Raw genomic sequence first — 72,089 nt, forward strand, 5'->3', positions numbered from 1 at the left:
ATTGCCGACGTCTAAATAGAGGTCCATGCGAACTAGCGCATTGCCGCACCTCCCACTACGCGTGTAGTACGCTGACGTTGGGGGTTTGTCGATATTTGCCGCGAGAAAAACAGAGGTGGCGCCCCTATCGGTCTGATAGTGGGGATCGGCAGCCGGCGGCGCTCGCTGAAACTCACTCGGCCTATGTCTGCTTCCTAGTTTACGGCGGGTTTGTTGGCGATGAAAACGTGCCTTATGCAAAGCGTTAGCGATTTACTGTTTAGTGTGTTCCAATATTGCGGACAAAAGTCCGCGGAGTTCGCCAATGTAGCAGAAAAAAAAAAAAAAAAAAATATATATATATATATATATATATATATATATATATATATATATATACATATACGCGGATTTTAGCAAACCAAAGCACTCAACCTCCCGTCTTTTAGACTTACTGGCATCTCTTTGGACGCTTTTTGTGTGGTATGCTCACAGGCCTGATACTTGGGCCTGAAGATGACATATTGCCTTTTAAACTGCTCGCGCTTGTCTTATACGAGTGAAACAGGCAAATTTAATGTCAAGCCCACGGAGATTCAAGGATCGTACCCTGACCTGCAGTATGCATTAGAATGAATCGAGGCAGCCTGGTTCATTATATCGTACTTGACTCAAGGGTTAAGCAGGTTAAATGTAGCCCTTTAAGCATACTGCCCGATGGTTTGCCGTAAACTGAGTGTATAGCAACTTTTACTAGACACTCAGGCACAATTGTGTCCCCCCAAAAAATGAGATTACGCCGGCACTGTACAGGAAACCTCGCCGCACAGGAAAGGTGACTGCTCACGTGTAGAGCGATGAGTGGATTGAGTTTGCCGGGCTCCCAACAAGGCAGATGCTTCTTGAGGCAGATAATCTGGTGTTGCACCTTTAAATGACTAATTGATTTCCTAAAACGAAGTATAAGGAATGTCTGATGTGTGTGCTGTGTATAAATGGTACCTAATAGGGCATTTTTTTCAATGACAATAAATTTCACCATGTGAAAGAACTTTTACGCACTCCACAAAATTTAGGGCAATTAGTAAATAATTTTTGTAATGTTAAAGTACAAGCTACGACTCAGTAGCTGGGAACATATCATAAAAACTGTGCTTGGTCGCTGTCATGTTTTGGCAAGGAATTTTGAAGGCGATTTCTTTATCATGGTAATTATTTGAGTACTGACTTGGGGCGGTTCTGTCGTTTACTTTCAGAACAGGCGGCGGATGTAAAACTATCCTGAAATAAATGGAGTTCATTTTATCATGTGGCTTTAAATATATGTTTATTCCTAAACATGTGTTTATTCCTAAACTAAACATCGATTGTTAAGCCCGTTTGACGCTATTTTACTCCCCTTGCCACGAACAACCAGTTTGCTAGATATACAGCACTGACGAAATAGGGTTATAGCGATTTTAATGGGCTACCAGTGCATATTTAGTTATGTGTGTTATGTAATATTTAGTATAACAGGCACTCAGAAGATTTGTTTCTCAAACATTGGAGCATTTCTCTAAAGCGAAATGTGCTCATTACCACTGTTACAGATGCGCAGAGTCCTTCAACAGAAAAAAAGAAAGAAGAAACGAAATGCATATATAGGTTTAACATGCCAAGCGACATCGGCTATATGACGGAAGATGTAGGGGCTGGCCTCGGTATCGTTAACCACGTGGGATTGTTTAACGTGCAGTCAACTATCCCACAGCTGAGGAGAGCCTTTCGAAATTGCTGGGATCGCACCTACCGTTCTCGAAATCAGCATTCGAGCGCCCTACCACTGAGACATCGCAAAAAAGGTGTAATAGAAAACTCTATCGTGAATGTAGAAGGCACAAAGTTTCTTGTTCAAGCTGGAAATTAATCGCATGTTTCAGTAGTTGCGGTATTTGAAACGGAAACGAGATAAGATTTTTGAACGCTTGCATTAAGTTGCTTTGACGGCACCAACCTGTTTTGCTTTGACGCGCGCCTAACGACAGCAGAGCTGCGTTTGAGACATCGTTGTCAAAGAATCTCAAGCGCCATAGACCGCGACTCGTGATGTCCTTTCACGCGTAATATACTCGACATGGACAAGTATATATTATTTTAACAGAGCGTGGAATCTTAGCCTGCTCATATTTCTTTTGTAATAGGCAGACAGGGAAGCAAAAGCGCACAGGAACCGCGAAACAAACAAAAAGCACTCTTGTATACGTCACACGCGCGCACGTTAATCACTGCGGGCTTGCCCGCGATGCGAACACGCATCCACACTGGGTAGGTGTCGCTGCTATGCCAATAGGTGACGCCTTTGCTCGATCTCGAGGCCCATAGGCCGGCTTCAGGCGGTCAGCAAACACAACCTCGAGTCTACCTAGCATGTCAAGCGTCAATTGTTTCCCCGTGCGCTGCAGCACCTTGAACGGACCGGTTGAAGAGGTCGCAACACGCCGTCGTGATGCACAAAAACGTGGGACCAAGACCCCAGCTCCCAGTACTCATAGACGGGCCACGGTGCTGGCTGACGAGGCAGCGTGGAACGAAGCTCACCCATGATTTCGCGCAGCCGGCTTGCGTAGTGAGCAGTAGGAACGGCTCTTTCGCCTGTGGGTCGTGCGAAAAATTCACAGTGCAGTCCCAGTGTTGTTCCATAGACCAGCACAGCGGCACTGCAATCAATGTCGGATTTCAACGTTTTTCGCATACAAGGAAGGACGAGCGGAGCGTCGTACCACCGGTTCTCTCCGTTCACCAAATGGGCTGCATTCAGCTGGCAGAAAAAAGTGTTGGTCATACCATCGCTCTGTGTGTAATAGGCAGTTGTTCTCATGCGAGAGATGCCAATCAGCCGCATTATGCTGGGGAAAAAAGAAGATTCAAATTGCCTGCCTCGGTCAGGCATGATAGTCGATGGCGCGCCGAAACTGGCCGCACAGTGGTAAAGAAAAGCGCTGGTGACTGGGGCAGCTGTGATATTTGCAATGGGCACAGCTTCGGCCCAACGCGTAAATCGATCCGTACCCGTGAAAAAATACGACTGATCATTGAAAGGTGTGAGAGGGCCGACAGAGTCCAAGTGCACGTGATCGAATAGCGAGTCCGGTGCAGGAAACATTGCCAATGGCATCACGGCGTGGCTCTGGACTTCGGAGCGCTGACGGGCGAAGCATTCTCGTGTACACTGCCGGACGCCTCGCATGATACCTGGCAAGACGTACCTTGCCGTCACTAGCGTCCGAGTAGCCCGGATTCCTAGATGTGCCTGCTTGTGCAGCGACTAGAAGACCATATTGTAACAAGTACAAGGCAGCGAACACTGAACCGATCAGTTCCACTAACTCCACTGTTTCGTTCTTTTCTTTCTCGGTTCCGCGAGGCACGCGGCATTACCCCGCCTCTTCGAAAGCGGCGACTCGACGCTGGGAGTGTCCTCGAGCTATATGCACACAGGAGAAGCAGGGAACACTGCACACGCGCAGACGATCACTGCCTCTCATAATACGGTTTCATTCGCACTACATGAACAGTTTCAGCACTGGAGCACCGCCGTATTGAGGGTTGTTGACCCCGAGGAACTTCATAGGTCACGTTACTAAGACGTCGAATGGCCTCATATGGCCCAAAGTAACGGCGAAGTAGCTTCTCCGAGAGTCCTCGATGGCGCACTGGTGTCCACATCCATACAAGATCGCCAGGCTGGTAGTGAACGTCTCGGGTTCGGAGGTTGTACCGACTGGCATCGCGGTGTTGTTGACGTTGAATACGGTACCGTGCGAGCTGGCGCGCTTCTTCGGCCCGCTGCAGAAATATGTCGACGTCCGCATAGGCGTTGGTGGCATTGTCGTCGTGACTTATGGGTAGCATAGCATCCAACATTGTTGTCACGGGACGACCGTAGACTAGCTGGAATGGCGCAAGACGGGTTGTCTCCTGTTCAGCCGTATTGTATGCAAAAGTTGCATACTGAAGGACTTCATCCCACGTGCGATGCTTAACGTCGACGTACATGGAAATCATGTCTGCAAGTGTTCTATTGAGGCGTTCAGTCAGTCCGTTTGTTTGTGGATGGTAAGCAGTAGTCCTACGATGACTTGTGCGGGTAAGACTGAAAAGAGCCTGCATTAGTTCAGCCGTAAGGGCTTTACCGCGGTCAGTGATAATAACCGATGGGGCACCGTGGCGCAGTACCTTGGTCTTAAGAAAAAACTGGGCTACTTCTGCAACAGTTGCACGGGAAAGTGCCTGTGTCTCGGCATATCGCGTTAAGTAGTCCGTCGCCACTACTACCCATCTGTGCCCTGATGCGGAAGTTGGGAAAGGGGCCAGAAGATCCATACCCACTTGCTGGAAAGGGGCTGTTGGAGGAGGTATCGGCTGAAGAAGCCCTGCAGGCTTCAGCGGAGGTGTCTTTCGCCGCTGGCAATCTCGGCATGTTCTCACGTAATGCTGGACTGAAGGCAGCAACTTAGGCCAATAGTAGGAGGCTGTAGAAGGATAAACCCTGTGCGAAAGCACGTGGTACAGCTACATCAAGGCCTTCTAGGTGCTCAATAAGCGGGCGTAAACCGGGGTCAGCCCGTTGACACTGGGCCATGTCGGTGGTCGTGACTACAGCAAGAAACGGGAAGTCGTCGTCTTCGCTGTCGGGAGGGGCAGTATCAACTGGTGCACGCGACAAGCAATCGGCACCGTTGTGCTTACGGCCGCACTTGCATACCACCGCAATGTCGTACTCTTGGAGACGGAGGCTCCACCTTGCAAGTCGTCCAAAGGGGTATTTGAGGTTGGCTAGCCAACATAACGAATGGTGTTCGCTCACAGCCCTAAAAGGTCGGCCGTAAATATAGGGTCGGAACTTAGTTATGGCCCAAACTACCGCGACACATTCCTTTTTTGTGGTTGAGTAGTTTGCCTCTGCTTTTGAAAGAGAGCGACTTGCGCAAGCGATAACTTTCTCAGTGCCATTTTGCCACTGAATCAGAACGGCACCGAGTCCAAAATTACTGGCATCAGTATGGATATCCGTAGCGGCGTTTTCGTCAAAATGGGAAAGTATGGGGGTGGCCTGCAGTCGCCGGCGCAACTCGTCGAAAGCATCCTCTTGATCATCTTGCCACGCAAAAGGAACATTGTCTCATTTAAGACGCGCAAGAGGCTCGGCAATGACTGAAAAATTCTCTAAGAAACGCCTGTAATAGGCACAAAGCCCCAAAAACCTTCTAACGGACTTTTTGTCGGTTGGGCGCGGAAAAATTTTCACAGCAGCAGTCTTATCGGGATCTGGTTTCACGCCCTCAGAACTAATAACATGGCCAAGAAAGCGGAGTTCCTGGAATCCGAAATGACATTTCTGTGGTTTTATCGTCAGTTGGGCTGAACGCAGTGCCTGTAGTACCATTTGCAGTCGGTCAAGGTGCTCCTCAAAACTAGCCGCGAAAATGACGACATCGTCGAGATACACTAGGCACGCTTGCCACTTCAGTCTGGAGAGAACGGTGTGCATCATTCGCTGGAAGGTTGCTGGTGCAGAACAGAGACCGAAAAAAAGCACTTTAAATTCATAAAGGCTGTCGGGAGTGACGGACGCTGTTTTCTCTGTCCCTTTTGTCCACTTCTATCTGTCAGTAGCCATTCTTGAGGTCAAGCGACGAGAAATATTTGGCATTGCGTAACCAGTCCAATGCGTCATCGATACGTGGGAGCGGGTATACGTCCCATTTTGTTACCTGATTTAACTTACGATAATCGACGCAGAAACGCAAGGTGTTATTTCTTCAGCAGCACTACAGGCGAAGCCCAGGGGCTGGTAGACGGCTGCACCACGTTGTCAGTAAGCATTTCCTGCACCTGGCTTCGAATAGCCTCTCGTTCCGTTCACGACACTCGGTATGGGTGTTCGGAAATCGGCTTGGTCTCCGCGTCAACAATAATGCGGTGTTTGGCTACTGGGGTACGCCCAACTTTCGAAAACGTTGCAAAGCATCCAGCAAATTCCTGAAGGAGGTCTAGGAGTCACTGCCGCTCAACCACCGACAGATTGGGATTAATGTCCACAGTTGATAGAATGTCGGGTGCATTGCATCTCCCTGGCTCAATCAAGTCGGCAACATACGCGATGGCCGTTCCTTTCGCAATGTGCTGAAACTCGGTCCCGAAATTCGTAATCCAGAGCTTCGCACAACCATCCCGCAAGCGAACAAGTCCTCTTGCAGCGCAGATCCCTTTCTCAAGAAGCAGTCCCACGTGCGTCTCTGTCAGTACGTCTCGGTCGCATGGTGAGTCGCTTTCTACCAAGACCATAATGCTGCACCATGGCGGGACCGTAACGTCAGCAGCTGTAATACGCAAGACGGGCGTTGATGAACCGTCGACGCTAGATCTCGCAATGGCTTGGCTCGGCGAAAATGTCACTCGTGATTCTTGCAAATTAATTATTGCATCATTAGCCTGTAAGAAGTCCAAGCCGAGTATGACGTCTCGCGAACAGTGGGTTAGAACAATGAAGTCGCAAACATAAATAAATCCGCCAATTGCAACTCTCGCAACGCATCTTCCAGCCGGGGTAATAAGGTGTCCCCCTGCAATGTGGATCTGAGGCTCAGTCCACTCGGTTAAAACTTTCTTCAATTTCCTGGCTAACCCACTGCTCATAACCGAATAGGCCGCCCCCGTATCAACTAAAGCTGTAATGAGAAAAGCGTCAATAGGAACCTGTATGTCCGAAACTGCGCACTCAGGTTCATCGTTACATGACACCGTCTGATAGCCGTTATCTTGTACTAAACATGATGGAGGATATTCAGCACTTCGCTCGTCAGCGGCCTCACCTCCGCAGGTCACTGTTCCTAGTTTTCCCAAAGCCTCGGGGAGCGGGGGCTCGTCGAGCGGCTAGTGCGGTATGTAGAGGGCCATGGACTTGGAGAACGATAACGGGAAGAGGTAATGACGCGGGACCCGTAATATGGGACGTCTGGAGGTTTAGTATGCATCGACAGGTACTCCTCAATTTCGGGTGGTCGTTCACTACTCCGAGGACATCGTGCACGCGGATGGAAGCCACGAAGTCCGGCGCGGCGGTACGGCCAGAACCTTAGCATGTGACAGGCCTCACTACAGTGGTAACAAAGGGGCCTATTGTCAAGGGCACGCTAGACGTCAGTCCTTCGAAATCGTGCCTCGGCTAGAAGAGGAGGATGGCGTGGGCTTGGATCAAGAGTAGGGGGTTCACTCTGGTTTTGGGAGAGTCGTACCCACTATGATGCTGGTTTGGATGAGGCACAGTGGGGTTCCCTCTTGGAGGATCACAGAGGTTATGCTGCTGAAGCACGGCCGCATACGTTGGCACAGTCGGTGGCGGTGGCTGCACACCAGGTACAGACGGTTCCGGGACGGCTTGCCTCACTTTTTCGCGAACGACCTCCGCGTGTGATGAAGCCTCGACGACGACGTTAGACCATGTAGCTGAATGTGTCTCAGCTCTTCTCTGACCACAGATAGAATAAGCTCCCTTAAGGCATCATCAGAACCGTCCAAGTCGGAACCATAGACGACCGGTGACATGGCGGACATGTTACGGATATAGTTCTGAGCCCTGTGTCGAAGTGTTTGTTCTATCGTGGTGGCCTCTGTTAGAAAATCTGATGCCGTGTCAGGTGGATTGCGCACAAGCCTAGCAAATAGTTCTTGCTCCACCCCGCGCATTAGGCGGCGCACTTTCTTCTCCTCTGACATATTTGGATCAGAACGCCTAATAAGGCGGATCATGTCCTCGTAGTACATTTCAATACTCTCGTTTGGGGCTTGGATACGAGATTTCAGTGCCGACTCCGCACGCTGTCTTCGGTAGATGGCGGTGTAGGTCGCCAACAGCTGGCGACGAAAGAGGTCCCATGTTGATAGTGTCGTTTCGTGGACCACGTCCGCGCTGAATCTTCGAGAGCAAAGTAGACATTATAGAGCTTCCTTTGCTCATCACAGCCGTTGTAATAGGCGACCCGTTCGAATTGGTCCAGCCAGTCTTCAGCGTCCTCATAAATCTCGCCATGAAAGGACGGTGGCGTTCGAGACTGGAGGACGACGAACTGGGGTGGAGGCTTTCCGTTAGCCGCAATATTCGTGTTGGATCTATGCATGTTAGCCACAGGGGTGCAGGAAAGAGGCCCGAACTCTGGCGACTGACCTCGAAGGCGGCGGCTGCAACTGCGATGGACCGGTGTCAAATCCGTGGTGGCTCTCGGTTGCCCTTGAGGGGTTGAACTCAACAAAAAAGGAAAATCGTACCTGGCTGCTTCACCAGAAAATGTAACGAGTACAGGGAAGCGAACACTGAACCGATCAGTTTCACACACTACACTGTTTCGTTCTCGGTTCCGCGAGGCACGCGGCAATGTAACTGAGCTCGGAGGTAACAAAAGGACGAGGAATGTTCGTTGACCTCCCCCATTGCAGCTTACACAATCCTCTGAACAGGATGCAGGCAGCCATTGCAAAATTGAAGGCGCTTGCCATTAATCCGCTTGCTGAGCTGTCATCAGCTGAGGTAAACCTGTTCCCTCTTAAAGGCGTTACAGGCGTTACTAAGGGCGTCACAGGGCTGCGCGGGAGGGCATCTGCGATCACTTTGTTAACTCCGCTCACGTGCCGGATGTCTGTCGTAAACAGGATGTATAAGCCATTTGGCGTAACTCATGGACAGTATGCGTTCCTCTGCTTGATGATAGGGAACACAGGGCGTACGTCAGAGGTTTGTTGTCCGCAAAAAGAAAGAATTTTAAGTATTCCAGATAGTGGCGAAAGTAGCTGACGGCTGCTGATATTTCAAGTAGTTTTGCGGCCGAAAAGCTGTAGCGCTCTTCTAAAGGAGCCAGCTCTCGTGAGAAAAAGGACAGCGGGAGCTATATTTTGTTGCTAATTTGCTGTAACATAGACCACGATACGCATGATACTAGTTCTGGAAACTCGTTCAGTGCAGCCTCAAAACGTGTTGTTCCTACAGATCCGACTGAAGTGCAGCTCAATGGAGGTTGTCTCAAGGGTTTTCCTTGAACTGCTGCTTGTGTTACAGGATCTTGGAGCCGTTGGTTTCGCCCGTCTATCAAAAGACCAATGTTGCAGAGGAAGGCAGCCCGGAGAATTGCAAACTTCACATCTACAATACTGAAAATCTAATGAAATAGTCTTGTGATGTCCAGGTTGAGCGAAAGGGAGTGCTGTACTTAAGTAGCAATTGCATTGTCGACTGCTTGCAATGGGGAGCAGCCCGAACGTTTGCAGTCAGTTGACGCTGGGATAATGCTCACCTCTGTAGCTGTGCCGACAATCAAGCGGACGCCACAACTATGACCGTTTGGGAAGAAAACTGATGGGCGACTTTACATCCATGTTGCACCATTGGTCCGCCCCAACGCTGGTCTCTGGCGTTTCCCGAATAATTACGAGCCTCGAGAGATTTGCGTGCCGTCGCCATGTTTCCGGTTATAGCAGCAAAAGCGCTACCGGGGTTGCTCCGACGGTGTGGGATGTTGCTCCGGAGTACGTGATGTGCTTGTTTGCAAGGCGGTCACTCTGCCGGCGAGACGCGCGATCTCTGCGCGGAGTTCAAACAAGTGGTTTGGAGGGGGGTCGAGGTGGTGTCCATTTGCATGGCTGCGACGGAAGGGTGTGCAGCCGCCATGATCGCGTCGGCGATGGCGGCCATCTTAGCGAGGTGTTTTTCGGCCCAAGTAGCGAGTACCACATGGTCTCTGCTGGGGAGACGCTGCAGAAATAGTTCACGAACAAGCGTGCTGTCTAGACTTGTGGCGCTTCCTACCAGTCGTTGCATGTGGAGTAGCTGCTGTATCTATGTGCGGCAACCAAAGTGCGTATCGGTAAGACGTTGCCGTAGCCGTCCCTAGGCGTTTTCCGCAGGTGAGACGAGAAACAGATCACGGATCTCGCTCGCCGTCGTTGCTCGTAAACTACTCACGACGGGGTGGTGGCACGTGAAGATAGGCTGTGATCCGGCGGGCGGCCAACTGCGCGTCCACTTGGACAATCCAAAGCTTACGTTCTGCGCGCCAAAAGGTGCGGGCTTTAGGTCGATTGGCGACACAGTAGGACGCTGTTTGTGTCAAAATCCGGGTCATCAATGTTGGGACGCTAGCGCAGGTCAGGAATGAGTGACCGAGAGCCATGAATCCCAAACCGAGACTATCTTTATTTTACCATAGCGATATTGCAGCGCAAAACAGACAAGACACGCGAGAAGACCGAACAACACGAGTGCTAACTTCCAACAGTTTTTCACACATGCAGCACATTTATACGCCAAATACAAGGTATCACATGCGCTACAGTATCATCGCCGGAGAAAACACAGTTCCTTATCACATAAACAAATGAACGGAATGCTAACACATATCTCTCCGGAAGTATTTATCCTCTCCGCTTCAATTATTACACGTGTGGTCATATTAAAACTTCTTGCTAGCACAGCAGTTTGTTCAAAGTATGGCTTGCAAGTTCTCGATTTACAAGAAAGAATGTGATCCACAAGTGAGCTTCCCTTCCCGTTCTTGATGTTACGTGCGTGCTCCATTAATCGCTCATTTAGGCATCGTCCTGTTTGTCCGATGTAGTGGCCACCACATGATAAAGGTATCTGATACTCGACTCCTTCAATGCAACGCACAAAAGGCTTCTGATGACGAGTCATGTAAGCACGTGCTCCGTTACTGTTTGTTTTGCCAATCTTGCACAAAGAAGCGAGTTTTTTCGAAGCCGAAAATATGATGGTTGTGTTTGTCCTTCGTCTAATTCTCTTTAGATTATGGGAAATTCAGTGCATATATGGTACTACAACAAAACGTTTTCGTCCATCGAGCAAGGGAGGCTGGTGAGTATCGTTGAATTTTCTCAGAATCTTCTCGGCAACAGATACCTGGACCTCGGCAGGGTACCCAGCATTAGTCAATATTGTGGACCGTTGATTAAAACTTTCGTTCAGCTTGTGCGTACACGATTTTTGAGAGAGTTCTGAAAACACATGATGACGATGGCTCTTTTTACAAGTTTCGAATGTGCGGAATGATAGGGTAATACAGGTTTGTTACTACGAGGCTGGTAGGCCCAGCTCGTGTTGTTCGGTCTTCTCGTGTGTCTCGTCTGTTTTGCGCTTCAATATCGCTATGCCCATGCACCAACAAGCCCAAAAATCTACGCTTTTGAACTATATTATTTTACCGGTTGCCCGCTAGGCGCGTCGGAACTGCGCCCTGTTTCCTATCACGCTGCTCCCTTTCTATCACGAGGAAAGGCCGAACATTGGCGCTGATTCAATCGGGCTGATCCAGCTTGCACAATTGAACAAAGAGACTTCGTCTAATCAATGTCATATATTAATTAAACCACTACAGTAGTTCATTCATGTTGAATGTTTCTTCCAGCTTGGCCACAGAAGCAGCCGAGGTACCTGTTAACAAGCCTCTATGAGCGGTTTGTTACCACTCCCCTAAGCACTCACGTGACAGATGTGACTGGGTGTGAAATATTACCGAGAATTAACCCTGTAATTGCTTTCCCCGCCACATTTTGTTTTCTTATTATTTCTTTGAATATTCAAGCTATGTCGGAATGAAGCAAACACCGAGGATATATACTTGGTGCATGTATATATATATATATATATATATATATATATATATATATATATATATATATATATTGTGACGAAGAACAAGCAGAAACACGGCCGCTCTTTCGAACGCCCTGCTTTATTATGTCTCCATTATCGTCTTTCCCTTCGCTCCTGCACTCTTCACTTCGTCGTCAGCTAAGTACATCACACTCGGCTACGACTGCTACGACTGCATTCCTTAAATGGAGCACCACCACATCGCAGACATCTCATCTGCTGCACATGGCGTTTTCCTCTGTAGCCGTGATGATATTCGCACCAATAATCTTTGATTATTGTCTGTTTCACCGATTGGCGCGTTGCTCTCTATGCGGGACTCTTTGGGCAGTTGCCGCTTGGGCGTTCTGCCGAGGCCTTGATGATAGTCATTCTCCTGAACGTTTCTCCAATGCCATTATTTGCTCTTTACTTGCTCTTCTTGCACGGCATTCGATGCTTTTCCCTGATCTGGAACTGCCATCGTGAGGCATCTGCAGTGGTGACAACAATTGAAGAAGCTTTACCACAACGCTTCTTGCTGCTGCCATCGTTTCAACCGGAAGCACCGTGCCGTGCACAGCTTCCCTGAGTACGCCGGTAGGTGTGGGCTCCTACCTTCCCGACGAACTCGCGACGTTTCTGCGCGGACGTCCCATCTGGCATACTGACATTGGCCGCAGTGAGGCCTTTTTCTCCTGGAATTCCTGCCCTTTCCGGATGCGGCGAAGTTTACGGGAGTGTTGTAACGCAGTGCGGTGGACAAAAATGTCCTCGCCAGTGTCAGTTCAGTTGATGAAGCCATAGCCGCCTACCACGTTAAACCATTTCACAGTTCCACTCATCCGCTCTCGGGAAACAGAGGCTTTCTTTGGGTGTTGCACCGCTTCTTGGTTGTGTTGCATGCTGTTAACCTCACTTTTAGGATGCTCGTCCACGGGCGGGCTAGAGGCGGTACGGAACGAGCGGAGCTGCACATTAGCGTTTTCGATGGACAGAGCCACGTCCCCGGACATGCGGTAGTCTGCGCCGGAGGATACAAGACAGTAACCTAGGTTTTAACCTGTCATATAGATTAGGTGGAAAGGCAGCGCCTCCCCGGTTTGATGTATGCAGACGATATTGTGCTGCTAACTGAGATTCTGGAAGAATTGCAAACTCTAGTTAAGTATTGTGGAGACGAAGGGGACGCTCTAGGCTTCAGTTTCAGCGCAGTTAGGTCGGGTATGATGATTTTCAACGGCTCAACTGATTAGGGTCCTAAAATACAAGGCCACGAAATACCTAGAGTAGCTGAATATAAATATCTGGGGGTATGGGTAAACAAAGGATTGGAATACATTGGAAAGCATGAGCAATCACTTAAGGCCGAAGGGCGAAGGAATGCCGGGATAACGAAGCATAAGGCATTGTGGGGATACAATAGGTATGAGGTTTTGAGGGGTATTTGGAAAGGAATTATGGTGCCCGGACTTACTTTGGGAAATGCGGTTTCGTGCCTAAAATCAGAGGTACAGTCGACATTAGAAATAAATCAGAGATCCGTTGGACGATTAGCACTAGGTGCCCACGGTAAAACTACAAATGAGGCGGTACAGGGAGATATGGGCTGGGCATCTTTCGAAGTACGGGAAGCTCAGAGTAAAATATTATATGAGGAACGCCTGAGGAAATTGGACAGTAACAGATGGGCAGCTAAAGTATTTAAATACCTGTGCTGAAAAAGCGTGGACTCACAATGGAGGAAATGAACTAGGAAACTAACTAGTAAGTAGGCTAGTCACAAAGACGGAGAAATAAAGAGCATTGAGTAACAGGTGAAAAACCCAGAAGGTAAAAATTGGATAAATTCGATGGAAAAGAAACAGAGTGTGGAATTATATCATAAGTGGAAAATGCAGATCAGGAAGGAAGATTTCTGATAATTCAAGAGGCAGCGTCCTACTTTTCGAAGCTAGATCAGGGTGCCTTAAAACACGCAGCTACAAAAAGAAATTTAACAATGGAGATGACGCATGTGCTGTATGTGGAACCTCCAGTGAAACAATTGACCATATTATACTTGAATGTAATGGTATCCATCCGGAAGTTGATGCAGGCCCAGTCGCTGTTTCTTAAGCTCTGGGGTTTAGAGATACCAGTGGCCGGGTGAATAAACCGGCGGTGGAAACTAGCAAAAAACGACTGGAAGATTGGTGGCTTAAAAGCAGAGAAGTGACATAATGTTAGCAATGTAGTAACAAAAATTTAATAAATAGAATGATGGTTTAGTTAACCACTCTGATTCAATAATTAAGATATATATGGAGAAAAATTAGCATGATAGCTACTGCTACCACCCTGTTTCAAAGGGGACGCTCCTATATTCCATCTATCCATCCATCCATCCATCCTTCCATCTAGCGGCAGCAAGGGTCCCGCGACGACAGGAGATGCCATGCGAGGAGGCCGCTCGGTAGACAAAGATTGAGAGGCTGTTAGTGTCCAGTGTGGACATAATCGATGCGTGGGTGGCATCGTGAAGCCCGTCGACAATGTAGTTTGGCTGCAGATGCGGGCCACCCGGTGTTGCAGGCCTGAAGAAGGCGGACCTTATCATAAATGTAAAGTGCTACATCTTCACCCGGAGCCTGGCGCCGCGCTCTCATCGTCGTGAGTTCAGGGTCGTGCGCACTGGTCAGGGGTGTAAACGCGGTAAGAAGGGCGGAGGTCCAGGACGTCCAAGTGGTGTAGCGGCGGCCTTCGTACTGGTGCCAGGCGCGGGCGGCACCACGGAGATGGTCCTCCGCGACGGCGAGAGTGGTGGCTGGAGACCACGCAAAACGCAGGGCAGCAGCATCGACAAGTTCAACCCATGCTTCGGCGTCATCAGAGAAGCCACGGGACTCCGGAAGTGGTACCGGTGGTACTGGGCACCCAGAGGACATCGAGACGCGGCCACGCGCTGCAGCGAAAGCGGCGGTTACCTCCCGAACGGTGGAGAGCACTTCGGGAAGGAGGGCCGCCTGAGCCGAATCCGCCGAGGAGGAATGGACGCCGTTCTCGGTCGGAATAGAAGTTTCGGGCGCCGAGTGAGCGGTCGTGTGATTGTCCGGCGCTTCGGAGGAGGAGCGGGTCGGGGAGGTCCGGGTCGGGCCCGAAGTTAGTCGGCTGCGCCATTGTGATGAAGAACAAGCAGAAACAGGGCCGTTCTTTCGAACGCCCTGCTTTATTATGTCTCCATCGTCGTCTTCCCCTTCACTCCTGCACTCTTCACTTCGTTGTCAGCTAAGTACATCACAATATATATATATATATATATATATATATATATATATATATATATATATATATATGTATATATGTGTGTGTGTGCCCCGCCGGGATGGCACAGTGGTTACGGCGCTCGACAACTGTTCTCAAGGCTGCGGGATCGAATACCGGCCTCGGCGGCCGCCTTTCTATGCCGTCGAAAATCATGGCGCCCGCGTGCTCTAGTTATCAGTGCACGTTAAAGAACTCCAGGTGGTCGAAATTACCGGAGTTCTCCACTACGGCGTCTCTCTTAGCTTGAGTCGCTTGGGACGTTAAACCCCACAAAACAAAACAAACAATATATATTGCAGCATTCCTAATCAGTCTTGGGGCGCCGTCATGCGGCCGGACTAGATTACCGACGTTTTAGCTGTCCATAGTCATGCTAATGACTCCAGTATTCTTCGTTTTCCCCACTCGAGCTCTCGCCAGCTTTGCCTCCCCACTGATATTAAACCTACTTTTCTAACCTATGTTGGCAGCTCTGGCTGTTTGATGGTGATATTTGGTGGAGCCGTGCGGAGTATCATTCCATGTACACTGACTTCGAAGGCACCTTTGAAGCCAATTCCGGGTGCATGGATACACCTGTCCACGAGGCCAGTCGTCACCTGCGATACCTAAAGCCTGAGATAGGCGGCAAACACCCCCAAGAACCATGACGTCTACGTCGGGCAGCCATCCTCCTCAGCAGACTGGAGCGGTGCCGCCGTTTGTCCTGCACACACCTGCGTCACCACCTTCGTTCCATGGTGATAGGTTGGAGGACGTTGAAGATTGGTTGGCCACTTTCGACCATGTGGCGGGCTTCAAACAATGGGACGGTGAGCGCAAGCTACAAAACGTCTACTTCGCATTGCTAGATTTGGTCAAAACGTGGTACGAGGATCACGAAGCTTCTTTTACCACTTAGGAAGCTTTTCGCCGAGAGTTGTTGGCGACATTTCATACCGACCAGAGGAAAGAGAAAGCCGAGCTCGCCCTGCACACAAGATTGCAGCTGCCAAATGAAAGTGTTGCCATGTTCATTCAAGAAATGGCTTGACTCTTCAGTCGGGTTGATCAGGCTATGGCCTAGCCAAGAAGGTGCGCCACCTAATGCGGCGCGTAAAGGAGCAGTTGTTTGCCGGTCTTGTCCTCACCCCTCCGACAATTGTGGCGGAATTTGCAAAAGAAGCAACAGGTATTTAGCGCTCCTTGGAAGAGCGAAGCGCGGGCGACTTGCTTCTGTAGCAACCGCCCATAATTGCCCACCTACGTCGCTGCCCGCTGAGGAACTTCAATGGTTTGTGCGGAACTGCCCGCTGAAGAACTTCAAAGGGTTTGTGCGGAACGTTGTGCACGAAGAGTGTGCACGAACGTCCACAGGCAAGAGTCGATGCAGTATCGGACGTTGTCTGGGATAAAATCCGAATGTGGTGCAGCAAACTCTGGTAAAGCCGCAATCAGAGCCCTGCATAATGACTTACAGCGACGTGCTGTGAAAACCTGCGCCAGTGCCACAAGCCTTTTCTCCTGTTGCTCCTGTGCAGTACCAAGTCCCAGCTGTGCCCGTCCCACAGCAGGAATTGAGGCCCGCCGCTCGTAAAGGGTACGTGTGGCGAATGCGAAACAACCGACCATTGTGCTGCCACTGCGGGGAGCACGGCCACGTGCGGAGCGATTGCCCTTACCACCAGATGGGCCTCAGGGATTTTTCTCCCGACGCACCTTGACCGCGCTAGGTGAGCGACCGCAAGACATCGAGGGCTACTTGGCCGCTAACGTGCAGCCCCCGACTGCACAACGACGCCAGCCCAGTACTCCGTCCCCAAGCATGTTCTCGTCTCCCAACCACCCTTCGACCTCTGGCCGGTTCAGAGGCACGTCCCCACTCGACAAACCAAATACGGCATCTTCCTGGGGTAGGGCCGCCGCAGCTGCACAGAGTCACGAGCCTCCACTCGATAATTCACTGCGACGTGCCGACCGATGGCGACTCGACCCGAAGAGCTGCGAAAAATTGGTTTCCGTCGAAATTACCGTAACCGCCGACAACCGTGACCTGAATGCACTCGTGGACACTGGGGCTGATATTTCAGTAATGAGGAGTCGGCTAGCCTTGACTCTGAGAAAGGTTTTGACGCCTTGGACTGGGCCGTAGATACGGTCAGCTGGTGGCCATGTGTTAACACCAATTGGTGCTTGTATCTCGCGAATACAGATCCGGGCCGTACCTTTCCCCGGCTGCTTCGCTGTGCTTCCCGAGTGCTCAGAAGACCTGATTCTCGGTTTGGATTTCCCCTGGGAGTATAGCGCTGTGGCAACTTTAAGGACCTAATTGTGTCGCTTGCCGCCCACCGCACTCTTGACGCCGAACCCCATAACACATGCCGAAGCTGCTAGTCTGTGCAGACCACGTTGTGATACCGCAAAAATCCAGCATGTTTGTGACTGTAGAATGTGATAGCAACCCGGGAACTAGTGGCATCTCCGAAGTCAACATCTCGCTGCTTCTGAGTCGACAAGTCTGTGTAGCCCGAGGATTTATTGAACTGAAGGACAGGCGAACCGAACTTTTGGTGAGGAACTTCGGTTGTGAACCGCAAAGTTTGGCGAGAAAAATAACAATTGCGCATTTGTAATAACTCCCGAAATGCGCAGGACAGTATGCGTTGTCTGAATTCGCGAAGTCATTAGAAAAGTTGACTACTCCTCTTAAAAACGACATCAACCAGGACCTCCTGCCTAATCAAAAACGCTGCTTAGAGATCATTACAGACAATCTCCGGGACTGTATCGCAACAGCCTCCAGGGTTAGACAGACACCGCTCACAAAGCACCGAATTATAGTAGACGAAAACCAGAGACCATTGCACCAGTTGCCCTATCGGGTCTCTCTGAAGGAGTTGGATGCAATGCGCCGGCATGTTCAGGAATTGCTCCAGGACGACGTCATCCAGCCGTCGACGAGCCCATGGGTGTCGCGAGTTGTCCTATAGTGACGAAGAAAGATGGCACCCTATGGGTCTGCGTCGATTACCGGCGTTTAAACAATGCTACCAAAAAGCCGTTTATCCTCTACCACGCATTGATGACTCCGTAGATCGTCTGCGCCACGCTAAATACTTCTCATCGCTCGATTCACGCAGTGGTTATCGGCAGATAGAGGTGGATGAACGCCACAATGAGAAGGCCGCCTTTATTCCAGCGGATGGTGGACACTGTGCTTTCTGACCTGAAATGGCAATCTTGCCTGGCGTATCTCGATGACGTTGTTCTTTTTTCTTATATTTTTGAGGAACACTTGAGGCGCCTGCGTGCCGCTTTCGAAGCCATTCATTCAGCCAGTCTGTCCCTTAAGCCAGAAAAGTGCCATTTCGCTTTTCAAGAACTGAAGTTTCTGGGCCACATTGTGAGTGCCAAGGGCGTTAGCCCAGACCTCGACAAGACAGCCGCAGTACCGGCTTTCCCCATTCCAATCGACAAGCGAAGCCTACGTTGTTTTCTGGGTCTTTGTGCCGACTATCGGCGTTTTGTGAAGAACTTCTCGCGGATAGCTATGCTTCTAACTCGCCTCAGAAAAGAGAACGAACCGTTCTGCATGGGCCAAGAGCAACAATAGTCCTTTGAGAAACTACAAACTCATCTACAAAGTGCGCCTATACTTGGGTATTTCGACGAGCAAGCAGGCACAGAACTGCACACTGACGCAAGTAACGCCGGCCATGGAGCGGTCCTTGTACAATGGCAAGATAGTGTTGAACGCTTAACCGCATATGCAAGCCGCACCTTACGCTGGTTCGAAGTGAACTATTCCACTCCCGAAAAGATATGTCTAGTTATTGTGTGAGCAGTGACCAAGTTTCGCCCCTGCTTGTATGGCCGGCCTTTCCGAGTAGTGAGCGATCACTACTAACTCTGTTGGTTGGCGAGCCTCAAAAATCCCTCAGGGCGGCTAGCATGCTGGAATCTTCGACTTTAAGAATTTGGTGTGACCATCGTCTATTAATCAGGCAAGAAGCACAGTGATGTAGACTGTTCGTCCCGCGCGCCTCTTGAGCATAACAGCACTGAGTTCGAAGACGATTCTCTTTTTCTCGGCGCAACCTCCACAGATAAATTGGCTCAACAACAAAGAGACGACCTTGAACTACGGCCCCTCACTGAGTATTAAAAGGAAATATTCTGACTCCGCCCGAATCTTCTCGCGCGGATTGTCATCGTTCTATTTATGAGACGGCATCCAGTACAAGAACTACGGACCGACGGAAGCTGTTTATCTTCTTGTCGTACCTAAGGCTTTTCGCGACGAAGTCCTGCAGGCATCCCACAATGACCCTTCTTCTGGTCACCTGGGTTTTTCCCGAACTCTGGCACGCATACGCTAAAAGTATTATTGGCCTAGGCTCACTTCAGAAGCACTACGTCAAAACTTTCCAGGAGTGCCAATGTCGAAAGACGCCGCCGACAAAGCCGGTCGGACTATTACAACCTATTGATCGGCAAAACGTCCCGTTCCAACAAGTCGGCATGGATGTATTCGGCCCGTTTCCGGAGTCCTAGCTCGGTAATCGGTACATTGTATTCGCCATCGACTATCTCAGCCGATACCGTGGGACGAAGCTCTTCCCCCTGGAACCGCTGGTGAAATTGCGACATTTTTATGCAGATCATTGTACTTCGTCATGGTACACCCGCAGTCGTTGTAACTTACAAGAGAACGGCTTTCACCTCGACGCTTACAGAGGAGGTTATGCGACTCAGTGGCACAAGTCACCGGAGAGCAACCGCTTATCACCCGCCAACAAATGAACTCACCGAACGACTTAAAAAGACAATCGTCGACATGATTTCAATGTATGTCGACGAGGCCCATCGCAACTGGGACGCAATACTTCACTATGTCACCTTCACATATAATGCTGCGCCACAAGAAACGACGCACTTACCTCTGTTTCGTTTACTGTAAGGCCGCAAAGCCATGACTATGCTGGACACAATGCGACTTCCTGATCGCGTTAATCCCGAAGTCATGGGTGCTGATTAATTCGTTCTGCATGTCAAGGCCGCCCGCCCACTTGCTCGACAGCGTATCCGGCGCCAGCAAGAAAAATACGCACCGGTATATTCTACGCCACAGAAATGCGAGTTACGAGCCGGGAGAACCAGGATTCGTCAATACTTTTGCCCTTATGAATACTTTGGCCCATATATATATATATATATATATATATATATATATATATATATATATATATATATATATATATATATATATATATATTATCACGGACAACAGGGCTAGACATGACTAAAACGACGGGACGAAGCTGTATCAGCAGGCAAAGTTCCGCGCACAGCACGTGAGCCAACTTCGGCATCCTTTTCTTCCAGGCGCCAACTAAGAACATCAGGGACACCTGGTGGCATTACTCCCCCTCCTAAAAAAACGAAAGCACAGTCTGGGCGCGATGGGCGATGCAAGTCTGTACAGAACCTGAATATAAAACGGAGGCGGTGCCCTAAACAACTAAACGAGTGCTTAGTACCCTGCACATTACCGCGTGAAATACAATTTCATGCGGACAACGTGCATAACCTCGGAGTGTGGTTGCCAACGCGAGGTCTGCACGGTACCCGCTGAAAGGACTTCGTATGTCACTTCTGTGACACGGCGCAGAACCTCGTAAGGTCCAAAGTAACGCGACATGGGTTTTTCAGACAAGCCGGGCCGGCGCACCGGTGTCCACACCCAAACTTGCTCTCCTGGTTGGTATGTGACGTGTCGATGACGGAGGTTGTAGCGATGCGTATCCTTGCCCTGCTGTTGCTGAATGTGGATGCGGGCAAGTTGGCGTGCTTCCTCGGCGCGCTGAGCAAACTGTTCAGCGTCTGGGATGAGATGTGGTGGTGGTGGTGACAAACGTTTATTCATTTAAAAGGGGTGGATGTATGCAAGGGCCGGATCTTTGACTATCAGCCCTTACAGATACTGGGTGGGGTCCCTAGTACGGGACCCCAGTGGCGTCGGCCGCTGCCCGGGCGCGCTCGACCAAGGCCTTTTGGGCCTGAAGGTCATAGCAGCCGAGAAGGGTCGCCTTCCAGTCCTCCCGAGTAGGGTTGGGGTGAGGAGGAATAGCTGGGTTGGATGGGCAAGCCCACACCATGTGGTAGATGTCCAAAGACTTCTCCGCACAGGGCGGACAACTGCCCGTGAAGGAGGGATTAAAATGTTTTAGTGCTGCCGGGCACAGCAGAGTGTTGGTGTACAGACGGAGTAGAAGCCGCTCCTCCGTCTTAGACCTTTACTCGGGCGAGGGTAAAGGCTATGACAAGATTAATAGTGAAGAACAATGTCTTTAAAGGAATACGCAGGTTCGAATTCGAAATCCTGATCTAGGGGGTCGAGATGGGAAGCCCGGAAAGAGAGCGCGCGGGCGGCGGCGTCGGCTGCCTCATTCCCTTCGAAACCCATATGAGCAGGAGCCCATACTATTTTCCGGTAAGCGGAATCCCCGGTATAGGGGCAATTTTGAAGTAGTCGGTAGGCTAAGTATGAAGCCCAGCCTTGCTCGGCGTTCCGACAGGCCCCTCGCAAGTCGGAGACAATTGTTTTAGAATCCGTGTGAGTAGCTGCCAGCGCAATGGCGACCTCCTCCGCGTGGGTCATGTCACGGGCTTGAAATATAAGCCTGTTAACAGTTTTGGACTGGTGGACCACTGCGGCCGTGTACCATCCCCCATGGTGGGGGCCGGAGGCGTCCACGTAGTAAATGCCGGGTTTCGACTCATAATGGCGGCCCAGGGCTCCCGCCCGCGCCAGGCGCCTGCCATTGTGGTCTTCACGTGTCATGTTTTTAGGAAGAGGGCGTACGTGGAGGGCGCATCTCCACTCGAAAGGGAGGCGTACACGATCTTCCATAAGGGTGGTATGTTGGATGTGTCGCCGGGCAAGGAGACGGCGACCCGACAGTGTTTTAGAAAGACGTGTGTATTGGTTGGTGAAATGAGCCTCTCGGATCTCCCGGAACGTATTCACCATGCCCAGGCCCAGTAGACGCTGGTTGGAGGTGTTCACGGGGAGATCGAGGGCTCTCAAAAATTTTGCGCAGGACGACTTCGAGTGCATCCTCGTCTTGTTTCCGAAGGTGGAGGTAAGGAGTCGAATACAAGATTCGACTGGTCACAAATGCATGCGCCAGCCGCAAGGCGTCTTTGCACCACAACCCCCCCCCCCCGTTTGTTAGAAACCCGGCGGACCATGCGGCCCACCTGGTCCCCCACCTTGCGGAGTTTCGCCAAGGTAGTGTCCGACCGTCTATGTTGATGAATGAAGAGCCCCAGTACCCGGACCACTGCAGGAATTGATCCTGTCTCTTAAAAAAGCTCAATTTTGGCCATATACTTTGGTGAGGGGCGTATGTGTACAAATTCAGATTTTTGAGGGGAGCATTTAAGGCCGCACCGGCGAGCATAACGGTCCACTATGGTTGCCGCTTGCTGCAGGTTGGCCTCAATATCCCCAAGAGAACCTTGCGTGGCCCACAGGGTGATGTCATCGGGATACAGCGCATGCTGTACACCAGGGACAGCACCCAACTGGGCCGGCATGTGCATCATAGCCAGATTGAATAAGAGAGGAGACAGCACTGCACCCTGTGATGTTCCTCTGGTTCCAAGTTTTTTTTATCGCCCCAACGCAGACACACACAGAAACTCAGAAACATCTACAACGTGCCATACACAGCTTTCAGGGCAACACAACTCAGCTAGCGCACAAGTTGCGGGACCAATACTTGTGCACTACCCAGGATCCCCGCGGACCGGCGCACTCTTATGCAGGTTCTAGAAACGCTGAGCTGGATCAGCCATTTCAGCTCCACGATCTGCGGGCGGCCCTGGCGAAAATGAAACGTGGCACAGCCCCGGGTCGGGACAAAACTACAGTCAAATTACTAGCTAACTTACCCGACCGGGCCTACCAGTCCTTATTGGATTACATCAATTAAATTTGGCTTGGGGACGCGCCACTCCCCATCGATTGGAAGACTGCTCTAGTCACTTTCATTCCAAAAGCTGGCAAGGCTATCAACACGGACAACCTTCGCCCCATCTCTCTAACCTCGTGTGCGGGCAAACTAATGGAGACGATGGTGCGTGACAGGTTGTCCGAGTTCATGGAAAATCAACACATCTTCGCAGACTCCATGTTTGGATTTCGCCCGTACAGGTCCGCACAGGATGTTTTGCTGCAAAATCGGGACGTTCTTGACCCTGTCGAATGCCCTCACAATGAAAAGGTCATACTCGCCTTAGACTTGAAAAGAGCATTTGACAACGTTACTCATGAGGTGATACTCACTCATCTTTCACAAACCGGTTGCGGACGCAGCGCGTTCAGATACATTCGGCAATTTTTGACAGATCGCCAATCCTACATGAAAATCCAGGACACCGAATCTGGGATGAGAGGATTATCCGTGCAGCACGCAAGCGTGGCATCCAACATCGTCTGAACGTCGCGTCCATAGTGTAGGCGAAATGGCGTAAAACGCGTCGTCTCTTGGATGGCAGAGTTGTAGGCATATGGGACGTACGGGAGAATCTCGTCCCAGGTCTTGTGCTGGGAGTCTATGTACATTGCAATCATGTCGAGGATCGTTTTATTGAGTCTCTCCGTGATGCCATTCGTCTGTGGGTGATAGGCAGTGGTTTTGCGATGGCTTGGGTGACTAAGCTCAAATACGTCGTGCATAAGTTATGCTGTAAACGCAGTGCCTCGATTGGTGATAACTTTGGACGGCGCGCCATGGCGCAACATGAATTGCTGCATAAAGAGCTGGGCGATCTCAGATGACGTGCCACGCTTCACCGCCTTCGTTTCTGCATACCGTGTGAGATAGTCGGTCGCAACTATAATCCATTTGTTACCGACCGATGTCAGCGGAAATGTGCCCAGAAGGTCGATGCCGATTTGGTGAAACGGTGGTCGGGGAGGCGCAATAGTTCGGAGCAAACCCGTTGGCTTCAGAGGCAGCGCCTTTCGACGTTGGCACTAACGACAGCCTCTGACGTAGCGATGAACGGCGTCAGCACGTTTAGGCCAATAACAGTGTTACGGGGCGCAATATCTAGGTGACGACGACGCACTGGTGTGGTGTTGCGAAGAAGACGACGCTCAAGCTAAGCTGGGTTTGTGCTGGTGCTGTGTGCTTCTGAGAGTTATCTGGCGTTTACCGCTGTGTAAGTTTCTCGTAACATTTGGTGGAGGATTGCTGGAAGTGCACCCGTAGGAAACCTGGATCTCCGTAGTATGCCATCCGATGCGACATCAGCTTCAGCTGCACCACCGTCTTCCACAGTCGTCATGACGCAGCCTCGTGTTCCGGGCACCTTTTGCGGCACCGACCATGTCGACGTAGAAGACTGGATCGGTATGTACGAGCGAGTAAGCAAACACAATCATTGGGACGCGACCCTCATGCTCGCAAACGTCATCTTCTATCTGGCGGGTACGGCGTGCGTCTGGTTTGAGACGCATGAAGATGATATCACATCGTGGGATATGTGCAAAGAGAAGCTTCGCGATCTATTCGGCAAGCCGATCGGACGCAAGCTCGGCGCACAAAAAGACCTCGCATCCCGTGCCCAGTCTTCCACGGAATCATATTTGTCTTATATTCAAGATATTCTAGCATTATGCCGAAAAGTGGACAGTGCCATGTCCGAGTCAGACAAAGTGGGCCACATATTAAAGGGCATTGCAAACGATGTTTACAATCTGCTGCTTTGCAAAGACTGTCCGACGGTTGACTCAGTCATCCAAGTTTGCCGGCAGTTTGAGCAAGCAAAACACCGTCGCATTACTCCCCGCTTCGATCGCTTGCCAAACCCAGCTGCTACGTCTTCGTGCGAAGACAGTCCAACACTGCAGCAGCCATCTCATCCTTCCAACTTGACCAGGATCGTTCGCCGAGAGAGAAGCTATGGCGCCCGTTGCGTTCGCTCCTCAGCCAGCAGATGCTACTATAGCTTTAATACAATCTGTCGTTCGCCAGGAGTTCGCAAACGTGGGCCTCAACGCGAACGTGGGCTTCAACTCTGGCCAGTCTTCCGCACAGCCCTCGTTCCAACCTAATACACAGCCATCTGTCCAACCCACCGTTCCGGTGGTAGCAGCTGCGGCTCCAACTGCGCCTTTGCCGACGCGATACCGCTACCGCTACCGCAATCCGGACGAATGGCGAACCTCGGATGACCGACCGATCTGCTTCAACTGTTCACGTGTCGGCCATATTTCTCGTCATTGCCGCAGCCGTTGGATTCCGCCACCTCGACCCCGATACTTTCCAGATCGCAGCGCCGAATATCCACACCCAAACCATTTCCGGGATACGCGCTCTCGTGACTTTAACTCGCCAGCCCCGCGCATGTCCAGTCGCTCACCGTCGCCTCAGACCCGGAGGTCCCGCTCGCCCCTACCTCACCGTCCACCATCTCCTCACTTCTCTGGCTCTCTTCCGGAAAACTAACCAATGCAGCTCCCGGAGGTGATGCTGCATTGACGACCCGGCCCGAAAATCCTCTGCTGACCCTCGCTCATCGCCGCAACCTTCTAGACATCTGTGTGGATGGTGCCCCTGTTACTGCCCTCATTGACATTGGTGCCCAAATTTCAGTCCTCAGCTCATCCTTTCGCCGCCGTCTCAAAAAGGTTGTCACACCCGCCGCTTCATCCGCCGTTCGTGTCGCCGACGGAAGCGTCGCTGCCGCCGTGGGACTGTGCACTGCGCGCGTCAGTATTTCCGGTCGCACTACCCCTGTCCTCTTCACTGTTATCGACCGCTGCCCTCATGACGTGATCCTCGGCATCGACTTTTTAACGGCCCATTCTGCCCTGATTGATTGCTCAACTGGCCTTCTTCGCTTAGACCTGCCCTACTGCCCCGAAACCAGCGATGTCAAGCCCCGCCTCCGATCCGACGAATTTGTTCGTCTACCACCCGAAGCTGCTATTTATGTTCCACTGGCCCCGCTCCCCGCAGTTCCTGACGGCACATACGTCACTTGCCCAATTACCGATGTTGTTCTGCGTCGCAACATCATACTCCCTCATACCGTTGTGACTGTCACTGCTAACCGCACCTCTCTTCCCGTCCTTAACTTCAGCCGCTCGACCCAAGTTTTACCCATGGCATCGCACTTGCTGATCTGGTTCCTTTGGCGGACTGCGAAGTTGCTGCTCTAATGCCTCAGCATCTGTTGGAGCAGCATATATCAGCTTCTTCACATTCCAACCTCTTTTCAAGCATGATATCTGCTAATCTGCCAGATGACCAAGCTAGAGCTCTCTCCGACCTTTTGCTGTCGTACGCTGATATATTTGATTTCGGGGACCGACCACTGGGCCAAACATCCGTTGTGACCCATCGAATCAATACGGGTGATGCCAGCCCCATCCACAGACGGCCTTATCGTGTTTCCCTTACTGAGCGGCATGCTATACAGAAAGAAGTTGACAAAATGCTGACGCAAAACATTATTGAGCCTTCCTGCAGTCCCTGGGCGCCCCTGTCGTATTGGTCAAAAAGAAAGACCAAAGTTGGAGATTTTGTGTGGACTATCGCCACCTTAATCAAATAACAAAGAAAGATGTTTACCCTCTTCCACGAATTGACGACGCGCTTGACTGCTTGCATGGTGCCAGCTATTTTTCTTCCATCGACATGCGTTCAGGCTACTGGGAAATTGCTGTCGACGAACGGGATCGCGAGAAAACCGCATTTGTGACCCCTGACGGACTCTATCAGTTCAAGGTGATGCCATTTGGACTCTGTAACGCTCCTGCGACATTCGAGCGCATGATAGACTCGCTCCTCCGTGGCTTCAAGTGGACAACTGGTTTATGCTACTTAGATGACGTCGTAGTTTTCTCTTCCATGTTCGCAGCCCACCTTGATCGACTTTCTACAGTCCTGGCCGTTTTTCGCCGCGCCGGTCTTCAACTGAACGCCAAAAAATGCAGCTTCGGTAGGCGCCAAATCAAAGTCCTGGGTCATTTGGTTGATGCAAATGGTGTGCAGCCCGACCCTGACAAGGTTCGAGCCGTGCGCGAGTTCCCTACCCCACGTAGCTCAAGTGACGTGCGAAGCTTCCTTGGCCTTTGCTCCTACTTCCGCAGCTTCATTCGGAACTTCGCAGACATCGCTCGTCCGCTTACCTCTCTTCTGAAGAAAAACGTACCTTTCACATGGGGTTCTGACCAAGCCTATGCCTTCACGACGCTTATTTCCGCTCTCACTACACCACCTGTTTTGGCACACTTCGATCCTTCTGCACCTACCGAACTGCGCACCGACGCTAGCGCTGTGTAAGTTTCCCGTAACAATAGGCTTGACGAAATCGGGCGAGTTGCATGCAAAGTCCAAGTGGCCAGAGGTGGGCTCTTCATGGCAAGCAAAAAGAATATCGGCACGGAGATCGGCTGACACTACGGGGAGGTACACTCGGTCAGCAGTGCTGGAGTTCTGTTTGAATAGAACATCATTCCGGAGACAGAAAGCAGACAGGTTCCGAGCAAATTGCCGAGGGATATCCGCAGCGCGACCCTCCAGGTGGTCAATGACAGGTCGAAGGTTTGGGTCAGCTCGCTGTTGGGTCATTATGTCTGAAGCACTCACCAGTACAATAAAAGCGCTCTCGCAGTCCGTGCTCTCATCGACTAAACCGACGGGTACGCGCGACAGCGCGTCAGCATCTTCAGGCTTCTGGCCAGATTTACACACAATTGTCTACTCAAATTCTTGGAGGCAAAGACTCCATCATGCTAGGAGCCCCGATGGGTCGCGGAGGTTATCCAGCCAGCACAAGGAATGATGGTCGGTGACCACTTTAAACTGGCGGCCATAGAGGTAAGGAATAAACTTCATGGTTGCCCACAAAACCGCAAGGCACTCTTTTCCGTAGTGGAGTAGTTTGTCTCGGTGCGGGAGAGTGTGCGGCTGGCATATGCTATTACCTTTTCGACGCCAGATTGGTGCTGAACGAGTGCAGCGCCGAGGCCGATATTGCTGGCGTCGGTGTGGACTTCGGTGTCAACGTCTTCATGAAAGTGCGCAAGAACAGGGCTGTTTGCAGTCGTCTGCACAGCTGCGCAAAAGGTTCTTGTTGTTCGGCGCCCCACACGAACTGTGTATCATCGCGCGTGAGGCGAGTCAGGGGGGCGCAACTTTAGAAAAATCGGCAATGAAGCGGCGGTAGTACGCGCAGACCCAGGAAGCGTTTCAAACTTCTCTTGTTTGCAGGAACGGGAAATTTGGCGACAACAGAAGTCTTGTCGGGGTCTGGCCTAACCCCTGCGGCACTCACAAGATGACCAAGAAACCAACTTTTTGTAGCCAAAGTGGCTCTTCTCGGACTTGAGCGTCAAGTCAGCTGACCGGAGGGCATCTAATACAGCGCGCAGGCGTTCGAGGTATCCTTCAAAGGTTTCATAAAACATGACAACGTCGTTGAGATAGACTAAGCAGATTTGCCATTTGATGCCGGCATGAACTGTGTCCATCATGCGCTGAAAAGTAGCCGGCACTGAACATAGTCCAAAAGGCGGCACTTTGAACTTGTACAGTCCATCTGGGGTGACAAAAACTGTTTGTTTTTTGCGGTCCCGCTCATCGACCTCAGTCTACTAGTACCCGCTCTCCAAGACAATGGAGCAGAAGTACTGGGCGCGACGAAGCTTGTCGACCGAATCGTCGATACGGGAGAGCGGGGAGACGTCTTTTTTAGTGATGGCATTCTACTTTCGATAATCAGCACAGAAGCGAAGGTCCCATCCTTTTTCTTTACCAGCACGACAGGGGATGACCACGGGCTGTTGGATGGTTGCATGACACCATCACGAAGCAACTCCTGAACTTGTGTCTGAATCGCTTCACCTTCCATGGTCACGCTTCACGTTCCGTCGTGCTGGCGGATAGGGCGGGCGTCGTCAGGAGTTATGATGCAGTGCTTCACGAGAGGCATTTGCTGTACTTCCGATGAGGACGCAAAACAAGTGCTGTACTCTAGTAGGAGGTCACGTAGCTCACAACTCTGCGTGTCCGAGAGATCCGGACTAATATCAAGACGGTCAAATGGGGGCTGCACAGTGCTAACAGCCCCAAACATGAAACATTCTGAAACATCTGCTAAGGAGTCAGCAAACGCGATGGCATTAGCATAAAAAAGATTCCGGGGTTCGTTGGTGAAGTTAGTCACCAGGAGCTCAGACTGTACGTCGCGGAGGTGGATAAGGCTGCGCGCTGTACAGTGCCTTGGGTGAGTAAAAAAGAATGGTTGCCTTCCGTGACCGCATGCGCGTCACGCAGTTCGTCGCAAGTAACAGTAACAAAAACACTGACGCGTGGAGCAGTCGAAACGCTCTTGGCGGAAATTCGAAGGGCGGCTCGGCGTTGGGGATTCTTGGTGTCTTTATCAGCAGCTTTCTTGGTTGAAAATGTCACTGTAAGTTTCCGGATATCAATAATAGCTCCATACTCCCGGAGAAAATCGACCCCAAGGATAAAGTCACGGGAGCATTTAGATATAACGAGGCAGCTTACAATGAACGTGGAGCTGCGATTTTGAACTCGTGCCATGCACAGGCCAGTAGGAGTTACGACATGTCCGCCAGCGGTGCGAATCTGCATGCCAGACCATGATGTCATTACTTTTTAATGAGCGCTGCTAGCTTCCCGATTATAATCGAAAAATCAGCGCCAGTGTCCACCAATGCGCTAACCTTATGGCCGTCGAGAACCACGGGTATGTCCAGCGAGAATCGATGTTCATGCGCAGGAACTGTCGTCGGTGCCGTAAAATCGCGATCGCTCACACGTCTCGTTGTCAGGAGTCTTCGTCACGTCGATTGCAAGCGGCCTCGCCCCCGGAGGTCGCTGTCTTTAGTTTTCTCGGCGGGGACTTGGCGACCGTCTCTGTGCCATCCAGGATGACCTGGGTTGCGGTGATGGTCGGCGTGGGGACGGGGATCGTGACTGCCGCTGGGAAGTTGGCGCCATGCGCTGCTGAGCTAAGTAGTCTTCAATCTCGTGGGGTCTTTGGCCTATTGGAGGGCTACGCATGTCGATGGGAAATCCGTGAAGTCCAAGGTGTCGATAGAGGCACTGGCGATAGAGATGACCTGGTTCCCCGCAATGGAAGCACAGGCGGTGGCGATTTGGGGCGCGCCACAGGCCCGCCTTCCGCTGGGGTGGTCGTCGGTTGTCGACGAACGCCTCAGTGTGTGCGGAATACAGTGAGCCTTGATTGAGTAGCCGTAATGGCGCCGAAGCAGGTGCAGGGCGTCGCGCTATATCTGCATAAGTTGGACGTAGGTACTCCGTGGGGAAAGGCTGCGGATCAGCGGACGCTACCGAAGGCTTCAATGCTTGAAGCTCTTCGTGGAAAATGCTAGCTACAGAGTCGACCATCGGCTGTGGAGCATCGAAAAATGTCTGGAGCTCTTCTCGTACCACTGAGCGGATGATGTCGCGTAAGTTCGGGGTAGCCCCGAAGGCCGAAAACGGCTCCACAACCGAAGCGGCGACCACCGGCCTGTCGTAGGTATTAGTCCGCTGCTGTAGCATCCTCTCTCTATTGTGACAGCTTCCGCAAGAAATTCGGCAACCGTTCTTGGTGGATTACGCACGAGGCCAGCGAACAGTTGCTCTTTAATACTGTGCATAAGGTGGCGCACCTTTTTGTCTTCGTTCATGGCCGGGTGAAAACGTCGGAAGAGCCGGGTCATGTCCTCCACATACATGGTCACAGTCTCATTCGACATCTGCATACGAGACTGTAGAGCCCTTCCTGCGCGTTCTCGCCGATCTGCGCTGATATAGGTCTCACGAATGCGTCGGCAGAACTCAAGCCGTGATGTTAGGGCCTCTTCTCGGTTCTCGTACCAAGTACTAGCGCCATCTTCCAGGCTGAAGAGGACGTTTCGAAGCTTGGTGGCGTCGTCCCACTGATTAAACAAGGCGACCCGTTCAAATTGGATAAGCCAGTCTTCGACGACTTCGCTCTGACTGCCGTGTAAGGGCTGAGGCAGTCGTGGATTCTGCAGGGTATAGTAAGTTGGAGCTTGCATAGCAGGTCGAGCTACGGCTGCGGTGTTGAACTCCGACGGACCGTGCTCAGGCGGCAGGCCTTGATTCATCCGGCTAATACGGTGCACAGGGGTGTCGATTGGCACAAGAGTTGAGTCCTGGGCATGCGGCGGTGTACGGGACATGTACTGGGATCGAAACCTAGCGCCGACACCAAAATATGTCACGGACAACAGGGCTAGACGTGGCTAAGACGACGGGACAAAGCTGTACCAGCAGCCAAAATTCCGCGCACAGCACGCGAGCCAACTTCGGCGTCCTTTTCTTCCAGGCGCCAACTAAGAACGTCAGGGAAACCAGGTGGCAATATATTAGCACACACACACACACACACACACACACACACACACACACACACACACACACACACACACACACACACACACACACACACACACACACACACACACACACACACACACACACACACACACACACACACACACACACACACACACACACACACACACACACACACACACACACACACACACACACACACACACACACACACACACACACACACACACATATATATATATATATATATATATTCATTCTATGCAGTGTAAGCGCTAACAAAGTGAAGATACAATAGATACAATCGTAAACCAAGAAACCAAATGCCTCGTAATCAAGTGCTTTTAAGGTCAGACAGGAAATCGAGTCAAGGTGGCTAGTCAACAAGAACGCTATACCGCCTGTTGTATAATGATTCAAACCAATATTTTGAATTAGTTTGAATACGATTATTCACAAGAGTACTTGTGCATTCATTATGTTGTCCTTCTATGCATCGTTTCTCAAAATCTGAACGCATTTCTGTTATTGGGTCGTTCACGGAATCACGGAACATCACGGAATCATGTAGTCAACATTGGTTCACAGTAGGCCAACCCGAATTTGTGGTCCATGCGTACAATGTCAGTTATACAGCTTCAAATTGTTTTCGCACGCCACCATTGGCAACCTAAATTTCTGCTGAATTAGTTTTTCTTCACATGATATTTCGTCAGAAATTGGGAGCGATCTGAATATTTTATCTTCGTATGCAATTTATTTGGATCCTTTGAGGTACTCATTTTCTTGATGTGTTCTGATGCACGAACAAAAGCTGGAAAATACGTAGCTGTTCATTGCTTTGTTTCGTTACCACGGGAGTGCAAAATACAATTTCATGAAAAATCACGAGCAGTTTGACACGATTTGGAACAGTCAAGAGAAATGAAAAATTATTTCATGTGCACCTGGCTTGAAGCTTGCACCTACCATTCATGTAAAGTGTATCGCTTTCCTTATAGTGCATTGTTTGCCCCTCATGAAAATCTAAAGATGCATACGTACGAACTAAGCTTTTATAGATGTTCGCTTCATTGCATGCATTTTCCCTGTTCTCTCTTTGCGGATTGAGCTAGCAGACATATTTTACATGTTCAAAGTACGCCTCGGTAGGGTGGGGAGTATCAGCTGCTCTTACCTTCAGATTGTTCAGCATGCTCTGGACGAGGGCAGGAACGGGAAGGAAGAAGCTTATGTCCCGTGTGCGGCACACGGGCCAGCTGTTTTCCGTGCCAACCGATTCCGCGATGCACAGAGGGCATAAGACGTGTCGGCAGCGGCACTCCACCGGGTCGAGCAGCACCGAATGGCAGATGTCGCAAATTAGGTCATCGTCGGGCTTCGGGTCATAATCATCCAGAGTCAGTTGGGCCATTGCGGTCCAGTTGAAGACTAGTGAGCAGAATGGGGTGAAGTGTTGTGAAATATTTCTACAACGTTTGTCACATTATAAAGGAACAAAGCAGGAGACAGATTTATTCCGGTAGACAGGCGTTACAAAATAGTAAGTCTTGTGTTGGAATACGAAATAATACAGAAGGAATTGTAGTCTATAAGAGAATATGCACAACCGAAAACTTTTAAGGCGAAAAGCTTTGTGTGAAGTCTCAGAGACTATACCCAATTTCGTGGATCGCACATTTTGTAGCGATGGCGTAAAGCTAAACTTTTTCTTTTACCCTATAAAGTGCACCATCGTTAGCCATCATTTTGCGGTTACGTATGCGCAGCTTTCGTAACCATTGACCCAAACAGTAATTTTTAGGAAGTTTAATAGAAGGGTGACCTCAGTCTATTCAGATAGAAGCTACAAACAGGTTTTATAAGAGCGTGCTGTTGTATATATCAGCCCGAGCCGATGAAACCAGTAAGACGCATACCAGTAATAATGTCAGTTAAATTACTACAACAAAACTTTATTACTTGGCAGGAGTATCCCCCCATTTGCTAAACCGCAGCGAAATATTGAACACCTTACCACGCATAAACAATTATTCAAACTAGTGCTTGTTGAAGAAAGGCAATGGGTTTGTCTGCAAGCTTTAGATATTATGGTGCCATTCTCTACGAGGGATGTTCAAGCCGCCTTGTTTTCACAGAATCGGATATCATAATAGGACGGGTAAAAGAAAATTCGCACTTTAATTAGCATAACCTGTAATGGATTCTGCGCTTTTGAACATAACAAAATTTGTTTTTTTATTGATTTGAGAACTCGAATGATAATCTTGATTTAATGTCAATATTTATTATTAAACTGGTATTGTAGTGTGTTTCAGGAAGCTGTCATGTGTGATTATGTAAAAACCTGGAGATTATTAAAAACGATTGCAGCAATATATATTCTAGCATTTTCATTGACACTGCTGTCACGTGGCGTTCCTTGGCGCGCGTTCAAATGTGGCATTGAAGATGGCAGGGATGCATTCTGCCTCTGCCAATCAGAACGCCCCAAAAGCGGGACACACTTTGTCCGCGACAGCATGAGGCAATGAAGGCTTTCGCCTTAATAACGGGTGACATGAATGCCAACCTAGGGAAAAGGCAGGCTGGAGACCAGGCAGTGGGTGAATATGGCATTGGTTCTAGGAATAGCAGGAGGAGATATTAGTTGAGTTTGCAGAGTGCAATAACATAAGAATCATGACCACCTTCAGCAAAGGAAAGAACCGGAAGTGGACGTGAAAACATCATAACGTGGAGACTAAACATAAAATTGACCTCATATTGTGTTCTAACCCCACCATTATGAAGGATGTAGAGGTAATCGAAAAAGTGCGATGCAGCGACAACAGGGTGGTAAGCTCTCAGATTAGTCTAAATGTGAAGAGAGAAAGAAACAGATTAGTAAGAATGAAGTCCATCAACGAGTCAGCTGTGAGGGAGGTGGCAGAATTGTTCTGTATCTCGCCACAGAATAGATATTCAGCTCTAATCGATAATTTTTCAGAGATATCATTACTGAGTGCGCTATATAAGTAGGCGGTAGGATAGTTAGAGACGATGCCGGAAAGCTGTTTAAGGAGAAGAAATATTTGGTTATAAAACGAGAAAGTATGAAAGCTTCCAATCGAAGAGACCAGAAAGAATTGGCAGATATATCAAAGCTAATCAATAAGCTCAAAGTGGTCGATATAAGGAAGGATAACATGGAGAAAATTAGTCTTGCTGGAAAGGACGGTTGAAGCCTTAATACGATGAAGAAGAAATTGAGAATAGGCAAAACGCAGACGTATGCGCTAAAGGGCAAGGCAGGCAATGTCATCACGAATATGGACAAGATAGTCAAAGTAGCCGCGGAGTTCTATTCAGATCTTTGCAGTAGCCTAAGAAGTAAAGACAATAATGAGATTGGCGATAGGGAAAAACAGTGAGACGTTCCGCCAGTGACGAAGGACGAAGTTAAGAAAGCATTTGAAACTATGAATAGAGAAAAAGGAGCTGGAGAGGATCAGGTAACTATGGATTTGTTAAATGACGGGGGATATTGTGCTAGAAAAACTGGCCACCCTGTGTACGCAGTTGTGTCATCGATGGTATCGGAACCATAAAAGAACGCAAACGTTATCTTATATCATTTGAAAGAGGACGCTAAGGTGATGAAAAATTAGACCAATCAGCCTACAGTCCGTTACGTATAAGGTATTTACCAAGGTAATTGCTTACAAAATCAGGACAACCTTAGACTACAACCAAGAAAAATATGAACAGTACTATTCACAGCTTGCTTAGAGGAAGTATTCAGAGACTTGGAATGGGAGCAGTTAGGTATAGTGGTAGACGCTAAGTAACCCAGGGGATGAACTGCAAAGAAAGATTGATGAGCTAGTCAGGAAAAGTATTAAGGTAGGCTTGAAAATCAATATTGTAAAAGAAGGCTAGGTTGAGACGGCAAGGTCGTGACGGCAAGGCCAGCGATGCCTTGTCTAGCGTTTTTAATCCGGTGACAAAACCCAGGCGCGTGCCGGAGCCGGCGCCGCGGGACGATGATGATGGTATGTACAAATGAAAGAGGAAGATCATGGCATATACAAATGAAATAACATCCACGGAAGGCTCACACAATCTTCCCGGGGGGTCGGAAGCGGCCAGCCTGGCCGCTCCTACCTAACCGATGCATCGCGGCGCACAAACGGTTTCAGGCGAGACACATGAACAATTTCAGTTCCACGGTGGCGTCGATCAGCTGGGGGATCAACAGGCGTCACTTTGTAGTTCACTGGAGAAGTTTGGCTTATGACCTCATAGGGACCTACGTAGCGGTGGTGGAATTTGTCACTAAGGCCAGCGCTGCGCAATGGTGTGTAAAGCAGTACTTCGTCCCCAGGACGAAAAGAGACCACTCGATGTGTAGAATCATAGCGAGTTTCGCGGACTTCCTGGCACGCTGCCGTGTTGACGCGGGCAAGATGACGGCATCTGGCCACACGAGATAAAAAATGGGTAGGTACTGATGTGGAGTAGTCGGGCGTAGAGAAGAAGGAAGCGTCGAGAATTGTAGTGGGAGGACGGCCGTAAACAAGGAAAAATGGTGAGTAACCGGTAGTTCGCTGTACTGCTGTATTATAGGCGAATGTGACGAATGGTAGAATAGTGTCCCAATTTCGATGATCTGGTGTGATGTACATTGATATCATGTCCGACAAGGTGCGATGAAATCGCTCAGTCAGACCGTTAGTCTGGGGATGGTAGCTTGAGGTTGTCGTATGAAGGGTGGATGAGGCGTGAAGAACTTCGGCAACGACTTTCGATAAGAAGGCTGTACCGCGGTCACTTAGGAGCACCCGAGGAGCGCCATGACGCAATACAATTGATCGCAAAAAGAAATTTGCTACTTCTTCAGCGGAACCAGTCGGTACAGGTGCTGTCTCAGCGTAGCGTGTGAGGTGGTCGACAGCTGTTATAATCCAATGGTTACCCCCATAGGAGAGAGGTAGGGGACCATATAAGTCGATGCCGACTACGTCGAATGGCGTGGAGGGACAAGGAAGAGGTTGTAGAAGGCCAGCGGGCGAAGAAGTCAGCCGTTTGCGACGTTGGCACAGAGGGCAGGATGCGACGTATTTGGCAACGGTAGAAGATAAGCCAGGCCAAAAGAATCGTTTTCTCACGCGGTCGTAGGTTTTGTCAAAACCAAGGTGACCTGCAGTAGCGTCATCGTGGAGAGCCGCCAGTATACGTGGGCGAAGCACACGCGGCGCGACTGGGATCCAGCGAGTTCCATCAGGGCAATACACGTAGCGGAGTAAGATGCCATCTTCGAGCTTGAAATTGCGAAGCTGTCGGCGAAGCCTAGCATTGGGAGGGTCCGAAGCGCCGATAAGGCGGTCGATGATAGGACGGCAGTAGGCATCGGCTAATTGCTGTGAGCGGAGAGCGTGCTTGTTCCCAGAGTCGTCAAAACAAACGGTTGTGATATAAGTCGGGCAAAGAGATGCTCGGCTCTGGTCAGAGGTGGAAATGAATTGGGAAGAAAAGCAGCAAGTGGATTCCGAAAGGGGACAGCGAGAGAGAGCGTCGGCGTCTTGGTGTTGGCGACCAGATTTATAAGTGACGTCGAAATGATATTCTTGCAGTCGTAGAATCCAGCGGCCAAGTCGGCCTGTCAAATTTTTGAGTGAAGACAACCAGCAAAGAGCATGGTGGTCGGTCACAACTGTGAAGTGCCGACCGTATAGGTAAGGGCGAAATTTTTGGACAGCCCAGACGACAGCAAGACACTCCTGCTCGGTAATGGTGTAGTTTTTCTCAGCTGGAGTGAGAGTCCGACTGGCAAAGGCAATCACTTTCTCACGCGATGTTGCATCACGCTGCAGAAGTACAGCGCCAAGACCGTGACCACTGGCATCGGTGTGCAGGATAGTTGGAGCGCTGTCACTGAAGTGGCCAAGAACAGGATCTGATGTGAGGGCGTGCTTGAGGTCATTAAAAGCAGTTTCGCACTGCTCAGTCCACACGAAAGGGCTGCGTGCTTTTAGTAGCTCATGAAGTGGTGCAGCAATAGTTGCAAAATGCCTTATAAAACGCCGGAAATAGGACGCGAGGCCGAGGAAACTGCGCAAATCTGTAGTCCGTTGTGGACGAGCAAAGTTCAAGACCGCGATTATTTTTTCAGGATCAGGGCGAATGCCGTCATGGCTGACCAGATGTCCCAATATTCTAATTTCCTTCTGTGCAAAGTGGCACTTCTTGGTGTTGAGCTGAAGGCCTGCCGAAGCGAGACAGGTGAGGACTTCATTCAGGCGCGTGAGATGGTCATTAAAGGTTGCCGAAAAGATAACAATGTCGTCCAAGTAACACAAACAGGTTCTCCATTTTAGGCCACGAAGTACAGTGTCGATCATTCTTTCAAATGTCGCTGGTGCGTTACAAAGTCCGAAAGGCATAACGTTAAATTCGTAAAGGCCATCGGGTGTTGCGAAAGCGGTTTTTTCTTTGTCGTCCTCGTGCATAGGTATTTGCTAATAACCTGAGCGAAGGTCCAAGGTCGAGAAATATTCGGAGCCTTGGAGGGAGTCAAGGGCGTCATCGATTCGCGGCATCGGATATACATCTTTGCGCGTAATTTTGTTGAGTGCGCGGTAGTCAGCACAAAAGCGTACCGAGCCGTCCTTTTTTTTAACTAGCACTACAGGGGAGGACCACGGGCTTGTTGAAGGACGAATTATATTGCGATGGAGCATGTCATTTACATTTTCTTCAATTACTTTTCGTTCAGAGAGGGAAACCCGATAAGGCCGTCGGCGAATGATAGAGTTACCTTCAGTAATGATGCGATGGTGTGCAACACTAGTCCGTCCCAGAGGTGTGGAAGTGGCATCAAAAATGGCTTGGTGGTGTCGAAGCAATGTCAGCAGTTCTTGGCGTTGGTTCGGCGGGAGTTTAGGATTAATAGTCTTTGCGAGAACAGAAAGAGAGACGTCTGTCGAAACACGTTGCTGAGGCGGAGGGGCGGTGAGCACCATCAGGGAAAAAGGTTGAGCATCCACCATACAATTCAGAGAAGTTCCTTTTGGGAGCACGAGGGATTCATGTGAAGTGTTAGTGGCCACTACTGTCGCTGAGCCATTGTGGAACCGGACAAGACTTGACGGGAAGGCGATGCCGCGTGGAAGATGACTATATGATGGTGCAATGAGTACGTCCCCGTCAGTGATGTGGTCAGAAACAACGGTAAGCAGTTTTTCGCACTGAGGAGGCAAAACAGTATCAGCGGCGGCAACGAGGGGATGATGTCGTTCAGAAAAGTCAGATGAAAAATCGCTGTCTGTCATATGGATAACACGGTCACCACAAGAAATTAACGCTGAAGCGGTTGACAAAAAATCCCATCCGAAAATCATGAGATGCGCACAAGGTGAGAGCACAGCAAACTGCACATGATGGCGGATTCCGTCGATAACAACTCGTACGGTGCACTTCGCTGAAGGGCGCAAAGGGACGTCATTGGCTCCACGGAGTTCAGGCCCATCATATGGAGTTGTCACTTTTCGCAAACGGTAGCACAAATCAGCGTGAATGACAGAAATTGCAGCCCCTGTATCAATCAAAGCTTCAACCGGTAAACCTTCAGCGATAACAGCAATCACGTTATACGGGCGATCAGGAGGACTTTTAGTTAGTTCGCAGAGTGCAGTTTGACCTCCGGAAACTGCAACACTTAGTTTTCCGGATGGCGGACAGGGAGAACGGTTGCGGGGCGGAGAGGGGAAACTGAGCGGCGGTATGGGGATGTGGATCGGCGTCGGGATACATGGTTCCCACGAGGCTCAGAGGAAGATACTGGAGGTGGGGAGGACCGTCGAGGTGGGCTTGGAATAGACCGCCGTTGATAATATGAGGTTGAAGGCATGTCGCATTCGAAGGTGTCGTAACCACGGCGCTCGTTCTGGAGGCGGCGACGACAGAAGCGGGATATATGTCCTCTAATACCACAGTAATAGCAGACTGGTCGGGGGGGACGCCAAGGTGCGTAATTGGGTTGTGTAGGTTGAGCCATCGCCATTGCATTGACGTGATTGTATGTTGGTGCTGGTTGGGGCGGGGGAACCAAAGAAGGGGAGGATGCAGCGACGTGCGCGTAGGTCGGCGCTGGGCGGTTTGCAGAAGGTTCGGTTGTCATAGGGCGGCTGATGGTAGCTAACTCTTCTTTAATCATGTTACGGAGAACGGCGTCATTAGGAGGTGCGGAAGAATGATCGCAGCCATGTCGACAGAAAGGATTGAGGGCTTGAAGCTCCTCGCGGATGATTGCTCGTATCATTGCCCGCAGATCAAGGTCAGCAGAGGTCGGACCAGTTGCGAAGCCGGGCTGTAATCGAGAGGACTGCAGCTGGTCGAGGCGTTGACAGGTCGTAATAATTGAATCAACACTTGAAGGATTCTGGGCAACTAAGGTGTGATATGCCATAGCATTGATCCCTTTTAAGACGTGGTGCACACGTTCAGGTTCCGTCATGGTGGGGCTAATGCGCCGACAAAGTGCAAGAACAGCCTCTATGTAAGACGCATATGATTCATCGGGACCTTGAAGGCGGGAAGCGAGCTTGTTTCTCGCGATCTCAGACCGAACTGCCGGGTCGGCGAAGTATTGGCGGAATTGCTGTTTGAAAGTGGTCCAGTTAGTAGTGTGGGGTTCGCGATTAATGAACCAGTTTCTGGCGACCTCAATTAGATAGAACGAAACGTTGAGGAATTTTAAAGCATCGTCCCACCGGTTATAGGCACTGCAGCGTTCATATGTGTCCAGCCAGTCATCCACGTCTTCGTCACGACGACCAGCGAACAGCGGTGGGTCGCGTTGACGTGTGGGCAGAGTCGGAGGCATCGGTGCAGCTGAGGTAGAGGGTCCGGCCGGGTCGGGATTGCTCTCGGTGGACATGGTTATGGTTGTAGTTGCCAAACGGCGACCGGAACGTAGCTCCAGCGAGAGGCAGCAAGGGGATCGAATTCGACCTCCACCACTTGTAAAAGAAGGCTAGGTTGAGACGGCAAGGTCGTGACGGCAAGGCCAGCGATGCCTTGTCTAGCGTTTTTAATCCGGTGACAAAACCCAGGCGCGTGCCGGAGCCGGCGCCGCGGGACGATGATGATGGTATGTACAAATGAAAGAGGAAGATCATGGCATATACAAATGAAATAACATCCACGGAAGGCTCACAATATGCAGAAGAATAAGGTACTGTTCAACAGCTTCGGGAAGATGCAACAGTTTACATTATGTAGCGAAGCACTGGAAGTAGTAGACGAATATTTTTACTTAGGACAGGTAGCAACCACAGATCCGGACCATAAAATGGAAATAACAAGGAGAATAAGATTGGGATGGAGAGCGTCTGGCAAGTACTCGCATATTATGACTAGAAGGTTATCTGTATCGCTCAAGAGGTAAGTATAATATAGTTGCATCTTATCTGTACTCATCTATGGGGATGAAACTAGGAGGTGGGCAAAAAGGGTTCTACTTGTTGAGGACAAAGCAGAGGGCTATGGAACGAAAATTGGTAGTGGTAACAGTAAGTGATTGAAAACGCGCAGAAATGTTACTGACATTAAGTCATTGAAAACGGCCATAGAAATGTTACTGACATACTAGTGGAAATCAAGAGGGACAAATGGATTTCGGTAGGACATGTACTGCGAAGAGAGGATAACCGGTGGTCACTAAGGATAACAAACTGGATTCCAAGGAAAGGAAAGCGCAGCAGGGAGCGGCACAGAGTTAGGTGGGCGGATGAGGTTAAAAAGTTCGCAGAGGCCAAGTGGGTGCAACTAGCACAGAACTGGGTTAAATGGAGGATTATGGGAGAGGTCTTCGCCCTGCAGTGGGTGTAGTCAGGCTGATGATGATAACATGCCTAAAAGCTGCATTTTTTGTGCTTTTCAAGTGCCACATGGCCCATTATTTCGAGCATGGAAATGAACTTTATTACCAGCATCGCTTATACTCACAGGCAAACAAAAGATGCAAGAAAAAGTACACGTTAGAAGTAGTTCTAGAAAAATTTTTTTCCGATTTAGTACGGCTTCTCTTTAATAACCAATTCCGGTGTACAGTGCTCAGAAACGTAAATTAAAGGCGTGATAGATAAATTTTATATACAAAGGTTACATCAAGTGCCGTTTTAAAATATGAAATCCTAGATATCGTGGTTGTTATGCAAAAGAAGGGCTCCTGAATAGAAATGGTACTTTATGCGAGTCCATACCAGAAACGAATCTCAAAACGTGCTAGTTAAAAAAGACGCAATGGTTAAAGATTGCTTCGGTGTTCTGTTGTGTTCAGTAGATTTTAGAAAAAACATAAAACAGGAGCTCCCAGAAAATTCTCTTCAACGCGACTACGGTTTAACTACCGCGCATTATTTAGTGCTTTTTTCCACTACCTATGACATTATATTGGCGCGTCATGGCTGCATGAGGCAACTCCTACTATGGCTCTTTTCATGTCACTACTCAGTCAGCTGGCTCCTTCTAAATAGAAACCTCTGCGAAAACAACAGGCAGAAAGAAATTTATTCACAGACATTTATGAATACTGTATGAGACGCGAATAGATTGTGTATAGAATGGAACCCATTCAATTAGCTTTTGCTAATTTTACACTGCACACTGTTGGTGTCATTGGCTTAAATGAAGGATGAGAGATTTTGTTGGTGTAGAAGAGAAGTTATTCTGATCAATCTTTAAAATAACGAGACATGAAGCCATTGAACCAAGCATACCTTGTAAGTATACTTAGTGTTGAGTGTAACCGAAATTAGGATCTTGATCTGGGATTGTTGCTTCATAACTATCACGAAATAAACACAGCGCGAAGAAACAGGACACAGGAAGAAGACAAAAGACGGGACTGGCGCTGTGCCTTCTTCTCTGTCTTCTTCCTGTCTCCTGTTTCTTCGTGCGGTGTTTATTTCGTTGAGTGTAACATAAAAGTTGCCTAATAGCAAGGCATGGATAGATAAAGAAATGGTTTACAGAAAGTATTCAATAGCAGAATCCTGTTAAAATATACTTAGACATGCTAATAAGGAATGTATTTATGTGGTGTCGAACGCTTTAAACAGTGCCAACCGCAGCTCAAAATTCTCCTTGGATTTAGCAGCTCACTTCTTAGACGTCATACGATTTGAAGTTGGGCTTTGCGGAATCAGCGCCAGATAAGTGAAATAACAGGTATCTCTTAGTATCAGGCGTGAGTAGAAGGCGATACAACAAAAAGGAAGGAGACGCCGATCAAATAAAGCAAGAAGATTCGGAAGACGCCAAGAAAACACCCAATTCGCATACCACTTTTCGGTTTCCAGCCTAGTGCATCGGCGAAAAGAACGTTCGAGTCGGACTTCGTGAAAACCCGTTTGTCTGGTTTCGCTACGCGCTTAGCCCTTTCAACCGCCACCGATATTTGTTTGTTCATCCAGTCACAAGCTCCAACTTGGACAAGAAATGGGCAGTCATAGAAAAGTTTCCTTGCTTGTTAGGTTACGCAATGCGAGTGGAGGAAGGATACGAAAATGGCTTGCTTCTAGTGATGAAAAGAATCGATAACAGAGTGAAGGCAAACTCCAAGAGCGCCACTTCAATTTTTTACAATGCCAGCCAAGTAAGGCCAATCCGACTGCCACGGCGTTATCGTGTCCTTCTTTTCTTTGTTTCCCATTTGGCTAGAAATCATGCATGCTCTGCCTTTGTTGGTGTGAGGTTAGCGTTACGCAGCGAAACACGGGAAGAACAATGTTTTGTGACGTTCTCTCTTTCTGCGTGGCGCAGCGCTTTGCAGTCTCTGCGGTCACCAGGCTGCCTGTCAGGTACTGCGGCGTCATGCAGAGCGTCGTTTGAGATGCTGCTTATCGTGGAGCTGCTGGTGTGCAGTGGTGTTGGCATCGCAATGAAAACCTCTGTCGCCTTGTTGGGATCATGTACTATCGTATGGAAAAGCAGCCGGCCTGCGGAGTAGGCGTGGGGTCGAGCGGTGGCGTGGTGATCGCAGTTGGTTGTCGCTCATCACCGACGGCGAGTGTAAAGTGACTGACGTAATGCTGCTCCCTCAATATCATTGTATATATAATAAAATATAAGCGGACAGCAAGCGCTGTTCCGATTTCGTTCCTGCTGAGCTGCTATCGAGAGAGGGCGCTGCGCATAACACAACTGGCTCAACGCTCTTTTTTGACTAGTCGCTTGAAACATACGCTCTTTGTTAGAACACCTTGCATGTTTAATATCTATAAGCAGCTCCTGTAGATGCAACGAGTTGGAAAGCGTGGGCTGTTTTCTCGTTTTGAGTAATATTTAAATAAGTAAGATGGGGTACGTTTCTCGAAAATTCGATGTGTTTTTGCCCACGATTCCTATTCTTCGGTTGTCAAGGTTAATTGAGCTTCAGGAGGGAGAAAAACCAGGCAATTTTCCCCTATTTCAAGTGGGATTATCGCTACATAAGCAATGAGACATATCAGTAAGTGCCGCATTTGCAGCCCCTATATACCTCAATTAAGCGCGTGATATTTTGGCGATTGTAGCGCAAAAGTAGATGCGGGATATTTGAGCAAGGAGTGCAACAGCGTCAAAAATATTTTGGAGTACAGCAAATGCGTGATGTATATGCTACCTAGCGTATTTCCCCCAATAATGTCTCGCTGTTATGAAGGGCGACTATGAAGAAATTGTTTTTGTAGTGCATTGTAACTCCCGCTCTCGCTTTGAGCCAGCAATGGACTTCAGCAAAGGCGGTAAGTTTAAGGCTGCAAACGTGATCTTGCTTGCAACTCGAAGGTTGCATCCAACATCTTAAACAAGTTGTTGATGCTACCATTCTCCCAAAGGCCACTACATTATCACTGAGCTGTGTGGGTAATAGATAGTAACACAAAAATAATTCGCAGTCTTTATACCGCGTCTCCGGTATTCGTTTCGAGTACATTTTGGTGTTAGTAGTAAAGACACGACTGCACGTAATGGAAAATTGAGTGCATTATGTCAGAGATTTGATAGTAACATTTTTTCATGCATTTCTAACAAAAGTGATGCATATCATGCAATAATTACTCCACAAAAGGCATTACGCACTTTTGTACGCTAACAAATGGCAAGAAGTGCAGTACGCAGCAACAAGGGCACTTGAACGGCTAAATATCTTGCCTAACATTTTTTCTCTCCTCCATCTTAACGAAGTGGCACAACAATGCCCATCATAATCAAGGAAGAAGGCTGTGAAACTCGGGAAACAGCGCATTGAATTCGGAAGATAATTTCAGTCCTTACTTTCCAGATATGGCCACAGAGCAGTACAGAAGTATTTTTCCGATCGTGACAGCTATAGGAGCAGCGTGCTGGTATTAAACGTGCAAGTTATTCTAATGAATAGCGCAGCTTCATAGTGCCAGCCAGAAAGGAGCGTTGAGCGAGTTATGCCAGCGAAGTGTGCTTCCTCAGTTTCACAACGCTCCGAGCGAACCAAACCAGACGCTGCACATGATTACACGCTTACTTTTTATCATCTCACTAATAAGCGCGTGGGTGCCGGCTTGCGTCAGCTAGCTTATGCTCGCTACCAGAGAGTAGCGCCCAGCGACCGCGATCACATCGCCGCTTCTCAACTGCACGGTAGGACCGCCGGCCGACGAGGCTGCAATCTCTTTCTCTATGAGGCTGCTCGGTTGCATTTGGCGAAGACGGTGCTATTGTGCGCAAACTGGAGAGACCACGGCTTTGACGGCCATAGCGGCAGCGGGGATACACCACGGCGCTGCTATCTCTCTCTGCGTAGACCACTCAACAATTGAAATTAAAGAGTAACTATAGCTCTGCGCGGTTGCTTCGAGAGTGCGCGAATGCGCAGCGGGACGCACACCTTTTCCTCGCTTTCGTAATGACGCGTATCATGACTGAAACAACTTCCAGTGCGGAGTTCGACTACTCTGCTGTTTATGATCTCGTCAAAGGGAGCGGCATCGCAAGGTGTTCAGAAATTGCCGAGTCCCATAAGTGACTGAAGGGGACGGTAACGCTGCGTGGACCCACTAGACTCCGCAGTGGCAAAGGCCATTTAATTTTTAGTGCACCGATGTTTCGTATTTTCGCCCCAGAAAAGGAGTTGTGGTGTTTTTATCTCTGTGTAATTGACTCGGCTGCACAAAAACTTCCGAGAGCACTCTGGAATCTGTACAGCAGAACTGCGAAGGCCTAGCGTTGCGGTAGATTAAGAGATAGAAAGCGTGCAGAGTTGGTCACAGAAATAACTCAAGTTACCGACATTCTAGTAGAAATTAAGAAGAAGAAATGGGCAGGGCAGGACATGTAGTGCGAACAGAGGATAACCGATTGTCGCTTAGGGTAACAAACAGGATTCCAAGGGAAGGAAAGCGTAGCGGGGGCGGCAGAAAGTTAGGTGCGCAGATGAGATTATGAAGTTCGCAGGGGTCAAGTGGATGCAGCTAGCACAGAACCGGGTTAAGTGGAGAAATATGAGAGAGGCCTTCGTCCTGCAGTGGGTATAATCAGGCTGATGATGATGATGAAGCGTTGCGGGGCACACGGAGCATCACGTTTAGTTCTCGTTATCCTTACAAATTGCACCGTCATTATCATTGCTATTGTCATCATTGTCATGATAACTGAGTGATGTGTCATTGTCATCACCGCTATCTTCTTCATGGTAGACAAGGAGAATTGTGATGTCAGGTTTACGATCCCGGATGTGGCGTAGTTGGTCAAAGCGCTCGGCTTGTGATCTAAGGGATGAAGGCAGGATCCCCGGGGGAGACAGCATATTTATTTTTCTTCTGACGTCATCATTACGTCATTTGAATGAGAGCTGTAGTGTGACTGGACGACCAAACGTCGACAATATATGTGCCCATAAAGGATTTCGCCAGAGTATTTTTCATTTTTAATTCAGCTAATACCTTAGTCTAATCGCCGATTCGGAACAAGCTTTCTTGAGAAATGAACAGGAGAGCGCATATGAGATCATTTTTATTAAGACCTTCATTCCTGAACAGGTGACGCCTTGTGCTGTATCGTTTGGTCGCTGTCATGAGTTCCTCCAGAGAAGAGGTACGGAAAGTGTCGAGAGCACACGAGATGTTTAGAAGTGTTCAGCGCCATTGAACGACATGTGCGTGAAATGTAATGCACAGTGCATCCTTCCTAAAATTGCTAGCCTGCACCTTCATCCACACGTTTATGTAAGATACAGTTTTGTATACGAAAGATGCAAAAAGGAGCTCTTTCTTTTATGCTGTGACACGCTGGTAGGGTGAGCGAGTTTTATCGGGTGAACTGTTTTATAAATCTAGGTAGCTTTCTTGCCTGCATAGCGTTAGCAGCTATCCGGCGAATGTGGTCAACGTATCAGAAAATAAAGCAAAGTGAAAGCAAAGAGTTGCCCCTTGCTGCTTCGGTATGCAAATTTTCTGTCTTATATAAACGCGTTGATGAACTAGTCAGTATGTTTAAGAACAACACACTGCCTATTCAGGCACGCGCCGTCATATCGCACCGACACAAGTCAATCACATTTCGTGGCGTCACTCCACTTTTCCGCAACTGCGATCTGGAGGAAATCAGTGAACGAACGATACAGCACAAAATGCATTGCTGCGTCGCATTAGCCAGTCAGGTATTCAGGATCTTAATCCAAACCATCCTTTGATGTGCGCTCTCCTGTTTGTGGAGCGAGGAAGCTTGCTCTGGTTCTATATTGGAATAAACTATTACGTTTTTTTAAAGGTAAAACTTGCGCAGATAATTTCTCAACCAAAGAGAAACATTCTCAGGTTATTATTGAAATGCACGCTACACATGAGCGATACTTTTCTACAGGATGCTACATGATTATGTTACCGTGCATGTAATGAAATGTCCGCTTGAATAATGGTCGTTTCTGAATAATGTATTATGCTGCGGAAATTTCTTTTTGACGGACGTATGACATATCCTGTCACCGTCCACGGTTCTGTCAGTAAGATTTCGAGCTCAATGTGATCATCGTAGTGTGCTGGTTAGAGAAGTGCGGACTTTGATGCCATCTTCGAGAGGCATGCTTGTGATTATACAAGGCTGCCACGCTTCGAAATGAAGGGGAGGGAAGAGGTCGAGGTTGCTCAATCTTTCATGGCTTCGATTATTGAATCGGCGACGCCTCCGACGCTGACGGACATTTTTTTTTTACCTGGTATCGATAAGGCAATCGGTTTGAATAAACCAGTAACCCTTCTGTGGGGAGAAAATTAGAACCTGCGGCGGAACTAAAAATTTGAATGCATTCAGCCACTGCGGAGTCAAATGATGGGACGCAGCGCTATTGTCCGCTTCCTTGACTAATATGCGACAGCGCTATTCCTCAACGCTCGAGTTTCTGTCAACACATTGCGATGCACGCTCCCCTTTGGTGCTGCTGTTAGTAGCAGAGTAGCCGATCACTGCACTGGAAGCTTGCCATTCATGATATGCGCCAGCCTTAAAGCGAGGGAAACGTTGTGCGCCAGTTCGACCTCTCCCAGCGTGTACGCAGCGCGATATTACAGCGGCGAAGTGCAGCCCTGCAGCCGCTCCAGCCGTCAAAGCACTGGTCTCTCCCCTTTCCCTCACGAAAGTAGACATTTTGTCGTTTCGAAATCCCTTCGCAATCGAGCTTCCAAGTTGAGTAGCAGACGATTGCTAAATGGGAAGCGAAATGGCGTTTTATCACCCTGATCGCTGCTAAAAAATCCATTGCGTCTTAGCTGCGATACGAATTAACGTGCACACTGTTTTCCACGCGTTCTTTTCAAATATTGGGACCAGCGTCAGATTTTTCGTCGAACGGGCTCTATACAAAATCGAGTAAAATGATGGGAAAGTAATTCCTCAAAGCTCTCATATTGGGAGAAAGAACAGCTCCTGCTGAGCTGATATCCTATAGCTACGTAGCGGGAGAAGTTAAGCGACCTGACAGATTTCATGGCTACAAGGGAATGACTAGTGTCATTAGTTGGCATTATATTAGCGTAATTGCCATTCATGATATCTGAAAGGCGCCTTGAATTTAGAATTTCCTTAATGTCTCGAGTAATCTGCTGCTAACTAATCCGCCCATGAAAGGCACCAACATCCGCGTACGCCCACGCTAGCGGTCTGCTTAACTTACTCACTTGAGAAAGTCGGACTCCAGCGGCAATGGACCCCTCGCTCAGCTGGCAGTGGCTCCTAGTCTGCCCCAGCTGGTGCACTTCGCTCCACAGCCAGAGAACAAGGTACCTCCGCAACTCTCTCCGCCTCGTAGATCTTGCGCAGATAAGGTAATGGCTATCGAGGTACCAGCGGGCGTCCAGCGGAAAACCGGCAATGGAGCGTTCGACTCGAGCTGTGGCAGCGCTGCTCGAGCCCGTTCTCGCGCCTCGAGCCTTCCGCCCCGTATGGTGTCTCTTTCTTCTTCATATTGCGTCCAAGAAAAGAGGCCCACAGTCATGAACAGCGCTCGCTCTGCGGAACGAGTTAATGTTAATTTTGCGTTGCAACGCTTATCCAAAAGGGCAATAAAGGGCAATGTGACGTTTTGAGTAGTTCGCCTTGCACACTTGCAATGAGCCTTGCTGGCGTAATGAATTTGAGAACCTTTAAAGGCACAATTGCTTTAGACTGCCGAATCTGTACCTTCAGTACGCCTGTCCAGTAATGGAAGCACGCGTAATTCTCCCGCGGACAGAGTTCAAGGACCCGGCTCCTTCCTTAGATACTGAGTGGCCCCTTCCAAAGTTAGGTGGTGGTTATAAAACTGAATGCTATCTATTATGTTGCGATCGCTAATCGACGCATGGCCGCTTAAGGAAGGGAAAGCTCGGCTCGCCTTCTACGAGTGATGAACTTCTGTCGAAACCCGGATCCTATGGAGCCGTAGACAGATATTCGTCTCGTGCATACGTACGCTCGACCCTTCCCTCACCTGGGCAAAAAAATAAATGGCGTTTTTTATCTTGCTACGTATATATGTCCGTCTAGTACTTCCTTATAACGGAAATACGACGGGATAAATTACCTTGACGACAAAACCTGATGCACGCCTAGTAAAGAAGAGTTCATATAATGAAATGAAATTTCAGAATGGTGAGAATATGTGCCTCATTAAGAACTATTACACGTGCTGCGTAATTATTAGCAATGCCATTTCTATGTATGATATTCAATACCGCAACAGGATAATCGTGACGGTTCACCATGGTTACTCGCACTACCTTCCAGCGAGCAATGTGGAAGCAGTGCGTCATCTTGAAAAATTTTCCTGCATCACTGCAGAAATGTGTTAAGCTAAGCGTTGCTGCGTTGTCAGCGAAATATGTTTGTGGGATTTCGCGAGTGACAGATACCGCCCCTTTAATTTCCAGTAAACTAATTACAGAAGTCCTGTGAACTTAGATCCGTTCAAAGGAATAATAAGGGGCATTGCACTGAGACGCGTGACCGGAAGCTGACAAAAGAAACGGAATGTTAGCTACCGGCCATCTTCGCTCCCAATTACACACCTAATTGCATCTAATTATTTACACAATTAACCCAAATCCATCATTTTGTCACTTGCTCACCTTACTTTGACGCTCTACCTTTCGGTATCATTCTTTTTTCGACATACTATATAGTTCCTCTTTCACCGCTCCGACAAGGTTACGTCCAAGTGATCCCAGTGACATGATCCCAGTCATGATCCCAGTGACCGGCATCATACACTGGCGAAATTACGCGCTTAGTCGTGGTATCTACAGATCCCAAAGACGACAGTAAAAAGACTGCCGTCAATTGTCACATGGCTACAAACGGACCGCAGAGGTCGTCCCTGCCGCTCCTCACCCATTTGTCAATTGCCACTGGAGAAGGGCATCAGTAGGTCTCGAAGCGTCGACCTAAAATCTATTTCTAGAAGATCGTGAAAGAGCGTATTGTAAACCTGGCAAAATTTGGTATCTTGAGTTTCACTGCAGCGTGGAGACATTCTATAGAGTTTCAACTGTATAAATAGCGCTAAATGAGACGTTAATTTGAAAGATAAGGGATATTTGTTTGTCTTTGAAAACACCTCGTAAGCATGCACCTGTAAGCACATCTTCTCTCGCAAAAAACGTATTGTTTGCACCTCTTTAACTGCGCCAACTCCGAGGTTTTCGCCCGAAAGAAACCCGACATATATGCTTCAAAATAGACTATGTGGCATCTTTAGAAATAATATGAACACGGTAGAAAGCTATACCTGTTGTGTTCTCTTATTTGGCAGGTGTCATTGTAACAAGTAAAAACGCTGAAAGCCTCAAACAAATACACTGAAACTGCACTGAACTGCATTTTTTTCTGGGCTGACCGGCGCCAGCAAAATAACTAAGCAACTCTGTGTCGACTACAGGAGTAAGCGTATTCGTCTGTCTTCCAACTATACGAATACCCGTGGCAATCCTCCCCGGATATTTGTGGAAGCAGACGCGAGTGGCTGTAATATTTCGAGATGCATCTCGGTGCATCTTGCGCGACAAAGAATGTGGTAACGCCGCCTAGTGGCTTTGGGCGTCCAAACAAAATGTTCGCCTCTGTTCGTGCCTCATTTTTTGCGTCACAAGCAGCGTGATAAGGCTGCAGGCCTAAGGTTTTTGATTGCAAAAGAATAAACGTTATGTAACGAAGAAGATGATACAGCGCCCACGCAAACGACGATGAAGACTGCTGGATTCCTGGCCGATCAGCTGGCGCGCGCACAGAAAGCTCGGACTGTCCTGATTGGACGAGATTGTGCTTCACTCTACAACCGTCGTGTGTCACCAGTCGCCGTCTCCAGTCCTCTAAATAACCCCCAATAAACCGCTATTCAATTACAATAGTTCACGGCACAATAACGTAGAGTAAAGTTACGTTCCAAGAGAGGACACATGTTTTAGCCGTTTTGTGCCGGAAACTAATGAATTACCCTGTCTTTCGCTTGATTGCTGCTGTTCATGTAAAGAGCGCCGTATAATTCCTCACGCAACCATTATGCTGCTCACGATCACTGGCTTCTCCAAGGCTTTGTATTTTTATTTTTTAAAATCCACTTTACTATATCTCTTCATAGTAATTCAAAACTTAGTGGATAAGCGTCTCTACAGTGTGTAAGAAAGTTTAATAATGCGTAAGAATTCTATGGTTATCTAGGCAGGTTTCTTTGGGCGTGACCTTGTCGGAGCGATAGAAGAGGAACTATTTAGCATATCGAAAAAAGAATGCTATCGAAAGGTAGAGCGTCAAAGTAAGGTGAGCAAGTGACAAAATGGTTGATTTGGGTTAATAGTGTAAATAATTAGATGCAATTACGTGTGTAATTGGGAGCGAAGATGGCCGGTAGCTAACATTCCGTTTCTTTTGTCAGCTTCCGGTCACGTGTCTCAGTGCAATGCCCCTTATTATTCCTTTGAACGGATCTAAGTTCACAGGACTTCTGTAATTAGTTTACTGGAAATTAAAGGGGCGGTATCTGTCACTCGCGGAATCCCACAAACATATTTCGCTGACAACGCAGCAACGCTTAGCTTAACGCATTTCTGCAGTGATGCAGGAAAATTTTTCAAGATGACGCATTGCTTCCACATTGCTCGCTGGAAGGTAGTGCGAGTAACCATGGTGAACCGTCACGATTATCCTCTTGCGGTATTGAATATCATACATAGAAATGGCATTGCTAATAATTACGCAGCACGTGTAATAGTTCTTAATGAGGCACATATTCTCACCATTCTGAAATTTCATTTCATTATATGAACTCTTCTTTACTAGGCGTGCATCAGGTTTTGTCGTCAAGGTAATTTATCCCGTCGTATTTCCGTTATAAGGAAGTACTAGACGGACATATATACGTAGCAAGATAAAAAACGCCATTTATTTTTTTGCCCAGGTGAGGGAAGGGTCGAGCGTATGTGTGCACGAGACGAATATCTGTCTACGGCTCCATAGGATCCGGGTTTCGACAGAAGTTCATCACTCGTAGAAGGCGAGCCGAGCTTTCCCTTCCTTAAGCGGCCATGCGTCGATTAGCGATCGCAACATAATAGATAGCATTCAGTTTTATAACCACCACCTAACTTTGGAAGGGGCCACTCAGTATCTAAGGAAGGAGCCGGGTCCTTGAACTCTGTCCGCGGGAGAATTACGCGTGCTTCCATTACTGGACAGGCGTACTGAAGGTACAGATTCGGCAGTCTAAAGCAATTGTGCCTTTAAAGGTTCTCAAATTCATTACGCCAGCAAGGCTCATTGCAAGTGTGCAAGGCGAACTACTCAAAACGTCACAACATTGCCCTTTATTGCCCTTTTGGATAAGCGTTGCAAAGCAAAATTAACATTAACTCGTCCCGCAGAGCGAGCGCTGTTCATGACTGTGGGCCTCTTTTCTTGGACGCAATATGAAGAAGAAAGAGACACCATACGGGGCGGAAGGCTCGAGGCGCGAGAACGGGCTCGAGCAGCGCAGCCACAGCTCGAGTCGAACGCTCCATTGCCGGTTTCCCGCTGGACGCCCGCTGGTACCTGACGCCGAGGGCCCCGATAGCCATTACCTTATCTGCGCGAGATCTACGAGGCGGAGAGAGTTGCAGAGGTACCTTGTTCTCTGGCTGTGGAGCGAAGTGCACCAGCTGGGGCAGACTAGGAGCCACTGCCAGCTGAGCGAGGCGTCCATTGCCGCTGGAGTCCGACTTTCTCAAGTGAGTAAGTTAAGCAGACCGCTAGCGTGGGCGTACGCGGATGTTGGTGCCTTTCATGGGCGGATTAGTTAGCAGCAGATTACTCGAGACATTAAGGAAATTCTAAATTCAAGGCGCCTTTCATATGTCATGAATGGCAATTACGCTGATATAATGCCCACTAATGACACTAGTCATTCCCCTGTAGCCATGAAATCTGTCAGGTCGCTTAACTTCTCCCGCTACGTAGCTATAGGATATCAGCTGAGCAGGAGCTGTTCTTTCTCCCAATATGAGAGCTTTGAGGAATTACTTTCCCATCATTTTACTCGATTTTGTATAGAGCCCGTTCGACGAAAAATCTGACGCTGGTCCCAATATTTGAAAAGAACGCGTGGAAAACAGTGTGCACGTTAATTCGTATCGCAGCTAAGACGCAATGGATTTTTTAGCAGCGATCAGGGTGATAAAACGCCATTTCGCTTCCCATTTAGCAATCGTCTGCTACTCAAGTTGGAAGTTCGATTGCGAAGGGATTTCGAAACGACAAAATGTCTACTTTCGTGAGGAAAAGGGGAGAGACCAGTGCTTTGACGGCTGGAGCGGCTGCAGGGCTGCACTTCGCCGCTGTAATATCGCGCTGCGTACACGCTGCGAGAGGTCGAACTGGCGCACAACGTTTCCCTCGCTTTAAGGCTGGCGCATATCATGACTGGCAAGCTTCCAGTGCAGTGATCGGCTACTCTGCTACTAACAGCAGCACCAAAGGGGAGCGTGCATCGCAATGTGTTGACAGAAACTCGAGCGTTGAGGAATAGCGCTGTCGCATATTAGTCAAGGAAGCGGACAATAGCGCTGCGTCCCATCACTTGACTCCGCAGTGGCTGAATGCATTCAAATTTTTAGTTCCGCCGCAGGTTCTAATTTTCTCCCCATAGAAGGGTTACTGGTTTATTCAAACCGATTGCCTTATCGATACCAGGTAAAAAAAAATGTCCGTCAGCGTCGGAGGCGTCGCCGATTCAATAATCGAAGCCATGAAAAATTGAGCAACCTCGACCTCTTCCCTCCCCTTCATTTCGAAGCGTGGCAGCCTTGTATAATCACAAGCATGCCTCTCGAAGATGGCATCAAAGTCCGCACTTCTCTAACCAGCACACTACGATGATCACATTGAGCTCGAAATCTTACTGAAAGAACCGTGGACGGTTACAGGATATGTCATACGTCCGTCAAAAAGAAATTTCCGCAGCATAATACATTATTCAGAAACGAGCATTATTCAAGCGGACATTTCATTACATGCACGGTAACATAATCATGTAGCATCCTGTAGAAAAGTATCGCTCATGTGTAGCGTGCATTTCAATGATAACCTGAGAATGTTTCTCTTTGAGAAATTATCTGCGCAAGTTTCGCCTTTAAAAAAACGTAATAGTTTATTCCAATATAGAACCAGAGCAAGCTTCCTCGCTCCACAAACAGGAGAGCGCACATCAAAGGATGGTTTGGATTAAGATCCTGAATACCTGACTGTCTAATGCGACGCAGCAATGCATTTTGTGCTGTATCGTTCGGTCACTGATTTCCTCCAGATCGCAGTTGCGGAAAAGTGGAGTGACGCCACGAAATGTGATTGACTTGTGTCGGTGCGATATGACGGCGCGTGCCTGAATAGGCAGTGTGTTGTTCTTAAACATACTGACTAGTTCATCAACGCGTTTATATAAGACAGAAAAGTTTGGATACCGAAGCAGCAAGGGGCAACTCTTTGCTTTCGCTTTGCTTTATTTTCTGATACGTTGACCACATTCGCCGGATAGCTGCTAACGCTATGCAGGCAAGAAAGCTACCTAGATTTATAAAACAGTTCACCCGATAAAACTCGCTCACCCTACCAGCGTGTCACAGCATAAAAGAAAGAGCTCCTTTTTGCATCTTTCGTATACAAAACTGTATCTTACATAAACGTGTGGATTAAGGTGCAGGCTAGCAATTTTAGGAAGGATGCACTGTGCATTACATTTCACGCACATGTCGTTCAATGGCGCTGAACACTTCTAAGCATCTCGTGTGCTCTCGACACTTTCCGTACCTCTTCTCTGGAGGAACTCATGACAGCGACCAAACGATACAGCACAAGGCGTCACCCATTCAGGAATGAAGGTCTTAATAAAAATGATCTCAAATGCTCTCTCCTGTTCATTTCGCAAGAAAGCTTGTTCCGAATCGGCGATTAGACTAAGGTATTAGCTGAATTAAAAATGAAAAATACTCTGGCGAAATCCTTTATGGGCACATATATTGTCGACGTTTGGTCGTCCAGTCACACTACAGCTCTCATTCAAATGACGTAATGATGACGTCAGAAGAAAAATAAATATGCTGTCTCCTCCGGGGATCCTGCCTTCATCCCTTAGATCACAAGCCGAGCGCTTTGACCAACTACGCCACGTCCGGGATCGTAAACCTGACATCACAATTCTCCTTGTCTACCATGAAGATTATAGCGGTGATGACAATGACACATCACTCAGTTATCATGACAATGATGACAATAGCAATGATAATGACGGTGCAATTTGTAATTATAACGAGAACTAAACGTGATGCTCCGTGTGCACCGCAACGCTTCATCATCATCATCAGCCTGATTATACCCACTGCAGGACGAAGGCCTCTCTCATATTTCTCCACTTAACCCGGTTCTGTGCTAGCTGCATCCACTTGACCCCTGCGAACTTCTTAATCTCATCTGCCCACCTAACTTTCTGCCGCCCCCGCTACGCTTTCCTTCCCTTGGAATCCTGTTTGTTACCCTCAGCGACCATCGGTTATCCTCTGTTCGCACTACATGTCCTGCCCATGCCCATTTCTTCTTCTTAATTTCTACTAGAATGTCGGTAACTTGAGTTATTTCTGTGACCAACTCTGGACGCTTTCTATCTCTTAATATACCGCAATGCTTAGGCCTTCGCAGTTCTGCTGTACAGATTCCAGAGTGCTCTCGGAAGTTTTTGTGCAGCCGAGTCAATTACACAGAGATAAAAACACCACAAGTCCTTTTCTGGGGCGAAAATACGAAACATCGGTGCACTAAGAATTAAATGGCCTTTGCCACTGCGGAGTCTAGTGGGTCCACGCAGCGTTACCGTCCCCTTCATTCACTTATGGGACTCGGCAATTTCTGAACACCTTGCGATGCCGCTCCCTTTGACGAGATCATAAATAGCAGAGTAGTCGAACTCCGCACTGGAAGTTGTTTCAGTCATGATACGCGTCATTACGAAAGCGAGGAAAAGGTGTGCGTCCCACTGCGCATTCGCGCACTCTCGAAGCAACCGCGCAGAGCTATAGTTACTCTTTAATTTCAATTGTTGAGTGACTACGCAGAGCGAGATAGCAGCGCCGTGGTGTATCCCCGCTGCCGCTATGGCCGTCAAAGCCGTGGTCTCTCCAGTTTGCGCACAATAGCACCGTCTTCGCCAAATGCAACCGAGCAGCCTCATAGAGAAAGAGATTGCAGCCTCGTCGGCCGGCGGTCCTACCGTGCAGTTGAGAAGCGGCGATGTGATCGCGGTCGCTGGGCGCTACTCTCTGGTAGCGAGCATAAGCTAGCTGACGCAAGCCGGCACCCACGCGCTTATTAGTGAGATGATAAAAAGTAAGCGTGTAATCATGTGCAGCGTCTGGTTTGGTTCGCTCGGAGCGTTGTGAAACTGAGGAAGCACACTTCGCTGGCATAACTCGCTCAACGCTCCTTTCTGGCTGGCACTATGAAGCTGCGCTATTCATTAGAATAACTTGCACGTTTAATACCAGCACGCTGCTCCTATAGCTGTCACGATCGGAAAAATACTTCTGTACTGCTCTGTTGCCATATCTGGAAAGTAAGGACTGAAATTATCTTCCGAATTCAATGCGCTGTTTCCCGAGTTTCACAGCCTTCTTCCTTGATTATGATGGGCATTGTTGTGCCACTTCGTTAAGATGGAGGAGAGAAAAAATGTTAGGCAAGATATTTAGCCGTTCAAGTGCCCCTGTTGCTGCGTACTGCACTTCTTGCCATTTGTTAGCGTACAAAAGTGCGTAATGCCTTTTGTGGAGTAATTATTGCATGATATGCATCACTTTTGTTAGAAATGCATGAAAAAATGTTACTATCAAATCTCTGACATAATGCACTCAATTTTCCATTACGTGCAGTCGTGTCTTTACTACTAACACCAAAATGTACTCGAAACGAATACCGGAGACGCGGTATAAAGACTGCGAATTATTTTTGTGTTACTATCTATTACCCACACAGCTCAGTGATAATGTAGTGGCCTTTGGGAGAATGGTAGCATCAACAACTTGTTTAAGATGTTGGATGCAACCTTCGAGTTGCAAGCAAGATCACGTTTGCAGCCTTAAACTTACCGCCTTTGCTGAAGTCCATTGCTGGCTCAAAGCGAGAGCGGGAGTTACAATGCACTACAAAAACAATTTCTTCATAGTCGCCCTTCATAACAGCGAGACATTATTGGGGGAAATACGCTAGGTAGCATATACATCACGCATTTGCTGTACTCGAAAATTTTTGACGCTGTAGCACTCCTTGCTCAAATATCCCGCATCTACTTTTGCGCTACAATCGCCAAAATATCACGCGCTTAATTGAGGTATATAGGGGCTGCAAATGCGGCACTTACTGATATGTCTCATTGCTTATGTAGCGATAATCCCACTTGAAATAGGGGAAAATTGCCTGGTTTTTCTCTCTCCTGCAGCTCAATTAACCTTGACATCCGAAGAATAGGAATCGTGGGCAAAAACACATCGAATTTTCGAGAAACGTACCCCATCTTACTTATTTAAATATTACTCAAAACGAGAAAACAGCCCACGCTTTCCAACTCGTTGCATCTACACGAGCTCCTTATAGATATTAAACATGCAAGGTGTTCTAACAAAGAGCGTATGTTTCAAGCGACTAGTCAAAAAAGAGCGTTGAGCCAGTTGTGTTATGCGCAGCGCCCTCTCGATAGCAGCTGAGCAGGAACGAAATCGGAACAGCGCTTGCTGTCCGCTTATATTTTATTATATATACAATGATATTGTGGGAGCAGCATTACGTCAGTCACTTTACACTCGCCGTCGGTGATGAGCGACAACCAACTGCGATCACCACGCCACCGCTCGACCCCACGCCTACTCCGCAGGCCGGCTGCTTTTCCATACGATAGTACATGATCCCAACAAGGCGACAGAGGTTTTCATTGCGATGCCAACACCACTGCACACCAGCAGCTCCACGATAAGCAGCATCTCAAACGACGCTCTGCATGACGCCGCAGTACCTGACAGGCAGCCTGGTGACCGCAGAGACTGCGAAGCGCTGCGCCACGCAGAAAGAGAGAACGTCACAAAACATTGTTCTTCCCGTGTTTCGCTGCGTAACGCTAACCTCACACCGACAAAGGCAGAGCATGTATGATTTCTAGCCAAATGGGAAACAAAGAAAAGAAGGACACGATAACGCCGTGGCAGTCGGATTGGCCTTACTCGGCAGGCATTGTAAAAAATTGAAGTGGCGCTCTTGGAGTTTGCCTTCACTCTGTTATCGATTCTTTTCGTCACTGGAAGCAAGCCATTTTCGTATCCTTCCTCCACTCGCATTGCGTAACCTAACAAGCACGGAAACTTTTCTATGACTGCCCATTTCTTGTCCAAGTTGGAGCTTGTGACTGGATGAACAAACAAATATCAGTGGCGGTTGAAAGGGCTAAGCGCGTAGCGAAACCAGACAAACGGGTTTTCACGAAGTCCGACTCGAACGTTCTTTTCGCCGATGCACTAGGCTGGAAACCGAAAAGTGGTATGCGAATTGCGTGTTTTCTTGGCGTCTTCCGAATCTTCTTGCTTTATTTCATCGGCGTCTCCTTCCTCTCCTCCCACCTTCTCTCTTCCCGTCTTCTTCCCGTCTTCTGTAGCCCAGGGCAACTAGTTACCATGGTTACGGCTCATGCCTAGCAGTGACTAGAGACGATTACGCGAAATGCGCAGCTGACAACCCTAGTGTAGCTTTCGACAAACGAGATAAATGCCGCTATGAATGGTCGTTGATGCCTAGCTTATTAGAGGGGCTTATATTGAGCACAATTGGTGCGTATGGCTAGCTTACCTGTGTTATGAATGTGCCCCAACTTTACAGCAAAAAAAAAAAAATTTGTAACGAAATTCATTTAAAAATATTTTCAGCAATGAAACGCTTAGCGATATCTTATATCTGCATGCTGCTAACAACTCTTGTAATTTTAAACTGCCGCAGACTGTTATCGAAACCTTACGGCAGAGCTTGAGTGTTATTGTTGTGATCAATTTCATTTTATTATCACACAGTAACATTCAAGGCCTACAGCAAACATTCTTGGTGCCTTACTGCTCGAAATAAACGAAGGAAACAAAGCAAAATTACTTCTCATGACATACCATCTGCTGTTCTAGCTTGTAGCTCTTGAGCTGAGATAAGAAGGAAAGGAAGCGATAACTAGACAGGAAAATTTGAGAGAAAAAATCAAAGATCCTGATATCAAGAAAGTACTGCGCTCGCTGTTTTGTTTGTAAAAAGGACGCGGAAACCTGTTTTTCTATATGGCGTATTCCGTGCCCTCAGTACGACTTTTCGAAAGCGGCAGTTCGAGGGGTGAAGTGAAGGTAAAAGTGCTTAGACACGTGTTATCCTGCATGGTTGCTTGGTACGCCTCCCCTTACGAGATGGTGGCACCAGTTTGTGTATACCGCTGACAGCTTTAGCAGACTGCCTCCACCCAACCCTCTCCACCTAGGGCTTCTCTCGCCGAAAAAGTGGTTTCTAGTTCCTAAATACCTCGCCAGCATTCTGCCACTTAGGTGACAGTAATGCCCGCTGCGTTGCAGCGCTCAGTATGCAAGAGGTCTGCAAGCGACGCATGAGACGGTCCCCGTCTATCTCAGCGCCTCCGTTTCGGCTGATTGTCCAAGCTACCGGGCTCCACAGAATGGCCCATCCGACTCAGTCACCTACTACATCATGTAAGCAGTGAACTGGTTTTCTGAGTTTTACGCTCTTAACAATGGCTGCATTTAGGTCAAGATGTTTACGTAGTAGGAGACGTTTTAAGCATATCAGATGCCACGTTTATAATCGTTTCAAAAAACGAAGACACATGACTTTTGCGAAGAAGAGGTTTGCTAAGAATATTTGATAATTTAGGACAACGAACATTGAGGGTGGTGTTCCCCGTAAGATATATGTGGCGTTGCTGCTTCCCTTTTTCTCTTGAGCAATTTTTATTCATTGTGAGATTAGCTGCGCCTTCCTTAAGCATTGATCGAGGATTGGCTAAATAACGAAGTGGCTTTCAAGGTATGGACAAAACTTGATGGGTAGTGTTGGTGTCATGATTTTTTTAAATATGCGTAAGGAGTGCCATGCTAATAACTCAAATGCTACGCACTTCACAGTCTTGCTGGCCAACATTCCAAGGTTCCTTTAGACAATTGCTATGGACCGTCGAAACCTTTTACGAGTAAATTTCTGGCTCTCCCTGCAATCAACATTGCCCCATATTGGGAATTGTACCAACTAGGACGACTTGTAAAATTAATGTGCTGCGCAGCACGATAAACTGCAACATGTGTGTGCCTGAAAATAGCTCTGCATATCCTCAGTAAAACAACATACGGTTTGTTGTATCGCCTTCTACTCACGCCTGATACTAAGAGATACCTGTTATTTCACTTATCTGGCGCTGATTCCGCAAAGCCCAACTTCAAATCGTATGACGTCTAAGAAGTTAGCTGCTAAATCCAAGGAGAATTTTGAGCTGCGATTGGCACTGTGTAAAGCGTTCGACACCACATAAATACATTCCTTATTAGCATGTCTAAGTTTATTTTAACAGGATTGTGCTATTGAATACTTTCTGTGAACCATTTCTTGCTATTAGGCAACTTTTATGTTACACTCAACGAAATAAACACAGCACGAAGAAACAGGACACAGGAAAAAGACAGAGAAGAAGACACAGCGCCAGTCCCGTCTTGTGTCTTCTTCCTGTGTCCTGGTTCTTCGCGCTGTGTTTATTTCGTGATAGTTATGACGCAACAATCACAGATCAAGATCCTAATTTCGGTTACACTCAACACTAAGTGTACTTACAGGGTATGCTTGGTTCAATGGCTTCATGTCTCGTTATTTTAAAGATTGATTAGAATAATTTCTCTTCTACACCAACAAAATCTCTCATACTTCATTTAAGCCAATGACACCAAAAGTGTGCAGTGTAAAATTAGCAAAAGCTAATTGAATGGGTTCCATTCTATACACAATCTATTCGCGGCTCTTACAGTATTCATAAATGGCTGTGAATAAATTTCTTTCTGCCCGTTGTTTTCGCAGAGGTTTCTATTTAGAAGGAGCCAGCTGACTGAGTAGTGACATGAAAAGAGCCATAGTAGGAGTTACCTCATACAGCCATGACGCGCCAATATAATGTCATAGGTAGTGGAAAAAAGCACTAAAAAATGCGCGGTAGTTAAACCGTAGTCGCGTTGAAGAGAATTTTCTGGGAGCTCCTGTTTTATGTTTTTTCTAAAATTTACTGAACACAACCGAACACCGAAGCAATCCTTAACCATTGCGTCTTTTTTAACTAACACGTTTTGAGATTCGTTTCTGGTATGGACTCGCATAAAGTACCATTTCTATTCAGGAGCCCTTCTTTTGCATAACAACCACGATATCTAAGATTTCATATTATAAACGGCACTTGATATAACCTTTGTATATAAAATTTATCTATCACGCCTTTAGTTTACGTTTCTGAGCACTGTACACGGGAATTGGTTATTAAAGAGAAGCCGTACTAAATCGGAAATAATTTTTCTAGAACTACTTCTAACGTGTACTTCTTCTTGCCTCTTTTGTTTGCCTGTGAGTATAAGTGATGCTGGTAATAAAGTTCATTTCCATGCTCGAAATAATGGGCCATGTGGCACTTAAAAAGCAAAAAAAATGCAGCTTTTAGGCATGTTATCATCAACTGCCTGACTACACCCACTGCAGGGCGAAGACCACTCCCATAATCCTCCAATTAACCCAGTTCTGTGCTAGTTGCACCCACTTGGCCTCTGCGAACTTTTTAACCTCATCCGCCCACCTAACTTTGTGCCGCTCCCTGCTACGCTTTCCTTTCCTTGGAATCCAGTTTGTTATCCTTAGCGACCACCGGTTATCCTCTCTTCGCAGTACATGTTCTACCCAAATCCATTTGTCCCTCTTGATTTCCACTAGTATGTCAGTAACATTTCTATGGCCGTTTTCAATAACTTAATGTCAGTAACATTTCTGCACGTTTTCAATCACTTAATGTTACCACTACCAATTTTCGTTCCATAGCCCTCTGCTTTGTCCTCAACAAGTAGAACCCTTTTTGTTCACCTCCTAGTTTCATCCCCATAAATGAGTACAGATAAGATGCAACTATATTATACTTACCTCTTGAGCGATACAGATAACCTTCTAGTCATAATATGCGAGTACTTGCCAGACGCTCTCCATCCCAATCTTATTCTCCTTGTTATTTCTATTTTATGGTCCAGATCTGTGGTTGCTACCTGTCCTAAGTAAAAATATTCGTCTACTACTTTCAGTGCTTCGCTACATAATGCAAACTGCTGCATCTTCCCGAAGCTGTTGAACAGTACCTTATTCTTCAGCATATTGATTTTCAAGCCTACCTTAATACTTTTCCTGACTAGCTCATCAATCATTCTTTGCAGTTCATCCCCTGGGTTACTTAGCGTCTACCACTATACCTAACTGCTCCCATTCCAAGTCTCTGAATACTTCCTCTAAGCAAGCTGTGAATAGTACTGTTCATATTTTTCTTGGTTGTAGTCTAAGGTTGTCCTGCTTCTATAAGCAATTACCTTGGTAAATACCTTATACGTAACGGACTGTAGGCTGATTGGTCTAATTTTTCATCACCTTAGCGTCCTCTTTCAAATGATATAAGATAACGTTTGCGTTCTTTTATGGTTCCGATACCATCGATGACAAAACTGCGTACACAGGGTGGCCTGTTTTTCTAGCACAATATCCCCCGTCATATAACAAATCCATAGTTACTTGATCCTCTCCAGCTCCTTTTTCTCTATTCATAGTTTCAAATGCTTTCCTAACTTCGTCCTTCGTCACTGGCGGAACGTCTCACTGTTTTTCCCTATCGCCAATCTCATTATTGTCTTTACTTCTTAGGCTACTGCAAAGATCTGAATAGAACTCCGCGGCTACTTTGACTATCTAGTCCATATTCGTGATGACATTGTCTATCTTGTTCCTTAGCGCATACATCTGCGTTTTGCCTACTCCCAATTTCTTCTTCATCGCATTGAGGCTTCAACCGTCCTTTTCAGCAAGGCTAATTTTCTCCATGTTATTCTTATTTGTATCAGCCACTTTGAGCTTATTGATTAGCTTTGATATATCTGCCAATTCTATCTGGTCTCTTCGATTGGAAGCTTTCATGCTTTGTCGTTTTTATAACCAAATATTTCTTCTCCTTAAACAGCTTTCCGGTATCGTCTCTAACTATCCTACCGCCTACTTATATAGCGCACTCAGTAACGATATCTCTGAAAAATCATCGATTAGAGGTGAATATCTATTCTGTGGCGAGATACAGAACTATTCTGCTACCTCCCTCACAGCTGACTCGTTGATGGACTTCATTCTTACTTATCTGTTTCTTTCTCTCTTCAGATTTAGACTAATCTGAGAACTTACCACCCTGTTGTCACTGCATCGCACTTTTTCGATTACCTCTACATCCTTTATAACGGTGGGGTTAGAACACAGTATGAGGTCAATTTTATGTTTAGTCTCCGCGTTATGATGTTTCCACGTCCACTTCCGGTTCTTTCCTTTGCTGAAGGTGGTCATGATTCTTATGTTATTGCACTCTGCAAACTCAACTAATATCTCCTCCTGCTATTCCTAGAACCAATGCCATATATACCCACTGCCTGGTCTCCAGCCTGCCTTTTCCCTAGCTTGGCATTAATGTCACCCGTTATTAAGGCGAAAGCCTTCATTGCCTCATGCTGTCGCGGACAAAGTGTGTCCCGCTTTTGGGGCGTTCTGATTGGCCGAGACGGGATGCGTCCCTGCCATCTGCAATGCCACATTTGAACGCGCGGTAAGGAACGCCACGTGACAGCAGCTTCAATGAAAATGCTAGAATATATATTGCTGCAATCCTTTTTATAATCTCCAGGTTTTTACATAATCACACATGACAGCTTTCTGAAACACACTACAATACCAATTTAATAACGAATATTGACATCAAATGAAGATTATCATTCGAGTTCTCAAATCAATAAAAAAAAAATTTTTGTTATGTTCAAAAGCGCAGATTCTATTACAGGTTATGCTAATTAAAGTGCGAATTTTCTTTTTCCCGTCCTATCATGATATCCGATTCTGTGAAAACAAGGCGGCTTGAACATCCCTCGTAGAGAATGGCACCATAATGTTGTTGCGGGCTTGTTCTCAAACAGAGCACGGAGGAAGGAAGATGGAAGAGGAAGAAGAAGTGTGCCCGCCCGTTCGACCTTTGTCTTGTAGCACTTGTGTCGTTCCCGCTAGCCGTGTGTACCTAGCGTACTGAACCGACTAGAACGTCTCCGTCGCGACGCTAAGGGCGTAACAATATGTAAAGCTTGCAGACAAACCCATTGTCTTACTTCAACAAGCACTAGTTTGAATAATTGTTTATGCGTGGTAAGGTGTTCAATATTTCGCTGCGGTTTAGCAAATGGGGGGATACCCCTGCCAAGTATTAAAGTTTTGTTGTGGTAATTTTAACTGACATTATTACTGGTATGCGTCTTAATGGTTTCATCGGCTCAGGCTCATATATACAACAGCACGCTCTTATAAAACCTGTTTGTAGTTTCTATCTGAATAGACTGAGGTCACCCTTCTATTAAACTTCCTAAAAATTACTGTTTGGGTCAATTGTTACGAAAGCGGTGCACACGTAACCGCAAAATGATGGCTAACGATGGTGCACTTTATAGGGTAAAAGAAAAAGTTTAGCTTTACGCCATCGCTGCAAAATGTGCGATCCACGAAATAGGGTATAGTCTCTGAGACTTCACACAAAATTTTTTCGCCTTAAAAGTTTTCGGTTGGGCATACTCTCTTATAGGCTACAATTCCTTCTGTATTCGTTCGTATTCCAACCCAAGACTTACTATTTTGTAACGCCTGTCTACCGGAATAAATCTGTCTCCTGCTTTGTTCCTTTATAATGTGACAAACGTTGTAGAAATATTTCACAACACTTCACCCCATTCTGCTCACTAGTCTCAAACTGGACCCCAATGGCCCAACTGAATCTGGATGATTATGACCCGAAGCCCGACGATGACCTAATTTGCGACATCTGCCATTCGGTGCTGCTCGACCCGGTGGAGTGCCGCTGCCGACACGTCTTATGCCCTCAGTGCATCGCGGAATCGGTTGGCACGGACAACAGCTGCCCCGTGTGCCGCATACGGGACATAAGCTTCTTCCTTCCCGTTTCTGCCCTCGTCCAGAGCACGCTGAACAATCTGAAGGTAAGAGCAGCTGATACTCCCATCCTATCGAGGCGCACTTTGAACATGTAAAATATGTCTGCTAGCTCAATCCGCGAAGAGGGAACAGGGAAAATGCATGCAATGAAGCTAACATCTATGAAAGCTTAGTTCGTACGTATGCATCTTTAGATTTTCATGAGTGGCAAACAATGCACTATAAGGAAAGCGATACACTTTACATAAATGGTAGGTGCGAGCGTCAAGCCAGGTGGACATGAAATAATTTTTCATTGCTCTTGACCGTTCCAAATCGTGTCAAACTGCTTGTGATTTTTCATGAAATTGTATTTTGCATTCCCGTGGTAACGAAACAAAGCAATCAACAGCTACGTATTTTCCAGCTTTTGTTCGTGCAGCAGACCACATCAAGGAAATGAGTACCTCAAAGGATCCAAATAAATTGCATACGAATACGAGGCATTTGGTTTCTAGGTTTACGATTGTATCCATTGTATATTCACTTTGTTAGCGATTGCACTGCATAGAATGAATATATATATATATATATATATATATATATATATATATATATATATATATATATATATATATATATATATATATATATATATATATATATATATATACCATTCATTATGCTGGCTAGCCAACCTCGAAGACCCCTCAGGACGACTTGCAAGGTGGAGCCTCCGTCTCCAAGAGTACGACATTACTGTTGTATACAAGTGCGGCCGTAAGCACGACGGCGCCGATTGTTTGTCGCGTGCACCAGTTGATATGCCCCTCCCGACAGCGAAGACGACGACTTCCCGTTTCAGGCTGTAGTCACGACCACCGACATGGCCCAGCGTCAACGGTCTGACCCCTGTTTACGCTCGCTTATTGAGCACCTGGTAGGCCCTGATGTAGCTGTCCCACGTGCTTTCGCATCGGGTTTATCCTCCTGCAGCAATCGCTATCGCGTCTTATATAAGAGAAACTTTCAGCACAACAAGGAAACCTTTCTTATCAATGTGCCGTCCGACCTCCGGCCAGAAATCTAGCACGCATGCCACGATGAGCCTTCGGCTGGTTATTTAGGAGGCACGCGAACATTACCACGCATTCGACAAAAGTACTATTGGCCTAAGTTGCTGCCTTCAGTCCAGCAAAGACACCTCCGCTGAAGCCTGCAGGGCTCCTTCAGCCGATACCTCCTCCAACAGCCCCTTTCCAGCAAGTGGGTATGGATCTTCTGGGCCCTTTCCCAACGCCCGCATCAGGGCACAGATGTGTAGTAGTGGCGACGGACTACTTAACGCGATATGCCGAGACACAGGCACTTTCCCGTGCAACTGTTGCAGAAGTAGCCCAGTTTTTTCTTAAGACCAAGGTACTGCGCCACGGTGCCCCATCGGTTATTATCACTGACCACAGTAAAGCCTGTACGGCTGAACTAATGCAGGCTCTCTTCAGTCTTACCCGCACAAGTCATCGTAGGACTACTGCTTACCATCCACAAACAAACGGACTGACTGAACGCCTCAATAGAACACTTGCAGACGTGATTTTCATGTACGTCGACGTTAAGCATCGCACGTGGGATGAAGTCCATCCGTATGCAACTTTTGCATACAATACGGCTGAACAGGAGACAACCCGTCTTGCGTAATTCCAGCTAGTCTACTGTCGTCCCGTCACAACAATGTTGGATGCTATGCTACCCATACGTCACGGCGACGAGGCCACCAACGCCTATGCGGACGTCGACATATTTATGCAGCGGGCCGAAGAAGCGCGCCAGCTCGCACGGTACCGTATTCGACGTCAACAACACCGCGACAACAACACCGCGATGCCAGTCGGTACAACCTCCGACCCCGAGACGTTCACTACCAGCCTGGCGATCTTGTATGGGTGTGGACACCAGTGCGCCGTCGAGAAATCTCGGAAAAGCTACTTCGCCGTTACTTTGGGCCATATGAGGTAATTCGACGTCTTAGTAACGTGACCTATGAAGTTGTTCCTCGGGGTCAACAACCCTCAATACGGCGGTGCTCCAGTGCTGAAAATGTTCATGTAGTGCGAATGAAACCGTACTATGAGAGGCAGTGATCGTCGGCACGTGTGCAGTGTTCCCTGCTTCTCCTGTGTGCATATAGCTCGAGGACACTCTCAGCGTCGAGTCGCCGCTTTCGAAGAGGGGGGGGGGGTTATTGCCACGTGCCTCGCGGAACAGAGAAAGAAGAGAACGAAACAGTGCAGTTTGTGGAACTGATCGGTTCAGTGTTCGCTGCCTTGTACTTGTTACAATATGGTCTTCCAGTCGCTGCACAAGCAGGCACATCTACGAGTCCGGGCTACTCAGACGCTAGCGACGGCAAGGTACCTCTTGCCAGGCATCATGCGAGACGTCCGGCAGTGTACACGAGAATGCTTCGCCTGTCAGCGCTCCGAAGTCCAGAGCCACACCGTGATGCCATTGGCAATGTTTCCTGCACCGGACTCGCTATTCTATCACGTGCACTTTGGACTCTGTAGGACCTCTGCCACCTTCCAACGATCAGTCTTATTTTCTCACGGGTACGTATCGATTTACGCGTTGGGTCGAAGCTGTGCCCATTGCAGATATCACAGCTGCCCCAGTCACCAGAGCTTTTCTTTACCACTGTGGGGCCAGTTTCGGCACGCCATCGACTGTCATGCCTGACCGAGGCAGGCAATTTGAATCTTCTCTTTTCCCCAGGATAATGCGGCTGATTGGCATTTCTCGCATGAGAACAACTGCCTATTACACAAAGAGCGATGGCATGACCAACCCTTTTTTCTGCCAGCTGAATGCAGCCCATTTGATGAACGGAGAGAACAGGTGGTACGACGCACTCCGCTCGTCCCTCCTGGTATGCGAAAAACGTTGAAATCCGACATTGGTTGCAGTGCCGCTGTGCTGGTCTATGGAACAACACTGCGACTGCCCTGTGAATTTTCGCACGACACACAGATGAAAGAGCCGTTCCTATTGCTCACTACGCAAGCCGGCTGCGCGAAATCATGGGTGAGCTTCGTTCCACGCCGCCTCGTCAGCCAGCACCGTGGCCCGTCTAAGAGTACTGGGAGCTGGGGTCTTGGTCCCACGTTTTTGTGCATCACGACGACGTGTTGCGACCTCTTCAACCGGTCCGTTCAAGGTGCTGCAGCGCACGGGGAAACAATCGACGCTGGACATGCTAGGCAGACTCGAGGTTGTGTTTGCTGACCGCCTGAAGCCGGCCTATTGGCCTCGAGATCGAGAAAAGTCGTCACCTATTGGCATAGCGGCGACACCTACCCAGTGTGGGTGCGTGTTCGCATCGCGGGCTAGCCCGCAGTGATTAACGCGCGCGCGTGTGATGTATACAAGAGTGCTTTTTGTTTGTTTCGCGGTTCCTGTGCGCTTTTGCTTCCCTATCTGCCCATTACAAAAGAAATATGAGCAGGCTATTATTCCACGCTCTGTTAAAAAAATATATACTTGTCAATGTCGAGTATATCACACTGGAAAGGACATCACGAGTCGCGGTCTATGGCGCTTGAGATTCTTTGGCAAAGATGTCTCAAACGAAGCTCTGTTGTCGTCAGGCGCGCGTCAAAGCAAAACAGGTTGGTGCCGTCAAAGCAACTTAAAGCAAACGTGCAAAAATCTTATACTGTCGTTTCGAATACCGTAACTACTGAAACATGCGACCACAGACAGCTGCATATCAATTTCCAGCGTGAACAAGCCACTCTGTGCCTTCTAAATTCACGATAGAGTTTTCTGTTACACCTCTTTGGCGATGTCTCAGTGGTAGCGCGCTCGACTGCTGATTTCGAGAACGATAGGTGCGATCCCAGCAATTTCGAAAGGCTCTCCTCAGCTGTGGGATAGTTGACTGCACGTTAAACAATCCCACATGGTTAACGACACCGAGGCCAGCCCCTACATCTTCCGTCATATAGCCGATGTCGCTTGGAATGTTAAACCTATATATGCATTTCGTTTCTTCTTTCTTTTTTTCTGTTGAAGGACTCTGCGCATCTGTAGCAGTGGTAATGAGCACATTTTGCTTTAGAGAAATGCTCCAATGTTTGAGAAACAAATCTTATGAGTGCCTGTTTTACTAAATATTACATAACACACATAACTAAATGTGCACTGGTAGCCCATTAAAATCACTATAACCCTATTTCGTCAGTGCTGTATATCTAGCAAACTGGTTGTTCGTGGCAAGGGGAGTAAAATAGCGTCAAACGGGCTTAACCATCGATGTTTAGTTCGGGAATAAACACATTCCTAAAGCCACATGATAAAATGAACTCCATTTATTTCAGGATAGTTTTACATCCGCCGCCTGTTCTGAAAGTAAACGACAGAACCACCCCAAGTCACTGCTCAACAATAATTACAATGATAAAGAAATCGCCTTCAAAATTCCTTGCCAAAACATGACAGCGACCAAGCACAGTTTATATGATATGTTACCAGCCACTGAGTCGTAGCTTGTACTTTAACATTACAAAAATTATTTACTAATTGCCTTAAATTTTGTGGAGTGCGTAAAAGTTCTTTCACATGGTGAAATTTATTGTCATTGAAAAAAATACACTATTAGGTACCATTTATAAACAGCACACACATCAGACATTCCTTATACTTCGTTTTAGGAAATCATTTAGAGTCATTTCAAGGTGCAACACCAGATTATCTGCCTCAAGAAGCATCTGCCTTGTTGGGAGCCCGCAAAACACAATCCGCTCATAACTCTACAAGTGAGCAGTCACCTTTCCTGTGCGGCGAGGTTTCCTGTACAGTGCCGGCGTAATCTCATTTTTTGGGGGGACACAATTGTGCCTGAGTGTCTAGTCAAAGTTGCTATACACTCAGTTTACGGCAACCCATCGGGCAGTATGCTTAAAGGGCTACATTTAACCTGCTTAACCCTCGAGTCAAGTGCGATATAATGAACCAGGCTGCCTCGATTCATTCTAATGTATACTGCAGGTCAGGGTACGATCCTTGTATCTCCGTGGGCTTGACATTAAATTTGCCTTTTTTCACTCGTATAAGACAAGCGCGCCCAGTTTAAAAGGCAATACGTCATCTTCAGGCCCAAGTATCAGGCCTGTGAGTGTACCACACAAAAAGCGTCCAAAGCGATGCCAGTAAGTCTAAAAGACGGGAGGTTGCGTGCTTTGGTTTGCTAAAATCCGCGTATATATATATTTTCTGCTACATTGGCGAAATCCGCGGACTTTTGTCCGCAATATTCGAACACACTAAACAGTAAATCGCTAACGCTTTGCATAAGGCACGTTTTCTTCGCCAACAAACCCGCCGTAAACTAGGAAGCAGACATAGGCCGCGTGAGTTTCAGCTAGCGCCGCCGGCCGCCGATCCCCACTATCAGACCGACGGTGGCGCCACCTCTGTTTTTCTCGCGGCAAATATCAACAAACCCCCAACGTCAGCGTACTACACGCGTAGTGGGAGGTGCGGCAATGCGCTAGTTCGCATGGACCTCTATTTAGACGTCGGCAATCCGCTGGGGAAAGAGTGATGTAGCGACCAACTTGCGCGCGCCAAGCCTGTAGTCTCCCTTTCGTCCTGAGAGAAGGGGAGCGCGCAACGAAACAGAAGGCGCAGCGCGGACGCGCCTAGCCGCCAACAGGAAGAATAAAGGTCAGTCTTTGTGTGTGACTCACGGCTCTCGGTCATCAATTCCTGGCATGCGCTAGCGTCCCGACAGAGTTACATTTCATGGTCTACTGCCGTAACACGACAATACTGAGCGTACTAATTCGTTGCGCTTCGATGGTTCTGCGAAATGTGATATCAGTGCCACGATGTAAAACTATCTTGAGATGAGAAGCGTGAATAAAATGTTAAGACGCTATGCAGCACTAGAGAGTGGATGAATATTTTGAGTGTGTTGACACTGTGGAGACCTACTGAGTGTAGTAAACTGCCAACTTACCCTAATATTGACCAAATGGGTGTACTGTTGTATACATTGCTTGCAATAGTTACATATTATTCCATATATCCGCATGTACAGTGTCCCTCGTGCATACAGTCTTTAGGTTTAAAGAAGCACATTCCTGATGTAAACATGTGCGGGGTTTTCAGTGCAGAGAACTTTCAAAAATAATCCATCAAGGACTAGAACAGAATTCAAAAAATCATTTCATTGGTAAGCACCGAGTGGCTGTGCGCGAAATATTTAAGGAAATTGGGTAATTGGGCATCCGTTGGTAGTGAGGGTGTTGCCTTAAAGCTACCGAATTTGGGTGTGAAGGACGTCAGTGCATGTGGAGTGGTATATAATATTTTAACAACCGCCACAATATCTTTGACGG

Source organism: Amblyomma maculatum, chromosome 7 (genome assembly GCF_055883805.1).
Source record: "Amblyomma maculatum isolate TAMU_Amacu chromosome 7, ASM5588380v1, whole genome shotgun sequence".
NCBI classification, from domain to species: domain Eukaryota; kingdom Metazoa; phylum Arthropoda; class Arachnida; order Ixodida; family Ixodidae; genus Amblyomma; species Amblyomma maculatum.